This window comes from Schistocerca americana, chromosome 4 (assembly GCF_021461395.2).
Source record: "Schistocerca americana isolate TAMUIC-IGC-003095 chromosome 4, iqSchAmer2.1, whole genome shotgun sequence".
Taxonomy (NCBI): domain Eukaryota; kingdom Metazoa; phylum Arthropoda; class Insecta; order Orthoptera; family Acrididae; genus Schistocerca; species Schistocerca americana.
In genome coordinates, this window is record NC_060122.1 from 115483064 (window position 1) to 115555152 (window position 72089).

The following is a 72089-nucleotide window of genomic DNA, read 5'->3' on the forward strand; positions in this document are numbered from 1 at the left end:
TTCGACTCTGTATGTACAGAACAGGGAATCAGTGATCATAAGGCCGTTGCAGCATCCCTGAATATGGAAGTTAATAGGAATATAAAAAAAGGGAGGAAGGTTTATCTGTTTAGCAAGAGTAATAGAAGGCAGATTTCAGACTACCTAACAGATCAAAACGAAAATTTCTGTTCCGACACTGACAATGTTGAGTGTTTATGGAAAAAGTTCAAGGCAATCGTAAAATGCGTTTTAGACAGGTACGTGCCGAGTAAAACTGTGAGGGACGGGAAAAACCCACCGTGGTACAACAACAAAGTTAGGAAACTACTGCGAAAGCAAAGAGAGCTCCACTCCAAGTTTAAACGCAGCCAAAACCTCTCAGACAAACAGAAGCTAAACGATGTCAAAGTTAGCGTAAGGAGGGCTATGCGTGAAGCGTTCATTGAATTCGAAAGTAAAATTCTATGTACCGACTTGACAGAAAATCCTAGGAAGTTCTGGTCTTACGTTAAATCAGTAAGTGGCTCGAAACAGCATATCCAGACACTACGGGATGATGATGGCATTGAAACAGAGGATGACACGCGTAAAGCTGAAATACTAAACACCTTTTTCCAAAGCTGTTTCACAGAGGAAGACCGCACTGCAGTTCCTTCTCTAAATCCTCGCACAAACGGAAAAATGGCTGACATCGAAATAAGTGTCCAAGGAATAGAAAAGCAACTGGAATCACTCAATAGAGGAAAGTCCACTGGACCTGACGGGATACCAATTCGATTCTACACAGAGTACGTGAAAGAACTTGCCCCCCTTCTAACAGCCGTGTACCGCAAGTCTCTAGAGGAACGGAGGGTTCCAAATGATTGGAAAAGAGCACAGATAGTCCCAGTCTTCAAGAAGGGTCGTCGAGCAGATGCGCAAAACTATAGACCTATATCTCTTACGTCGATCTCTTGTAGAATTTTAGAACATGTTTTTTGCTCGCGTATCATGTCGTTTTTGGAAACCCAGAATCTACTATGTAGGAATCAACATGGATTCCGGAAACAGCGATCGTGTGAGACCCAACTCGCCTTATTTGTTCATGAGACCCAGAAAATATTAGATACAGGCTCCCAGGTAGATGCTATTTTTCTTGACTTTCGGAAGGCGTTCGATACAGTTCCGCACTGTCGCCTGATAAACAAAGTAAGAGCCTACGGAATATCAGACCAGCTGTGTGGCTGGATTGAAGAGTTTTTAGCAAACAGAACACAGCATGTTGTTATCAATGGAGAGACGTCTACAGACGTTAAAGTAACCTCTGGCGTGCCACAGGGGAGTGTTATGGGACCATTGCTTTTCACAATATATATAAATGACTTAGTAGATAGTGTCGGAAGTTCCATGCGGCTTTTCGCGGATGATGCTGTAGTATACAGAGAAGTTGCTGCATTAGAAAATTGTAGCGAAATACAGGAAGATCTGCAGCGGATAGGCACTTGGTGCAGGGAGTGGCAACTGTCCCTTAACATAGACAAATGTAATGTATTGCGAATACATAGAAAGAAGGATCCTTTATTGTATGATTATATGATAGCGGAACAAACACTGGTAGCAGTTACTTCTGTAAAATATCTGGGAGTATGCGTACGGAACGATTTGAAGTGGAATGATCATATAAAACTAATTGTTGGTAAGGCGGGTACCAGGTTGAGATTCATTGGGAGAGTGCTTAGAAAATGTAGTCCATCAACAAAGGAGGTGGCTTACAAAACACTCGTTCGACCTATACTTGAGTATTGCTCATCAGTGTGGGATCCGTACCAGGTCGGGTTGACGGAGGAGATAGAGAAGATCCAAAGAAGAGCGGCGCGTTTCGTCACTGGGTTATTTGGTAACCGTGATAGCGTTACGGAGATGTTTAATAAACTCAAGTGGCAGACTCTGCAAGAGAGGCGCTCTGCATCGCGGTGTAGCTTGCTGTCCAGGTTTCGAGAGGGTGCGTTTCTGGATGAGGTATCGAATATATTGCTTCCCCCTACTTATACTTCCCGAGGAGATCACGAATGTAAAATTAGAGAGATTAGAGCGCGCACGGAGGCTTTCAGACAGTCGTTCTTCCCGCGAACCATACGCGACTGGAACAGGAAAGGGAGGTAATGACAGTGGCACGTAAAGTGCCCTCCGCCACACACCGTTGGGTGGCTTGCGGAGTATCGATGTAGATGTAGATGTAGATGTAGCTGTGGACGGTAAGACACCTTTTAATTGAGTGCCCCTATTTTACTCCGTTACGCGCCCTTCTACAGCTGTCGCCTGATATATCGTCAATTTTAGCAGATGACACGCGCTCGGCCGATCGCGTTCTCGAGTTTTAGAGCCAGTGAAATGACGTCAGTTTTTTGGGGACAACCAACCCCTTTCTGTAGTGGATTTTTAAGCCTTGCTTCTGCTTTTAGTTTCTCCAATTTTTTGAGTTTCGTTCCCATTGATGCTGGTTTCCATTTTCGGTTTTTTACTGTTTCCTAAGCCACGGACCGGGCGCTAATGACCATAGCAGTTTTGCGCCCTAAAACAAAAAAAGCTTAGATGGTGGGGTCATGTTACACGCATGGGAGATGCAAGGTTACCCAAGAGACTCATGGGGTCAGCAGTACAGGGTAGGAGGAGTAGGTGCAGACCAAGGAGAAGGTACCTGGATTCGGTTAAGAATGATTTTGAAGTAATAGGTTTAACATCAGAAGAGGCACCAATGTTAGCACTGAAAGGGGATCATGGAGGAATTTTATAAGGGGGACTATGATTATGCATTTCAGCGTTCAGTCTGGAGCAGTCTTTGTGGATATCATCATCATCAGTGTCAAAAGTCTGTTAATGGCCGTCGTGCGTCTCCAAACCACGCCGGCACCTTTTCACATGAATTACCTGTGTAGAAATGACAACTCCGGCAATGAAATTCCCTTTTAGACCGATGCTACCGCGACTTTTGTCACCTCATAAGTTACAAACAAGTTTCCGAAGAATTTAGTTTTTCGTTTTGGATTTTGTAGCTACTTTTTGTAAGTTAAAGTTATATCTAGTGCACTGTTTCGTGTGTATAATAGCGGTCAGTGCGTCACACACATCGCGATGACGTCACCATAAATTTTTGACGAATTTTTGAACACTGTCGCTCACCCACGAATATAGAACCCAGGTGTTCGATAATAGTAACTCAAAAAACTTGAACGTAATTGTCAGCTCTTGAGACCATTTGCTGACGCACTGCGCTCGTACCGACTGAACCAAATTTGTCTGTCGCGTTACGTACTTCACCAATTCATAAAGGGAAAGTGTGTTTATTCGAATGTTCGCCGATGTTCGCATATCCCGTGCACCCACCACATTATTTTCACGGTCGTTTAATTTCGTCAATGGAGTGGTCTTCCGGCTGCTACGCAGCGTCCTTCCACCTGCCTGTCGCGCTCTGATCACGTGATCACGACGCGAGTATTCACAGGAGCAAAACACGTGTTACTCACATGGTAATCTGACGCTCTCAAGACGCTTCTGAACGATTATTTTATCACGGTATTTTTATAATCAACGGCAAAGTGTCCTTTTAATTTAATTGATTGAAGTTACATACTACAATGCGATGCAAATGTGCCAGTAAAGCTGGAAGGTGAAATCTGAGGTGTCCAAGGACACGGTAACTTTAAAATTCCATCATTTGCATAAGGTGTTGGTATTTCGGTCCGTCCCGTTTCCTTCATGATTAGAAAGCCCAACGAAAGGTTCGCTTGAACAAATTTCTTTTGGATTATATTGTTTTAGTTATCTTGCATCTGACATACGCCTCTATCCCTCTCGATCTACATCGTTTTATTCTGTCGGCTATATTTTACGTATTAAATTCAGACAGAATCTCATAACTCTTTTTAGGAGAGGGGCTGTATGTACTTTAATGGATAAAAGTTCATTACACGTGCTCCTATTCTCTTTTTATGAGTTTTCTAAAGGGTCCAGTATTCTCATCCATAGGGCAGTATCAGTGTCCAGATAAACCATGTGATCAAAAGTATCCGGACACTTGGCTGAAAATGACTTGCATGTCCGTGGCGCCTGCCATCGGTAATGCTGGAATTCAATATGGTGTTGGCCCACCCTTAGCCTTGATGGCAGCTTCCACTCTCGCAGGAATACGTTCAATCAGGTGCTCGAAGGTTTCTTGGGGATTGACAGCCCATTTTTCACGGAGTGCTGCACTGAGGAAAGACACCGGTGTCGGTCGGTGAGGCCTGGCACGAAGTCGCCGTTCCAAAACATCAAAATATCCCAAAGGTTCTATAGGATTCAGGTCAGGACTCTGTGCAGGCCAGTCCATTACAGGGATGTTGTTGTCGTGTAACTACTCCGTCACAGGCCGTGCATTACGAACAGGTGCTCGATCGTGTTGACAGATGAAGAGCAATTCGGCGATGGCGATTGCAGCAGTGGAAAGGTGCTTCATCCATCAATGTAGACCTGTGCTGTGATATTGTCACGCAAATCAACAAGGGGTGCAAGCCCCGCCCATGAAAAACACGACCACACCTTAACGCCACCGCCTCCGAATTTTACTGTTGGCACTACACACGCTGGCAGATGACGTTCACCGGGCATTCAACATACTCACATCATGCCATCGGATCGCTACAGCGTGTACCGTGATTCGTCACTCCACACGTTTTTCCACTATTAAGTCGTCCAGTGTTTACGCTCCATACACCAAGCGAGGCGTCGTTTGGCATTTCGTGATGTGTGGCTTATGAGCAGCCTCTCGACCATGAAATCTAAGTTTTTTTCACCTCCCGCCTAACTGTCATAGTACTTGCAGTGGATCCTGATGCAGTTTTTAATTCCCGTGTGATGGTGTGGATAGATGTTTGCCTATTACACATTACGACCCTCTTCAGCTGTCGGCAGTCTGTCAGTCAACAGACGGAGTCGGCCTCTTCGCTTTTGTGCTGTACGTATTCCTTCACGTTTCCACTTCACTATCAAATCGGAAACAGTGGACCTAGGGATGTTTAAGAATGCGGAAATCTAGCGTACAGACGTAAGACACAAGTGACACCCAATCACCTGACTACGTTCGAAGTCCGTGAGTTCCGCGAAGCGCCCCATTCTGCTCTTTCACGATGTCTAATGACTACTGCGGTTGCTGATATGGAGTGCCTGGCAGAAGGTGGCAGCACAGTGCACCTAATATGAAAAACGTATCTTTCTGGGGGTGTCCGGATTCTTTTGATCACAGTGTAGTTGAGCAGCGTAACTCTCTACAATCAACCTTGGCAAAGGAAGTGCATAGTTCCACTGAAATAGTAACTTTCTTTGTATTTCATTGTACAGGATATTCGGAAATTCCTGTTACTCCTTTCCTCAAGTCCTGGGAGTTTGTGGGGACATAATACGAGGGTTGGAACTTTATGCCAAGTTTAATTTATGAGACTCCTGTAGAGGCAGAGGAAGATATGCCCGTACGAATTCTGGGCTTGCACTAGAAACTGAAAAGAGGCCAGGTGGGATGGGAAGAGTACCTACGAAGCATGTTCTGGTGCACAATGTCCGTAACAACGTTACCATATCCATGCACTATTGTAATGGATCAGTACTGTTCTGTTCATACAGTACGCTGGGCTCTAGGTGTTTATATTATTCCAAAACAAAATGTTTAAGTGTTAAGCACATGCGTTTGTATTAACTGATACATGGAGGTTTCGTTATGTTTCCTTTCAAATGCAACCTAATAACTGTAGTGCGTCACCTAATTCAATTCCTGAGGTGGAAGTGGATGAGTTAATCTTCATTGAAACGGTCGTAGAACAAAAACAATACGTTTCTGCACAAGGGTTGCTATGGAAGATAATATGTGCTCACTCCCCTCTACGAGTCACAGAAGTTTCAAACACTCAGTACAGATACTCTGGTGAAGTTCTATACAGACTTCCTTTGCGAACCTTCTGTGTATAGTTCCAGAGAAACAAAGACTTACTTTGCATTTCATTTCATTACATACCCAATATATGGTACCACACCACATACAGGGTTATTTTTTTCACCGTGTTGATCGATGAGAGGATACGGAACAAAAACGGTCGAATGAGCTTATGCCTGGAAATGCATGGGTTCCATGCTAGTGACCATTTATTCAATCATATTTTGTTACAGAGACTGTAACTACATGATACAGTGCATACTGAACCACAGTTACAGTATGCGTGGTTCCCTCCTAGAGGGTTGTAATGTTTTTCATGCGTTACACCCTAGCGCCCTTTCATGCCATAGTCAATCGTACACAACATTACCAATAACTTCTCGTGCTCACCTTGTATCGTGGATGTGATACAGCGTTGTAGGCAGTGGTTCAAATGGCTCTGAGCACTATGGGGCTTATCTGTCATCAGTCCCCTAGAACTTGTCCTTAGCTTTAAGTAGTTCTAACTAACCTCACACACACATCCATGCCCGAGGCAGGATTCGCACTTGTCACCGTAGCAGCCGCACGGTTCCAGATCCAAGCGGTAGGCAGTGGTTCCGAGAGCTTGGCGACATGGTCTTTACTTACAGGAAGGCCAATGGCAGTGGGCGGCGGGCAGCAAGGTTCTGTCAGGAGACCTGTCCCCGCCGACAACAACCAAAGCCTTTGGCTGCAAAAAGTGTTTCACCCATTGTCCGAGACAGGGTCGTGTCAGGAAGCAGGAAATAATGGATGTCATACCTGAAGAGTAACACTACGGAAGGCGACCGCCACGTCAGTAATCACATTTTCCTCAGTCTCTGGTGTCAGTACAAGTCAGTTTGCCTGCCAGCACAGGGTAAGCCAGACAACCATGTGGAACGTTCTCCATGACAAGGGTAGTAACAGTTATCTCCTACGGTGTGTGCAGGCTTACTAGCGACAGTTATTTTCCGCGTTGGGAGCAGTTTTCTCACTGATGGATGAAACAAATCCCCCAATAGTGGTTGCCTTGTGAAGAAACCAATTTCATAGATGAGGCCACTTTTACACAGAGTGGTATCTTCAACTTTCATAACGGTAATCTGTGGGATAGTATGCAGAACCCCCACGGTGTGGTGACAGCGAATCATCAGTATCACTGCAGCTGGAATGTGTGTGCGGGATAATTGGCGACCATGTTTTGGGACCAGCCTTCCAGCCAGTTAGGCAACGTGGGAGGAACTGCTGTTGGCGTTTCTTGTGGGGATTTTGCGTCCCCTGCTGGGAAAAGTGCCATTGATGATTCGAAGAGTTATGTCGCTGCTACTTAATGATGAAATGAGCCGGAGCAACATCAACATCTGGACACATCTCAATTGTGTCTCCCCTGATTGATGAGTCGGACCAGGGGCTCAAGTTGCATGGCCAGCATCGTTCACGGGATCTCAACCCGTGCGATTTCTGGTTATGGGACCACCTCAAGTGTATTGTGTATGCAGAGCCCATTCCAGATGTGGAGGCAATGGAGCAGCGTATTCATGGTGCTTCTGACACCGTTGAGATACAGCCTAGGTGATAACGTGAGACAACACATGCATGTGTGTGATGTAGCATGTTTTGAGGCACATGGAAACCATTTTCAGCAAATGCTGTAACTATGGCTGCATGGTACAGCACGTATTAGACTGCAGGCTCTGTAACAATGTGTGACTGAATAATTAGTCTCTAGCCTGGAAACGATACATTTGTGGAGATAAGTTGATTAGATCTGTTTTGTTCCGAATCCTCTCATCGATCAATCCCTAGAATTTGTACACCCTGTATATTTTAATATATTAACTTTTTGTACTATTTGTTTGTCAAATTCGACGTGTTGTGAGTTGTAATGTATTTGAGGGTACTGCTATTTCACTGTCACACATTCTCGACACTACATCCATTTGCTGTGTACAATCCCTCGACCACGGCGGTAGCTCACCTGCAGTCGGTGGTTAGCGGGTTGTAAGCCCAGGCGCCGGTGCAGGTGCCAGTGACGTAGTTGGGGTCCCCGACGTTGGGACAGAGATGGTAGATGCTGCAGTTGTACGGGTCAGGGAAGTAGCCGGCGGCCCGGCACTCGAAGCCGTTGGCGCTGCCGCTGCGGCACTCGGACAGCTCCGGCTGTGTGCACGCCTCGTCGCCGGCGCTGCACCTCAGACCGTCCGTACAAGTCTCCAGCGTCGAGGTGGCCAGCCCTCCAGCGCCGTCTCCCACGCACAGTGAAACCTGTGACAGCGCGTGCTGCTGGAGGACAGTACACGTGCATCCACACCAGTGGTTCCCAACCGGAGGCGGAGGGGGGCAGGGGGAGGTAATTATCCCCTGAGGGGTAAAATGAAATTTTCTGAGGGGTAAAAACCCAGCGATTCGATTGCGTTTGTCACGAATCCAAATTACACTATGTGACCAAAAGTATCCGGACATCTGGCCGAAAATGACGTAAAAGTTCGTCGCGCCCTCCACTGGTAATGCTGGAATTCAGTATGGTGTTGGCCCACCCTTAGCCTCTCGCAGACATACGTTCAATCGGGTGCTGGAAAGTTTCTTGGGAATGGCAGCCCTTTCTTCACGGAGCGCTGCACTGAGGAGAGGTATCGATGACGGTCTGTGAGGCCTGGCACGAAGTCTGCGTTCCAAAACATCCCAAAGGCGTTCTATACGATTCAGGTCAGGACTCTGTGCAGGCCAGTCCATTACAGGGATATTATAGTGTACCCACTCCTCCACAGGCCATGCATTATGAACAGGTGCTCGATTATGTTGAAAGATGCAGTCGCCATGCCTGAAGTGCTCAACAACAGTGGGAAGCAAGAAGGTGCTTAACACTGAGTGTAGGCCTGTGCTGCGATAGTGACACGCAAAACAACAAGGGGTGCAAGTCCCGGCCATTAAAACACGACCACAGCATAACGCCACCGCCTCCGAATTTTACTGTTGCCACTACACACGCTGGCAGATGGCGTTCACCGGGCATTCGCCATACCCACAGCCTGCCATCGGATCGCTACATTGTGTGCCGTGATTCGTCACTCCACTGTGCCACTAACAGCTCTTACATATATTTCGCTAATACTCGGATATGCTGTCGTCGTTCAACTGCGCTAAGAGCGATGCGATGGCGGTCATGGCAGTCACCGACTCTGCAAGCGTTCTCTTATCGTGAAATTGGTCAAAAAATGACATTTTTGGATTATTATCTCTAATAGTGTTTGATCTCTCCTAAACAATTTGATGCATCATTTGTCGAATAATTCTAATTAGAAGTGTAGATTTTTTTACACTTGCACTATTAACTTTCAAATAATAAAAACTAGTCTTCCTTCACTGACTCCCTCTACCTCCGGAACTATTCGATCTAGAAGGCTGTGGTTTGGAGCTGTTTATTCCTTGAGTTCATGTTAATGTTAATGTTCGTGTTAAGAGGTTGCATGTGCAATATCGCCATACTGCATCCATTCTGTGGAGAGTCTAAATGATATAGGAAGGTTTACAGACAAAAGCACTGATGAACTCTAGCAATATTATGGATAGTTAAGAACGTCATTTTTCCTTCTAGTGCTGTAATTTTGTATATAATAATCCACTACAGTTGGAAAGGAACGATTTACACAAAAAAGAAAACTTCATGAGGGAATAAACATACTGTGAAGGAGTAGTCAGACTGCTCATCTTCTTAACTCCTTGAACAGGCGTCTGCGAAATGATCGTGAATGTGCATGATACATTCTTCATACAGCATGTATTTGAGCAATTAAGTTTTCTTTCTTAAAGATGAGTTGCCCCAGAAAATTATTCTATATCACATTGTTAAATGAAAATGTGCAAAACATGTCAACTTACTGATTTGTCTCTACTATAGATTTGCAATGACTCTAAGTGCAAATATGGCTAAACTGAGTTGTTTTCGGAGTTGCAAAATATGTTTTTTTCTGTACAAAATCCTTGTGTGTCCATGTTGATGAGATTTTAAAGTTTCCATCCTGTTTATTATTTCCTAATTATTTGCTACTCCTGTCAGTGGTGTTGTATTCTTTACCCCTGTTTGTCATTCTTTGCCTAATTATCCCTTTGAAATTCTCAACAACTTTAAGTACTGAATTGGCAGCACGTGACTTCATTAGTCATTTCACTGTTTCTTAACACCTTCATATCTTTAAAGAAATAGTGGACATATAATCACAAGCCTCTGTGTGAATAAACATTCTACAATCCGTCAAGGCATGTGTGCATTAAGAGTTGTTCACTGTGGTCGGCAAAACCACTAACGTAGCGATATGCTTCTAAAAGCTGCGGTTTTCACAGAGGCAGCTTTTGCGCGAACTGAAAGTACTTAAAGTCTTCCGCATCGGGAACGTGCAGTATTTTTGGCTACCTTGGAGCAGCTATCGGTGCAGATGATCTGCCCAACTTTGGTGCAGCCCCGATTCGTCTCCTCCATCACTCGACTGTTCCATGAAGACGCCGTCACCTGCAACACACAGCAGAAACTTCACATTATTAGACACACACTACTCATCGAAGCTCTGGGTTACTTGTGTGTCTTCTTTAATAGCGATCATATTTGGATCATAGTTGTTAGATAAGAGTTTTAATGTGGGGAAGCCTTTGTCTCATTAACGATAACAGGTTTTATTTCTCGCAAATTAAGAAGTTAGTAATCTCTTTTCAATCTAAGGTGTAATCTTGATCATTTTGTGTGCCACGCCATAATAATGTAAATGTTAACGGAAACCACCTCATATATATTTCAGGTACGTTTATAACGCCACAACTGGTTTCCTTCGAAGCGAACAATGTCAGGTCATCTGCAGATGAAGGAGAGGAAATTCAGGTTAAGTCACTAAAACATTCACATATTATCATGTACACTGACGGGGAAAAAATTCCCAACACGAAGAAATAATCACTATAGAGTAACTGGATTTCGGGAATACTTTTGTCTAAATAACACGTTTAAGTGATTAACGTTGCACGATCACGAGCTCAGGTAAACGCGAGAAAAATCATTGCAAATGTGAAATGCTAGTACATTGCTAACCGCTATAACCGGCAGAATGTTGAACGCAAGTGTGAAAAAGTGCGTGCATTGTGTCGTACAGGTGTGGGATGTCAGTTCGTGGAATGGATCTCCACGCCTATTCCACTTAATCGGCCAGTACGCGGCCAGTACGCGGAGTCGTGTGAAGTTAGCACCCCTTTTTCGAGAAATATACATTTTTTTCAGAGTTCTTGATAGATATGGCATAGTTCTAGGGTTCTTTGTACAAAATTTCAATAGTTCTGCAGAATTTAACGAAGAAAACAACAATACTCGAAAAAAATTTCGTATAGCAAACATTCGTTATTAATTTTCGCAAAAAGTAAATTCGGACAACAGTTCTGAGGGCAGTTCTGAACAGAACCCCAATAGTTCTATAGAATATCCTAATTACAATTTTTTGTGCAGCTAACACGTTACGATATAATTGCAATTTAATTAGGGAACCTCTTCACTTACTGTGAAGTTTGAAAATATATATATATTTCTGAAGAAAAGGATTCAGAGTTCTTGATAGAAATGTCATAGTTCTAGAGTTATTTGTACAAAATTTGAATAGTCCTGCATAATTTAGCGAAAAAACAACAATACTCGAAAAATTTTTCGTATCGAATAAATTCTTTGTCAATTTTCGCAAAAAGTAAATTCGTACAACAGTTCTGAACAGAACACCAAGAGCTCTATCGAAAATCCTAATAACATCTTTTTGTGGCGATGATAGTTTATACGGTAACTGCTTTGATGTTAGACCCACTTTCTCCACAGAAAAAGTAAATTCGTTCAACAGTTTTGATGAACAGTTCTGGTTAACACGTCAAGACTTCTATCTATAATCATAATAACATTTTTTGTGGTTGTAATAGTTTGTATGGTAATTGATTTATTGTGGGGCACTCTTACTAAAAAAAAAAAAAAAAAAAAAATTATGTCTGTTCGTATGCTCTGATGCCAGCTCTGGATAGCATTGTAAGAGTTGTATCGAAAAAACTAGTAACATATTCTGTGCAGGTAATTGTTTACGTAGTAACTGCCATTATTAAGGAATGCTTATGAGCATTTCCCGTGAAGTTTGAACCCCTTTTACGATAAATATAAATTTTTTTCACAGTTCTTGATATATATGCAATAGTTCTAGATTTCCCTGCTCAAAACACGAATAGTTCTACAGAATTTCGGGAAGAAAACAATAACACGGCAAAATTTTGGTATGGTAAAAAATTGTCAGTTTGGAAAAAATAAATTTGTATAACAGTTCTGTTGGCAGTTCTGGATAGCACCGGAAGAGTTGCATTAAAAATGATAAGAACATTTTTGTGGCGATAATAGTTTATACAATAATTGTTTTAATCTGATACTCACTTTATCTAATATAGCAAAATTCGTAGAATAGTTCTGATGACAGTTCTGAATATCACCCACAGAGTTCTACCAAAAACTATAATAACATTATTTGTGACGATGACATTATATGAGATAATTAATGTGGGACTCACTTTTGTCATGTAAAAGTAATAAATTCGTACAAAAGATCTGATGGCATTTCTTAATACGACCCTAAGAGTTCTACCGACAACTGTAATAACATTTTTTGTGGGGATAACAGTTAATGAGATAATAGCATTTTCGAGAGACCCACTTGGTCTACATTATAATAAATTGGCACAACCCTTTTGCTGCCAGTTCTGGATAGCACCGAAAGAGTTCTTTTAAAAACCCTCATAACATTTTTATGGTGCCAGTAGATTATGAAATAGATTGTGTGTTCACTCTGCAGTGGGTGTGCGCCGATGTGAAACTTACTGGCAGATAAAAACTGTGTGCCGGACCGGGTCTCTAACCCCAGGCTGTGACCAAAGAATATCGTCACAATATCCTTTCGTCCAGGAGTGCTTCTTCTGCAATTTTCGTAGGACAACTTCTACGAAATTGGGAACGCAGGAGATGAAGTACTGCTGGAAGTACAGCTATGAGTACGATCGTAAATTCTCACTTTTATTTTGGAAAACCGAAAATCGGAAACCGGATGTATATTCTACTAAATACAAAAAGTCTAAATGTTCAGCACTATACAAATGGCAGTACACCTTCTTAAGACTGACTGTAGTAACTGTAGGTGGAAGCGTGGGATGTGCACGCTTAGATGATTCAAGGAGAGAAGGCTCGTCAGTGCAAAACAAACAGATGGCTGAGAGAGCAGATACATTCACACGCGCCACTAACCAGATGGTGTCACACCTGTCGAGAATCGCACCAGAGGTACAATGAGCTGTGGTGGAGCGCTGTTGGCGTGGTTACTATGCAACTTACTTGATGGGCATCAATGCACCGTTATATTAATGTACAATACTTGAGAAACAATGTCATTCACACACTCAGAGTTCCTTATCACTCAGTACTAGACTAAATTACCGGCCTGGTGATAAGCAGCCTATGTACCTCACCGACTACACATCTTCGTGTTATAAGAAAAAAAAAGAGAAAAATACCAAGGGACACAAAATATGAATCCGGATAAACCGGAAATCCGGATTATTGAGGACCAAATAAACGAGGTTCTTATTTACAAATTTCGAACTTCTTATTAACTTTAATACTGTATCCCCTCAACATTATAACACCTCTATCAGTCATGTATTGAATTAGGATTTAAACATACTACTTAGTTCGTTTGTACGATATATTCAGTAAATATACTTACATTTCTATACATTGTAAAGACTTTCAACTCTCGCTGTAGTGTAACTCATCAAACTTCCACACTTCCTTTCTAACTAGAACAAATGTTTGCAACAATATTAACATCAATTTCAAATTTATTCGTTACACACAGCACATGTTTTTATGTATCCTAGCGGCTGGTGATGTTGCGATATAACTTTCATCCATGAGGGTCCTGGGCATATTTTTAGCTGTTAGTGGGTCCTGGATGTCATGAGAGTTCAAAACAATTACTGTTTTACGTGATAAAATTCATCTGGTTCTTCCTGATTCTAAAAATATACACTTCATGTGTGCCTTTCATTGTTGTATGTATGATTCAGTATCGACGCTAATGCTCTCTTGATGAGATATGAGCCGATTGCTCGTTTTTATCCACTGTGCCCTTTCGTATTTCATTTCAGCGATTAGTTTATTTGTTTATCAACGTAGTAAGTAGTACAAAGCTAATCCAGAATGTAAACTGCACTTAAATTCTGTTTGAACTGTTTAATAGTCAGTGTCCGCTGTCTGAACGTCAAATATCAGATTAATACACTGCGCCTGGTTGCGTTATTTTATAGGAATTTTATTATTTTAAGTGGGAAGTACTAGATAATGTTGAAGAAATTCGAAGCATATTGTTCGAAGAGCATAATATTATTCGAAATTTACCTGTACCAATAGGTGCAGCCAAAGCAGCATTTGTGATGCTGTAATTACCTCATAGATAACGATATTTGTCTGATGCTCTCAAAATTCTGATTGGAATACAAAACTACAATAAAGCCTCATTTCAGCGTGAGAGAGGGGTAAAATCAATAGATGATATTGAATTGAAAGCCTTCATCAGTCTCTTGTTTTTAATTGTTGTTAACAAAAGTAACAGATAAAGCCTGGAAGATCTGTGTGGAACTGATGGTGATGGCATTGAAAAATTTCATCTCGCAAACGAACATAAAACGTTTCAAATTTATTCTGGAGAGCCTTAGATTTTAAAGTCGCGCTATTCGTGATGAAAGGAGACAATTAGACAAGCTAACAGCTATTCGGGAAATATTTTTGTGTTTGTACGCAACTACCACAAATCTTACACCCTTGGAGAAAATGTTACAGTAGGCAAGAAGCTGGAAGGATTCTGTGGAAGGTACAGTTTTCGCCAATATGTATCAATCAAAACAAACGAGTATGGATTCTTAAGTGTGGATTCTTAAGTATTTTACCTGTACAATTTGGAAATACACGCTGTGTTGCAACCAGAAGGGTTTACCAACGGAGCAATAAACAATTTGATGTTGTTCTGTGACTGTGTAAACCTATATATCAGTCAGGTCGAAATGTGAAAGCGGACAACTGGTTTACTGGTACTGGAATGATAATAGAGCTATGAAGGGAGAGTTTTTCTTTTGTTGGCATGATGAAGAAAAACAAGTGTGGAGATTTCTCTAGAGTTTGCTATCAGTAAAAGAAGGGCTGCCCACATTTCCTTTTTTGACTTCCACAAGACTGAACTCTAGTTTCTTCCGTACCTAAAAGGGGAAGTGAGTGGTCCAGGCATCACGTTTGCATGAAGATAATTCGATAGATGCTGACATTGTAGATAAACGGAAGCCATCCACCGTAAATTTTAAAATAGCGTTAAGTGTAGTATTTTTACAGCGGATAAGCCGAATGCTTTGTACAACGCTGCAAGAAATGTGCGCCGCTGGTCAATGGTTGTATTTTTTTAATGATCAGTACAGTTGGAATCTATGCACAATTGATTTATTGTGACAACAGGAAGAATTGTATCAAAAGGAAAGGGTTCCTGAATCAGCTTTGTTATACAATGTCGTTTTCTTCGCTAAATTCTGCATAACTATTGAAATTTTGTACCGAGAACTCTATAACTATGACTTATCTATCAAGAACTCTGAAAAAAATATATTTCTGAAAAAAAGGGTGCCAGCTTCACAGTAGGAGCTCCTATGGGGTTCTTAATTAAGTTGCGATTACCTCTTAAACTATTACCTGCACTAAAAAATTCTACTAGGAATTTCGATAGAACTCTTCACGTGGTGTCCAGAACTGTCATCAGAACTGTTGTACGAATATATTTATATTTTCTGTAGAGAAAGTGTGTCCCACATTAAATCAATTTATCACAAACTATTATCGCCATAGAAAAATGTTATTAGGATTTTCGATAGAGCTTTTGGGGTTCTGTTCAGAACTGTCCTCAGAACTGTTGTACCAGTTTAATTTTTGCGAAAATAGACGAAGAATGTTTTCGATACGAAAATTTTTTCGAATATTGTTTTAGTCGCTAAATTTTGCAGAACTATTGAAATTTTGTACAAAGAAACTCTAGAACTATGCCATATCTATCAAGAACTCTGAAAAAAATGTATATTTCTCGAAAAAGGGGTGCTAACTTCACACGACTAGTACGCGGCCAGTTAATGCGGGTTGTGGGTGAGACAGGAGCTATGATGTCCCATGCATTCTCCATTGGAGACAGCATGGCAAGGCAATATGTCGACACACTGTAGAGCATGTTGAGGTACAACAGCGGTATGTATCATCCTGTTCGGAAACACACCCTGGAATGTTGTTCATGAATGGTAGAGAACAGGCCGAATCACCAGAATGACGTCCAGATTTGCGGTCAGAGTGCGTGAGATAACCACGAGAGTGCTGCTGCTCTCATACGAAATAGCTCCAGGTGTAGGTCCATTGTCCCCCCAGGAGGCCCACATTTCCCTCTGTGGGTACATGTGTGGTGCGCACATTGCCCCATTCAGTGTGAGCCATTTGGAGATGAACTCCAAACCTAGTTTCCATGGTGCAGACTCCTCTCCCCCTCCCCTCCCTTTTCCACTTGCACCCTGGCCCCAGTCCTACTAGGTCACCAGCACGGTAGCCAGTCCGTGTGGTGGGGCTGTTAAGTACCCACTTGGCTGAGCCCCCTGAAACCACAGGGATCACACTGCTAGTGTGTGAGCTGTTAATGCCTCATGTATGCCCAGGAGTCGATGCTCATCACTCTGTGGCACCAGAACTCCCAGCAATGGCCGCCATGCCAGACGGCCCTTGCTCTGGCGCCCATAGGGCGAGCCCCTGGTCAGAGTGGGTGGTACTAGGGCAGATGCATTGCACATGAAGCGACAAAAGCGTCAACACCCTGGTCATTCCGTGGCCGTCTCTAAGAGTGATAGAAGACATGACACTCCTTCTGATCCTTCGGCTTTCCCCTCCCTGGTCACCCCCTGGGAAGAGGGTGAAACTAGCTGGCTTTGGTTGAGACCTTTCCATCGGTACCTGGTTTGTACCAGGACAGATGGCGAAAGTTTTGCCACTACCAAGCCTTTGCTTTTCGTGGAGACGAAATGGAATCCTTGAGTAAAATGCGGTCTGGTTCTTTGCTGCCCAATCTGAAGTCCTGCATGCTTGTGACCATCTCGATGACATCCCAGTCTCTGTCGCACCTCACCAATATTGGGAGAAGATGGTACAGGGCATCATTTTCCACTGGTATCAATTTCAAACTGACGAGGAGCTCTGTGCAAACTTCGAGCAGTGAGGAGTTCGATTTATCCGTATTTAAATGGTTACACTGCACCCATGATCCCCTCCATGAGGGGAGTGCCTGTGCTCCCCTGCCAGTGTGTATAAATTGTAATGCGCAGCATCCTCCATGCTCACCAGCATGCCCAGTGTATGTGAAAGAACGACGGATTCAAGAGTAAAAGACCTTAGACCGACTAGTCAAAAGTATGACTGGCTCCATTCTGTGACTATAACTTCTACTTTTGCTTCAGTTATCTCCATTCCCCCTCCTCTTCCCAAACCCACCCCATTCACCCCACGCCTTCCTCCTCACCCTCCCACTTCCCTTCCCCCTCCCCCTCCCTTCGGGTGCTGCTCCACCTCCCCCACTGGAGAAGCACTTTCCTTCTTCGGCAGCTGCCGATGCTGGAGCTCCCTCCTTGGACTCCTTTTCCTGGCACCCTCCCTGGAAGCCAATTTGCAGCTCCACATCAGCCGCGTGATCTACAGCCAGTGTAATTCTGTGCCCAGCCTCGCTGCAGTCTGCCCTTCTCTTCCTTCACAAGAGAAGAAGCAGAAACACAAGAACAATGGCCCCTCTGGTACCTCCTGAAGTGACGCCTTCCCCTCCTCCAGCCAATGAACCAACAGTGTCTGTCCCCACCCCACCCCATCCTTGTCGATGACTGATGGCGACTTAGGAAGCAGACTGGAGCCAGTCACGCTGCTATTTGGACTGCAGCTTGAAAATCCTCCAGTGGAATTGTAAGGGATATTTGCGTCACCTGCCGGAGTTGCAGCCCCTTCTTTCCTCCTCCTCTGCTGCTGCTGCTTGGATTGCTCTCCAGGAGACCCATTTTGTCGGTTCTTACTCACCCAGACTTTGTGGGTTCCACACTTTCTGTCGAAACCGAATTGGGCCCTTGTGGGCTTCTGGTGGTGTTAGCACCTTGGTCTGCAAGGACATTGGAAGCAATTGCTGTCAGGGTCCATCTGCGCACTCCAGAGTGGTATGTAGGGCAACTCATTTACTAAAAATCACAATCTGTAATCTCTACCTCCTGACTGACAAGCCTCCCACATCCCTTGCCCTAACAACCCTTCAGCAACAACTCCCTTCTCCTTTCCTGCTTCTAGGGGACTTTAGTAGACAGAGGTCAAGCCCTGCCAGAACAGTGGGCATTTAAACACTGGCTCTCCCACATGTGGCACATAGCACTTTCTCTGCCATTGACCTCTCCATCTGCAGTCTTGGACTTCTTCCCTCCATTCAGTGGGGTGTTATTGACGACTTACTTGACAGCAATCATTACCCGATTGTTTTGACCTTCCATCAGTGTATCTCGCTGTCACCCTCCCAGGTGGGCCTTCTCTAAAGCTGATTGGGGTGCCTTCTCCTCTGCTACCATCCGCCCTGCACTATCGCACAGCAGTATTGATGAGTCTACACAGACTTCGACTGCCGCCATTAATTCCACAGCTGTTTCAGCCATCCCTTCTTCCTCGGATTCCCCATGTCGGAAGATGGTCCCCTGGTGGACTCCAGAAATTGCTGCGGCCATAAGACTGCAGCCATGGTCTTCAGCACTTCAAGTGGCACCCTTCTACTGCTGTCCTCGTCTTAAACGATTCCGCGCCCAGGCCAGCTACCTAATCCAATTTCAGAAACGGATTTGCTGGGAATGACATGTGGCTGTCATAGGACCACACACCCCCCCTCTTCACAAGGCTGGGCGAAACTCGGGCGAATTTTTGGCCATCGTCCTCACACTGGCGTTGCAGAAATTTCTGTATGTGTTACTGTCCTTGCCCATCTGGACTTTGAGTCGCTGCAGAGGCTTGGGCGAAGTGTTGAGCGAAATGCCCTGCGACAGTTTCCACCCACGTTCCTCCTCCTGAAAGAACAACTGCCTTTGTCTTTCGTTTCTCGCTTTTTGGAGCCTTATAATTCTCCATTTAGCGAATGGGAGTTCGCCAGCGACCTCGCCCTTTGTCCCTACACGGCTCCTGGATCGGATTGAATAAATAACCAAATGCTCTAACAATTATTAGTGGCTGGCCACTGACTTAAATTGACCCTTTCCAACTGTCTGTGGAGTGAGTGGGTGTTTCCTACCCAGTGACAGGAAAGCAATGTTATTCCGGTGTTGAAGCTTGGGAAGCCAACTCTTCAGTTGGATAGCTACCGTCCAATTAACCTTACCAACACCCTCTGCAAGCTCCTTGAATACCTGGTGTCGGCCTCTGTTTTGGATCCTTGAATCCCGCGACCTTTTGTCGTCGACTCAAGGTGGTTTTCGGTGTGGCCGGTCTACGGTGGATAACTTGGTCCACCTGGAGTCTGCTATCTGGTCGGCTTGTGCCCATTGGCAACACCTCATTGCAGTCTTCTTTGACCTGCATAAAGCCTATGGCACCACCTGGTGCCACCACATCCTCACCGCCCTTCACAAATAGGGCCATCGTGGCGCTCCGCCCGTTTTCGTCAGTCACTTTCTTTCTTGTCGCTCTTTCTGGGTCCAAGTTGGTTTCTCCTAGAGCACTTCCCATTGGCAAGAAAATGGAGTTCCACAGGGTTCTGTGCTGAGTGTCCCTCTCTTTCTTGAAGCTATTAATGGACTGGTGAGGGCTGCTGGTCCGACAGTCCCTCTTTGTATGCTGACGATTTTTGTATCTACGTTGCTTCCCCCATCATCGGCGCTGCAGAACGCCGTCTACAGGGGACAATATACCAGGGCCCAATCTTGGCCACCGAAAACTGAAAACCATGGGGGATGGCCCAAGTCGTGTGTCGTGCATTTCTGCCGTCGGTGTACAGTCCATTCCCATTCAGACCTGTTCCTCGACAGCCAATACCTCTAGGTGGTGGACACCTTTCGCTTCTTGGATCTGGTGTTCGATGCCTGGTTGACATGGCTCCCTCATCTTCACCAGCTGAAGAGGATGTGCTGGTTACATCTCAGTGTTCTTAGATGTCTGTGGAATACCACCTGGGGCGTAGATCGCTCTATTCTACTCCAATTGTACAAAGCGCTGGTCCAGTCTTGTTTAGACCACGGGAGTCCTGTCTATGGTTCTGCATCACCTTCGACATTGCAGATACTAGACCCCCCCATCCACCATTGTGGGGTACGATTTGAGACTGGTGCCTTCCAGACTAGCCCCGTGATCAGCTTTCTCGCAGAGGTGGGGATTCCACTGCTGCGAGTTTTGCGCCAACAACAGCTGCTATCTCACGTGTTCCGCATTTGCTGCACCCCAAAGCACCCTAATTATGGTCTCTTTTATCCAGACATGGAGATCAACCTCCCGTGGTGGTGGCGGTCACGGTGTGATCTTATAGTGGTTTCCCGCATTCAGTCGCTCTTTTTTGAGTCCCAGAACTTCCATTTCCGCCTCTTTTCTCCACTCATGCACGTACCCCTATATAGTTGTTCTCTCGGCCACAGCTCTGTCTTGATCTCTCCATCAATTCAAAGGATTCTCTCCCTCTGGAGACCCTTCACCACCAATTCTACTGTCTCCTCAATTCATTCCAGGGTTCCAAAGTGATTATTACTGATGGATCCATGGTTGCTGGTCACACTGGTTATGCTTACACCTATGCGAGATACACAGAACTTCGTTCCTTGCCAAATGGATGTAGTGTTTTTACTGAGGAATTAGTCCTGAGCAGAAGTGTACATGGTCCAATGCGCGCAATATGGCTACCGTCTTTCACTCTCTGTAGTGACTCCTTGAGCAGTTTGCAAGCTATTGGCCAGTGCTTCCCTCACTACCTGTTTGTCATAGCTATCCAGGACTCCCTCTCTCTCCTGGATCAATGTGGATGCTCAGTGGTTTCCATTTGGATCTCAGACCATGTTGGAATCCCTGGCAATGAACTTGCCAATCGACTGGCTAAATTGGCTACTAACAGGCCATCTCTTGCTATTGGCATTCTGGAAATAGACCTTCGCTCGGCATTACGTCGTCAGGTTTTGGGACTTTGGAGTGCAAAATGGCACACTCTCTATCGCCCTGAGCTTGTTCGGCGAAGAAAGGATTCTACAACTATCTGGCAGTCCTCCTTATCGGCCTCTGGTAAGGCCTCTGTCGTCCTTTGCTGGCTCTGCATCTGCCATATTTGGTTGACTCACGGTTATCTCCTCCGTCGTGAGGACTCCCTCTCTGTCGTTGTGGATCGATGTTGACTGTGGTTCACCTCTTACAGGACTGTCCCGCCCTGCGACGGACTCGTAGCTTTCCTGACTCGCTTCCTTCTGGTGTTAGCTGAAAATACCTCAGCGGCTGATCTCGTTTTACGGTTTCTCTGTGATTAGGGCTTTTATCGCTTTATTTAAGGGTGGGATCTTCAAGCTTATCGGTGGGTGGAGAGGATGGCAGGCCATCTTGCTCCCCCCTTCGCCTCGATTGGACTGGACGGGCTTGGCTTGGTGGTTGACCCCTGCCCCCTGCCCCCTGCCCTCTGCCTTCCCACTCCTTTCCTTATGGGGACTGTTTTGAGTGTCTTGTCTACCTGTGCTGCTTCCTTCATGCTCCTGTCATTCATGGCTTTCTTTCCCCCCCTCTCTTCTTCTGCCTTCTTCCTTCCTTTCCTGTCAATTGTTTGTAATTTTATGGCCATTGTAGTTCCCTCTTATAGTGTGAGGTTTTATCTGGTTTAGTTATTCCAAGGATGGGCGGACTGATAACAGTGTAGTTTGATCCCTTCTCCAGTCCAACCAACCAATGTAGGTACAGTGTGTCTGGGACACAACTGACGTTCTTGTAAACAGGACACAGTCATCACTGGCAGTGAGGTAGCAACAGCTTTCAGAATGCAGCAGAGTGAAAATTTCAGAGTGTGTGCTGATGTGAAACTCCTGGCTGATTAATACTGCGTGCCGGACCGTGACTCCAACTCGGGACCTTTGCCTCAATCGAAGCTGTGAGGACGGGTCGTGAGTCGTGCTTGGGTAGCTCAGCTGATAGAGACAATGTTCCAGAGTTCGAGTCTCGGTCCGGCACGCAGCTTTAATCTGCTAGGAAGTTTCACAGAAACACAACAGACATCCACTCTGCCCTCCATTGAGCTCTTGTTTGCCCGCATCTCGTGGTCGTGCGGTAGCGTTCTCTCTTCTCACGCCCGGGTTCCCGGGTTCGATTCCCGGTGGGGTCAGGGATTTTCTCTGCCTCGTGATGGCTGGGTGTTGTGTGCTGTCCTTAATTAGTTAGGTTTAAGTAGTTCTAAGTTCTAGGGGACTGATGATCATAGATGTTAAGTCCCATAGTGCTCAGAGCCATTTGAACCATTTTTGAGCTCTTGTTTGACATCACTGAAGTCGAAAATAGCGGTCAGTGAACGCACGCCACATGGAGTCTGGCTCAGAGCTGTCCTTGAAGCACCCGATTTGTAACAGTTCGTTGTGGCACTGATACGCCAACTGCTGCTCGAATTGCTGCTGCAGATGCCATATGATGCACCACAGTAGTACAATGAACATGACAGTCTTCCCTCCCGGTAGTGCCACGTGGTCGTCCGCAGCTAGGTCTGCTCCCCGTGAGAGCTACAGCGAGCAGCAGTCAAGAAGAACAAATACACAAGGAAGTGGGATACAGAAGTACGAAGGAATGACAAGATGCGTTTGAAGTTCTCTAAGGGTATAGATACAGCAATAAGGAATAGCTTGGGAGGTAGTACAGTTGACGAGGAATGGACATCTCTAAAGAGCGCGATCACAGAAGTTGAACAGAAAATCATAGGAACAAAGATGGTAACTGCGAAGAAACCATGGGTGACAGAAGAAAGACTTTAGTTGATTGATGAGAGAAAGAAGTACAAAAATGTTCAGGAAAATTCAAGAACACAGCTATTTATTCCATTCCTCAGCGACTTGTATTTCTAAGACGAAATGACCGCATGAAAATGTGAAGAAATCAGAAAAGAAATGATTGTCGGAAGGACTGACTCAGCATATAGGAAAGACGAAACAACCTTCGGTGAAATTTAATGTTAACGCCTTTGCATTTAACAGTGGAATTCCCGTTGCCCTCTAAAAGCAGAGGACAGAGGAGATAGAAGAAGAATCTTCCTCCTCACAGAGGTCCTCGATGTCTTTCCACCTATCTCATCAGACGAGACAGGAGTCGATTTAAGGGAGACAGGGGATCCAGCATAATCAGAATTTAAGAGATCTTTGGAGGACTGAAAATCAAATAAGGTGGAAGGTGTGGGTAACATTCATTAGGTTTTCTGAAGTCATTGGGGGAAGTGGCAACAAGAAGACTATTCACGTTGGTATGTAGAATATATGAGTCTGGCGGCAAACCATCTTTCGGAAAAATATCATCCACACAATTCCAAATACTGCAAGAGCTGACATGTGCGAGAATTGTCAGCAACTAAACAGATCATACATCCAAGCTGATTGTGCGATAAGAATAATATACAGAAGAATAGAAAAGAAAATTGAGGATGTGATAGAATTGCCTCTCTGTTCCCTTAAAGTTTCGAAAAGCCAAATTGATCGGCATCTGACACTGCAGTTGACAATGAAAGCAAAACTAAAGAAAAATGAAGACACGTCGTAGGATTTATAGACCTGGAAAAGGCGTTCGACACTGTAAAATGGTGCAAGGTGTTCGAAATTCTGCGAAAAATACGGGTAAGCTATAAGGAAAGACCGGTAATATACAATATATACAAGAGGCAAGAGGGAACAATAAGAGTGGACGACCAAGAACGAGGTGCTTGGATTAAACAGGGTGGGAGACAGGGATGTAGTCTTCCACCCCTATTGTTCAATCTGTACATCGAAGAAGCAATGATTGATATCCTTTCAACTTGAATTTTAATCCCACTCCTGAATTTTCCCTTTATTTCCGTGATCCGATTCGTGATGACATTGCTATCTTGAGTGAAAGTGAAGAATTACATGATCTGCTGAACGGAATGAACAGTCTACTGATGCAGAATATTGACGGAGTGTAAATCTAAAAAAAGACAAAAGCAATGAGAAGTAAACTTCCTCGCTGTTCCCATTTCTGCTACATCAGGCTTAACTTCATGTACTTCGTGACCACTAAGGAATTCTTATACCTAGGCAGCATTATAACCAATGACAGACGGAACATCGAGGACATCTAAAGCAGACTAGCACTGGAAAAAGGGGTATTTCTGGTGGAAGTCTACCAGTATCAAACTTAGGCTTTAATTTGAGGAAGACATTTCTGAGAATGTACGTTTGGAGCACAGCATTGTATTGTAGTGAAACGTGGACTGTGGGAAAACCGGAACGGAAGAGAATCGAATCATTTGAGATGTGGTGCTAAGACGATTGTTGAAAATTAGGTGGACTGATAAGGTAAGGAATGATAAGGAATGAGGAAGTTCTGCGCAGAATCGGAGAGAAAAGGAATCTGTTGAGACATGACTTCCATGGTACTAGAGGGAGCTATGGAGCGCAGAAACTGTAGACCAAGACAGAGCCTGGAATACATCCAGCAAATAATTGAGGACGCGGGTTGCAAGTGTTACTCTGAGATGGAGAGGTTGGCACAGGAGAGGAACTTGTGGCGGGCCGCGTCAAACAAGTCAGAAGACTGACAACACAAAAAAACTGCGCTACTGGTGCCATTATTAAGCTAATGACGTGAAATTTGAATAGACGTCACCTTTGAGATGTAGAAACAGGCATAACAACTTTGTTTATCTTGCACAACTCCTAATGATGTTGAGATATTTTTCCCGTCAGTGTACGATGATAGGTAACTGACACTGAAAGTTCACCAACAGTCTTTGCAACTACTTCTCCGAAATAGCAGAAATGTGCCGTGTGCGATTACGAAAAAATGTATAGTCGTCATACGTAGCTCTTAAAGGCCCACTCTGGAACATTACGACCACGCTGGAGCGTTGACCGGCCATCTGTCACAAGCACAGGCTGCACTACCAGCACGGATCATATTGTGATGCTGTGCTATGACGCACAGCCCAGGCAGGTCAGTTGACAGTAATGAACTCGTTTCGTTCAAGTTATCTTCCATCAGGAATGTGCCCAGCCATTATCAACGCACTGTTTCATGGTATCAATGCATGTCCTGGCTAGTCAGTCCCCAGTTGTTCGAGCTTCTGTCATAGTTCTTTCAAGAACGAACGAACTGTGATAGAAGCCCGAACAACAGGGGATTCACGTACTAGGACATGCACTGATACTGTGAACTAGTGCATTGATGATGACTACGCACTATCCGAAATCTACATTCGCCTAATAAAACCTGAAAGGAAAGGACGACTGACTGCTGTGCTCCATCATTTTGGAAGTTCAATACTAAATATCCTGCTCTGCAGCTATCGAGTGTGATTAATCGATTGTAGGATATCATACTCCTTTAAAACAAACCTAATGACCCTAAGTGCGAGAATATAACGTAATAAATACACACACGCTGTCTCAAATACTTTTGGGTAAAATTCAAACAGGTCGGAAACGAATATTTATTGTGTTATGCACATACACAGCGAGCACCGCATAACAACAGTGTTGTTTGTAGTAATTGTTCAAAGTGAGGACTGCTAGTTTATTTATTTAGACATGAAGTTTCGTAGGACCAAACCTCCAAGGACATAGAACGTGTCACTACTTGTATGTATTAACACAAAAAATAAAATGTTAAACTTATGGCTTGACTTTTTTGGGTTCATTAAGTAAACGCAATCATCAATATAACAAGAATCAGCTTAATTTTTTAAGAACTCCTCAATAGAATAGGAGGAGTGACCCATGAGGAAATTCTTTAGTTTAGATTTGAAAGCGCGTTAATTACTGCTAGGACTTTTGAGTTCTTCTGGTAGGTTATTGAAAATGGATGCAGCAATATATTGTACACTTTTCTGCACAAGACTTAACCGAGTAAAGCTGCAAATTCTTGGGAATAAGCTGATACTGTTCACAGGTAACAGCAGTAAAGAAAATGTATGTATTCAGAGGCCAATTCAGAACAGGGATCGACAAGAAGTTTGCGAACTTACACAGCTTATTGGCTGAATCGCCCCTTCCCGAGACAGAAATATCCTTTTGGAATTGGAAGAGTTACGCCAAACACTAACACCATACGACATAAGCGAATGAAAATAAGCAAAGTAGACTAATTTTTCATGTCGAACGTTCACTTACCTCAAGATCTTGTTCAAAGACTTAATGCTGCCATTTTCACTAATAGAACGGTATCTGGACATCGGATTTCAAAAACAGTTTACTATCTATCTGAACATCTAGAAATGTGAAGTGTTCGGTTTCACTAATCATATGCCCATTCTGTGGAATTAAAACGTCGGGTTTTGTTGACTTGTGCGTAAAAAGTGAGTCTTACTGTGATGTAGCGTTAGTGCCATTCATGACATAAGCTCATGGCTTGTAGAAAATAAACTATTTGAAACCAAGGCAATGTTGCACACAACATCCTTTACTACCAAGCTAGTGTTGTCCGTAATACTAGAAAGCATATTTCTGTTTGATGATAACTCTCAAATATCATTTATTTAAATAAGGAACAGGAGTGGCCCCAACACTGATTCCTGTGGCACTCCCCATTCGAACGTACCCCACCGAGACCCCACATCACAGCCATTCTCAACACTGTGAGTAATGATCTTTCGCTGCCTGTTGTTAAAGTAAAAGGTGAACCAATTGTGACCTACTCCCCATATTCTGTAATGGTCCAACTTCACTGAGCAATATTTTGTGATCAACGAAATCAAAAGCCTGATGATGAAGTCTGGGTGCATGCACGGCAATGCCGCACGAAGTTCTGCCGCAGTCCCTCAAAGATCCCTGGTGTCAGTTGTACCAGAAGACAGGCAACTTGGACTGCAGAAAGCATGTCTACATAAATTTCCTCGAGGGTTTCATACACCAAAAGTCTTAGCATAATCCCAGAGGAAGAAGTCCAGATGTATGAAATCAGGCGATCTCGCCCATCATAGGACTGGACCTCCCCGTCCTACCAAATAATGTGTCTGCGAGCACCTGAACAACCCACACCCTCAGTAACAACGAAGTGGACTGTTGCACTGTCATGCTGAAACCACCACCTTTTGTGGACGACAAGCGGTACAGTCTCCAAGAATTGTGTGGCAGCGATCTCGCAGGAAAACCAGGTAACGTGGAGGCAGCAAATAAGGTTCTGTTACGCGATCTTGGACAATGCACACCCATACATTGGCAGAGAATCGTTGCTGGTGGCTACTAGTGTGTAGGGATTAGAATAGGCCCGAGGTATTCCTGCCTGTCGTAAGAGGCGACTAAAAGGAGTCCCTCCCACTCAAGGGGGTAGTTAGCGCCTGCGTCCGGAGACGGACGGTTCCACGACCTATACTTGCGGTCATTTTGGTTTTTCACTTCTTCTCGTTTCTTTCTTCCTTCCTTTGGTTGGTTCCTTACTTTATTCTTCTCCATCTCACGGTCTTCCTTACTCTTCTCCCTGCCTTCTCCTCCCTGCCTTCTCCGGTCTCCGCCTCGGCGTTTGAGACAGTCTATCCTCTCTCTCTCTCTCTCTCTCTCTCTCCCTCTCTCCCTCTCTCCCTCTCTCCCTCTCTCTCTCTCTCTCTCTCTCTCTCTCTCTCTCTCCCTCTCTCCCTCTCTCTCTTCTTTTTCCTATTCTTCCTTCCTCCCTGTGCGCGCCTGAAGGCCGAAACACGCGTTCGCACGCGTAGCCGGTGGCGGGGTAACGCGTAATTCCCCGCCCTGGGTAGACAAGTAAGGCACGCACGTACCCCTGGTAAAGGCCAGGCGCAGGGAGGGGTGATTGCCTGAGCTGATACCTTCTGACCATGCCGATTGGTCCCTCCGTCTGTTTCTCGGGAGGTGTGACTTGAGGTGTAAACATTCACCTAAGGCGGGAGTGCCTTCTCAGAGGGTCCCCACAAGGAAGGAGCGCGCCGTCGGAGACGCTGGAAATCATGGGGGATTCCTCCGCAATGGATTTCTCTTCTTCTTCTCTCTCGACTTCTGCCCATAAACGGAAACTTGACCAGCCCCCAGTGACAAAAGTACTACCGCCTGCCCCACAGTTCCTGGTAGTTTCTCGATCCGAGGACACAAGGATTTTTCCTCTGTCAACACTTCCGTTATCCAGAAGGGCATAGATGCCATAGCCGGATCTGTCGTGTACCAGGTTGCGTAATGGTACCTTGTTACTAGAAACTGAGAGCGCCTTTCAGGCACAAAAACTGCTTCGGGCCACACTCCTGTACACGTTCCCTGTCCGGGTGGAGGCTCACCGCACTTGGAATTCGTCTCGTGGTGTGGTATATACTCGATCACTCGACGAATTGACTGACGAGGAGATTCAGCCTTTCCTCGCTGAGCAGGGCGTGACGGCTGTCCATAGGGTCATGAAAAAGGTCAACAATGACCTTGTACCGACCCAGACACTTTTCTTGACCTTTGATAGTGTTCAGCTGCCGTCTCGTATCAAAGTGGGCTACGGGGTTATTTCTGTTCACCCCTATGTCCCGACACCAACGCGCTGCTACCAGTGTCAGCGTTTCAATCACACTCGCCAGTTTTGTTCCAATGCGGCTAAATGTCACTTGTGGCAGGGATGCCCATGAGGGTGACTGTCCACCTCCGTCTCCTCGTTGTGTGAACTGTCAGTGTGACCATGCAGCGTCCTCCCGCGACTGTCCCATCTACAAGGAAGAACGCTGTATCCAAGAAATTCGGGTCAAAGAGAAAGTGTCCACCTCGGCTGCTCGCAAGCTATTTGCTAGTAGGAAGACCACGCTGCTCCCAGCGGAAAAATACAGTACTGTCCTCGCCTCTCCTCGGACTACCAGGGAAGTGGCGACGCAGACATGCGATCTGACCTTCAGCACCACGGTCGTCCGTTCGGCCAGTGCTAAGATCGCGCGGTCGACGTCTCCTCTTCCTCCGATCACCCCTCAGACACAAGCACCTTCATCAGCTTCTGCCAAGACGAAGACCCAGAAGTCAGATACACGGGCCTTCAAGAAGGAACCGTCCCGTGCAGACTTCCTACGTACCTCGACCTCCCAGCCTTCGACCGGTACTTCCACCAAACGACCTTCCAAGAAGGCTCATAGGAAGCACAGTTCTCCTTCTCCGCCACGGCGCATTTCTTCTCCTGCGCCACCCAGCGGTTGCCGCCCCAGGCCGTCATCCGTTTCGCCTGGCCGCACCGCTGGTAGCCGAACATCTGGCCGTCCACCGGCGGAGGAAGCTCCTTCTCCCGGCCATCTTAACGAGATGGCCGATGAACCTATAGAACCAATGGACAATGACTGTCCGCCTACTGACAGCGGCGGCAGTGCTTGCTCGAAGCCAGGCCCTCAGCGGCCTTCGAGGTGACCCCTTCTTTCGTCATCCTTTTCTTCTCATTCGCTCCAACCGAGAGAAGTTGCTGCTCCGCTTGCACCGTCCGCTCGTCGTAGCCCTCCAGGAAACGAAGCTACGCCCATGCGATCACATTGCCTTGGCACACTACACCTCTGTGCGTTTTGACCTACCCCCTGGGGTAGATATTTCGGCTCATGGAGGAGTTATGTTGCTGGTCCGGGATGATATTTACTACGATCCCATCACATTGCACACCGGCCTGCAGGCAGTTGCCGTCCGAATTACTCTCCCCACTTTTACATTTTCCATTTGTACCGTTTACACTCCATCGTCGTCTGCCGTTACCAGGGCAGACATGATGCAAATTATAGCTCAGCTACCTGCACTTGTTAACTGGAGACTTCAATGCCCACCGCCGGCCGAAGTGGCCGTGCGTTTAAGGGCGCTGCAGTCTGGAACCGCAAGACCGCTACGGTCGCAGGTTAGAATCCTGCCTCGGGCATGGATGTTTGTGATGTCCTTAGGTTAGTTAGGTCTAACTAGTTCTAATTTATAGGGGACTAATGACCTCAGCAGTTGCGTCCCATAGTGCTCAGAGCCATTTTCAATGCCCACCATCCCCTTTGGGGCTCTCCAGCATCCTGCCCGAGGGGCTCCCTGTTAGCAGACCTTTTCAACCAGCTCAATCTTGTCTGCCTCAATACTGGCGCCCCTACTTTTCTTTCGGACACATCTCACACCTATTCCCATTTAGACCTCTGTATATGTACTCCCCAACTTGCACGCCGGTTTGAGTGGTATGCACTTTCTGATACATATTCGAGCGACCACTTCCCGTGTGTTACCCATCTCCTGCAGCATACCCCCTCTCCGTGCTCAACTAGTTGTAACATCTCAAAAGCAGACTGAGGGCTCTTCTCTTCCAGGGCGACCTTTCAGGATCAAACCTTCACAAGCTGCGATAGTCAGGTCGCACACCTCACGGAAGTCATTCTCACTGCTGCTGAATATTCCATCCCTCACCCTACTTCTTCTCCACGTCGCGTACCGGTCCCCTGGTGGACTGCAGCATGTAGAGACGCTTTACGTGCTCGTCGACGTTCTTTACGCACCTTTAAACGCCACTCTACAGTGGCGAATTGTATCACTTATAAACGATTACGTGTACAGTGTCGTCGTATTATTAAAGAAAGCAAGAAAGCCAGCTGGGCTGCTTTCACCAGCACCTTCAACAGTTTTACTACTCCTTCTTCTGTTGTCTGGGGTAGCCTGCGCCGGCTATCTGGCACTAAGGTCCACTCACCAGTTTCTGGCTTGACGGTCGCGAATGACGTCCTTGTGGCCCCTAAGGCTGTCTCCAATGCCTTCGGCCGCTTTTTCGCAGAGGTTTCGAGCTCCGCTCATTACCACCCTGCCTTCCTCCCCCGAAAACAGGCAGAGGAGGCTAGGCCACCTAACTTCCGCTCCTCGAATCGTGAAAGTTATAATGCCCCTTTCACCATGCGGGAACTCGAAAATGCACTTGCCCGGTCACTGTCCTCCGCTCCAGGGCCTGATTCTATTCATATTCAGTTGCTGAAGAACCTTTCTCCTGCGGGTAAAGGTTTTCTTCTTCGTACTTACAATCGCATCTGGATTGAGGGACATGTTCCCGCACGCTGGCGCGAGTCTATTGTTGTACCGATTCCTAAGCCGGGGAAGGACAAGCACATGCCTTCCAGTTATCGACCCATCTCGCTTACCAGCCGTCTCTGTAAGGTGATGGAGCGAATGGTTAACTCTCGTTTGGTTTGGCTGCTCGAATCTCGACGCCTACTTACCAATGTAAAATATGGATTTCGTAAGCGCCGCTCTGCTGTTGACCATCTTGGTTACCGTGTCGACCTTCATTATGAATAACTTCTTGCGGAAGCGCCCGACCGCGCCCGTATTCTTTGATTTGGAGAAGGCTTACGACACCTGTTGGAGGGCGGGCATTCTCCTCACCATGCATACATGGGGCCTTCGCGGTCGCCTCCCTCTTTTTATTCGTTCCTTTTTAATGGATCGACAGTTCAGGGTACGTGTGGGTTCTGTCCTGTCGGACACCTTTCGCCAGGAGAATTGGGGTGCCACAGGGCTCAGTTTTGAGCGTCGCTCTCTTCGCCATAGCGATCAATCCAATAATGGATTGCCTCCCAGCTGATGTATCAGGCTCCCTTTTCGTGAACGATTTTACCATCTATTGCAGCGCGCAGCGTACATGTTTCCTGGAGCGCTGTCTTCAGCGTTCTCTTGACCATCTCTACTCCTGGAGTGTCGCCAATGGCTTCCGTTTTTCTGCCGAGAAGACACTCTTTGTAGCGCCAGAAGTTCATACAGACCTTCTCCCACCGTCCTTACAACTCGGTCCCGTTGCTCTCCCATTCGTGGAGACAACAAAATTTTTAGGTCTTACATTTGACAGGAAACTTAGTTGGTCTCCACATGTGTCATATTTGGCTGCCCGTTGTACCCGTTCTTTAAATGTCCTCCGTGTTCTCAGTGGTATGTCGTGGGGAGCGGATCGAACCGTCCTGCTTCGTCTATATCGGTCGATCGTCCGCTCCAAGCTGGATTATGGGAGCTTCGTATACTCCTCTGCACGGCCATCCATCTTACGCCGCCTCAACTCCATACATCGGGATTTACGACTTGCGACCAGAGCGTTTTATACTAGTCCCATCGAGAGTCGTCATGCTGAAGCCGGTGAATTGCCATTGACCTACCGGCGCGATATACTGCTTTGTCGGTATGCCTGTCGGCTACTGTCAATGCCCGACCATCCGTCTTATCGTTCCTTTTTTGACGACTCTCTTGACCGTCAATACGGGTTGTATGTCTCTGCCCTGCTACCCCCTGGAGTTCGCTTTCGTCGCCTCCTTCAACACCTTAATTTTTCACTCCCTGCAACATTTAGAGTGGGCGAGAGCCACACTCCACCTTAGCTCCAGGCTCAGGTTCGCGTTCACCTTGACCTCAGCTCGCTCCCAAAGGAGGTTACCCCCGGTTCGGTATACCATTCCCGTTTTGTCGAACTTCGTTCATTAATATGACCTTCATTTATACAGATGGGTCTAAGACCAATGACTGTGCCCCGAAAATAAAAGAACACCCGACCCAAAGTTTCAAATACCGGCTCCATGGCCATTGTTCGGTCTTCACAACTGAGCTCTTTGCCCTCTACGAGGCCACCGACGTTCTGCTTATGTCATCTGCTCCAATACCCTGAGCGCCATCCAGAGCCTCAGTGATCCGTATCCGGTTCACCCTTTCGTGCACCGGATGCAACGCTCTCTTCTGCAGCTGGTGGACGACGGTTCTCCGGTTAGCTTTATGTGGATTCCTGGCCATGTCGGTATCCCTGGGAACGAAGCTGCAGATGCCGCGGCCAAGGCTGCGGTCCTCCAGCCTCGGACAGCTTCTTGTTGTGTCCCTTCATCAGATTGTAGGAGGGTCATTTGTCGGCGCATTCTATCGCTGTGACATGCCGATTGGGCTGCACTTGCAGACAACAAGCTTCGGGCCTTGAAACCTCTTCCCGCTGCTTGGACGTCCTCCTCACGCGCTTCTCGGCGGGAGGAGGTAGTTTTGGCCCGGTTACGAATTGGACACTGCCGGTTCAGCCATTGCCATCTGCTGACGGCTGCGCCGGCGCCGTTCTGCCCATGTGGGCAATTGCTGACGGTCCGCCACATTTTATCGTCATGTCCGGATTTTACTACACTGCGTTTTGATCTTGGCCTGCCATGTACTCTCGATGCCATATTAGCGGATGACCCAGGAGCAGCTGCTCGCGTTCTTAGTTTTATCAACTTGACAAACCTGTCTAAGGACATTTGATTACGCTGTTTTTTTAATCCTATGCCTGTCAATCTTTTATCGTGTTTTCCCTTTTAGTTGCTGTTTTAAACTTGTGCCTCGCGGTGCATTCCTAACGTAGTCTGGGCGCTAATGATCGTTGAAGTTGTGCGCCCTAAAACCACAAAAAAACCTTGTTGGTGTTTTTAACAGCCGCAACACCAATGCTTGGAGTGAGGACAATGCCCACGCCACTCAAAGTTCGGCGCCACTGCACTGCGGTGGATTATCCACTGTCAGAAGAGAACGTGGGGCTCAAAATCCGTTGGTCCCAGTGCTTGCTGTGGTGTCACCGCCAGACACCACACTTGCTAGGTGGTAGCCTTTAAATCGGCCGCGGTCCGTTAGTATACGTCGGAACCGCGTGTCGCCACTGTCAGTGATTGCAGACCGAGCGCCGCCACAGGGCAGGTCTAGAGAGACTTCCTAGCACTCGCCCCAGTTGTACAGCCGACTTTGCTAGCGATGGTTCACTGACAAATTACGCTCTCATTTGCCGAGACGATAGTTAGCATAGCCTTCAGCTACGTCATTTGCTACGACCTAGCAAGGCGCCATTATCATTTGCTATTTATCTTGTGATGCATGTACCGTCAGACCGATGTTCACCAATGATGGATTAAAGTTAAGTATTCCAGAAGCTACGTACTATTTTTGCTACTATATAGACCTTGTCCTGTTCCAGACCTCACGCCATCCTGCGTGAGCTTAAACGCGTGCCTTTCGGCTACCTCCTTGTGGCTTGGCTGTCTTGCCAAGTCACAACACTTGCACAAGTTGTCTGTGGCGTCTCCCCTAGTTCGGTATCCACCGAGCTATACATCTTCCAGTTGGGATAGCGCCTGTTGGGAAAGCGTTCTCTGTACGTTAGTGCTGATTTACGGGTACTGCATTGTGCCATACCATACATTAAATGCGTGACGAGAAACGTTGCATCTTCGCCAACCCCTCGTGCACTGTACACGGTAACACACCTCACCGTGGACACATGACAAGTTGTCTGATGCTGTGGACGACTGACACCAGTGATAATAACGTGCGTGCGTGCGGCATGCAGCATGTCACATAGCACACATGCTGTGAGCTAAGTTGTGTGTAGTATGTCAGGGTGTACACTGTTCATCTCCTGGTGCCTGTTCTCTGTGTGAGAGTGCTGCAGAACTGCAGGCGCCCCTGCAGTACATGCACTGAGACTGGTGGTCCGTCGCTTCGAATTATTACTATCAGCTACGTTGCTGTTACGTGGTGTATACTGTCCATGTCCACGACAGAATAAACCGGCATTTCCCACTATTGGTTACCTTTCTCAATATAATAGGATGTGGGCCCTCTCTCACCTGTTTCAATTGTACCCAAAAGATGTACACTGTATACATGGTGTCTCACAACAGACGAGGCTTTAAAAATGGGAGATTGTAAAGGATGAAATTTTGAAGGTTTTGACTCAAGGAACCTACAAACGGTAATGTGTGATATAATTTATACGCTACTACGCATTCCATAGACAAAATGAAACACAAGAATAGTGAGCCCGCATCCCGTGGTCGTGCGGTAGCGTTCTCGCTTCCCACGCCCGGGTTCCCGGGTTCGATTCCCGGCGGGGTCAGGGATTTTCTCTGCCTCGTGATGGCTGGGTGTTGTGTGATGTCCTTAGGTTAGTTAGGTTTAAGTAGTTCTAAGTTCTAGGGCACTGATGACCTAAGATGTTAAGTCCCATAGTGCTCAGAGCCACTTGAACCACAAGAATAGTGCATTCTGTAAACACTTACTGACAGTACAGCACAATAAAATACTGCAAATGAAATCTGTAACTACACTATTGCAGGCTAAAAGTGCTATGTGCCAACCAGTTACTTCGATGTATGTGATCCTCTGTAAGATTCCACGCTCCCTGCTAATGATGTTAGACGGTCTAAAGAAGAGCTCAATACGCTTCGCTCAGTTATTACTGGCATTGAGTACATAAACAGCATCATATATCTACAGACGAAAAATTCCGGAGGGGTGAGGCCAAGGAACTGGGCAACCCCTTCCAATTACTGTCTGTCTGTCTGTAGTTGACCACCGTGGTTCAGCAAACGAAATTTGGAAAATGAGGAGGAAGTAAATGCTGTTGCACTCTCGATTGACGAAAGAACGGACAAGGCGTGCGTCTTTTCATCCAGTCACGCGTTAACCCGTCTGGTGTGGCAGTTGAAGATAAAAAATGAAAGCTGGTGTTTTAAATTATACGCTTAAGAAGTCGTTCACTTAGGAGAATCGTACAAACATACTGTCATTTGACCATCACACACAGTCCGGCATGGCTGGCATAGTAGTTAGCATCCCCGGCATAGAGGAACGGCTTAAGACTTGCAGACATAAGTAGCCAGGTCCTGAGGGAATCCCTATTCGGTTTTACAGATAGTACCGGGTGATCAAAAAGTCAGTATAAATTTGAAAACTTAATTTTTACCCCTCTATCTACATTATTCCGTGGTTTATTGACATACATGCCTGGAATGACATGGGGTTTTATTAGAACAAAAAAACGAAGTTCACAAAATGTCCGATAGATGGCGCTGGACAGCAAAACGTCAGTGACTGCGCATGTCAATCGTGTATAAAAGGAGTTGTAATGAGAGAGAGAATCAGATGCGCCAGCAGTCGCAGCATGTTGATGTTACCTGAAAAGGCGCTTTTAGTGAAGCTGTATTGTCAGAATGGGGAGTGTGCTAGTTCAGCGTTACGATCCTATCGCCATAGGAAGGGGATTCCAACGGGTAAAGGTCCGTTGACAAATGCAGCTGTGGCGAGAATGATTTCGAAGTTCGAAGCCACGGGTTGTTTAGACGATAGACGATAGACCCCGCAGTGGCCGACCGAGCACAAGGCGTAATGCTGCTGAGACGAGGAAGAAATGGAGACTGTAGCGCGTTCGTCTACGCACGGGGAAGTCAGCGCTCGTGCAGTCGCACGTCGCACCGGCATTCCATACACTACTCTTTGGTTGGCACTTAGGCGTACCCTCCGATGCTATCCGTACGAAATCCATCGGCATCATGAACTGTTACCTGGCGATTTAGTGAAGCGGAGGGCATTTGTGGTGTGGGCGTTTCAAAAGATGGCGGAAGATGACGATTGGTTGAGTAACGTTTTGTGGACCGACGAAGCTCATTTCACGCTCCGAGGGTCTGTCAACGCCCACAACTGCAGAATTTGGGCTACCGAAAATCCTAGAACTGTCGTGAAAACTCCATTGCACGACGAGAAAGTCACGGTATGGGTTGGATTTACCACAACTACCGTTATCGGGTTTTTTTCTTCGAGGAAATGCGTGATTCTGGTGGTGTAACCGTGACGGGTGAGAGGTACGCCGATATGTTAGAGAATCGCATCATCCCAAGCCTGGCTGATACACATCTGCTGGAACGTACGATGTTTATGCAGGATGGCGCTCCACCCCATATTGCTAGACGCGTGAAAGATCCCTTGCGCGCGTCGTTTGGTGGTGATCTTGTGCTCAGCCGCCACTTTCGTTATACTTGGCCTCCCAGGTCCCCAGACCTCAGTCCGTGTGATTATTAGCTTTGGATTATTAGCTTTGGGATTACCTGAAGTCGCAAGTGTATCGTGATCGACCGACATATCTAGGGATGCTGAAAGACAATATCCGACGCCAATGCCTCACCATAACTCCGGACATGCTTTACAGTGCTGTTCACAACATTATTCCTCGACTACAGCTATTGTTGTGGAATGATGGTGGACATATTGAGCATTTCCTGTAAAGAACATAATTTTTGCTTTGTCTTACTTTGTTATGCTAATTATTGCTATTCTAATCAAAAATGTCCGATAGATGGCGCTTTATCTGAACTTTTCCATTTTTTTGGTTCTAACAAAACCGCATGTCATTCCAAGCATGTGTGTCAATTTGTACCCCTCTATGAAAAGTGAATAAATCACGGAATAATGTACAAATTTATACTAACTTTTTGATCACCCGGTACTTTGCTTGCATTTTTAGCGAATCTCTCGCCCAACCCAAAGTCACAAGCGACTCGAGAAAAGCACAGGTGCTGCCTGTAAATAAGAAGGGTAAAATAATGGATCCGCAAACTATAGAACACATTCTGAGTTTGAATATAATATATTTCCTGGAGACCGAAAAGCTTGTATCAAAATTCAGCATGGTTTTAAAAAGGATCGTTGTTGTGGATCTCAGTTTGCAGTGTATCGTGTGAGAAAAGGGCAAGCTAAGGATGAAAGGCAACAGGTAGATACCATACTTGTAGATCTCCGAACAGCATTTGACTAGGTACCTCACTGCAGAATGTCCACAAAGGTACGAGCATACGGAATAGCTTCCCAGATATGTGAGTGGCTCGAAGATTTCTCAAGTAGTAGAACCCAGTATGTTGTCGTCGATGGCGAGCGCTCATCATAGAGGAGGGTATCGTCAGGAGTGTTTCAGGGATTTGTGCAGGACCGTTATGGTTTTCCGTATTCATAAATGATCTGGCGTACACGGTGGACAGCAAGTCTGCTTTAGTTTGCTGATGATGCTGTGGTGTACGGGAAGGTGTCAAAGTTGAGTGACTGTAGGCTGATACAAGAAGAGGTAGACAAAATTTATAGTTGGTGTATTGAATGGCAGCTAGCTCTAAATGAAGAAAAATGCAGATGAGTAGGAAAAGCAATCCCTTAGTGTTCGGATACGGCAGTGTTATTGTCCTGGTTGACTCAGTCTCTTCGTTTAAATATTTGGGCGTATGGACCAGGAAGATAGTGCTCATACGGAGGTATATAGACTGACGTTTTTCCTTTGCTCTACCTCCGAGTAGAACAAGAAAAGAAACGACTATTAGTGGTACAGGTACCTTCCGCGACACAGCGTATGATGGTTTGCAGAGTATGGATGTAGATGGTGCTGTAGATGCAGAGTGGTTGTTGGGTCGCATCTTCCAAGCACAGCCCTTTTCAATCTATCTCAGCCATGGTCGATAGGGTTCATGTCTGGAGAATATGCTGGCCACTTTAGTACAGCTATGTCGTTATCCTGTCGTTCACAAGATTTGCATGATGGGGCCGCGAAGTATCGTCCATGAAGACGAATGCCTGGACAATATGCTGCCGATATGGTTGCGCTATAGGTCGGAGGATGGCATTGACGTATCGTACAGCCATTACAACGCCTTCCACGACCACCAGCGGCGTACGTCGGCCCCACATAATGCCATCCCAAAACAGTAGGGTACCTCCACCTTGCTGCACTCACTGTACGGTGTGTCTAAAGGGTTCAGCCTGACAAGGTTGCCTCCAAACACGTCTCCGACGATGTCTGGTTGAAGGCATGTGCGACACTCATCGGTGAAGAGAACGTGATGCCAATCCTGAGCAGTCCATTCGGCATGTTGTTGGGCCCATCTATACCGACTGCATGAAGTTGTGGTTGCAAAGATGGAAATCGCCGTGGATGTCTGGAGTAAAATTGCGCATCATGCTGCCTTGTGTGCGACAGTTTGAGTCGTACCACAACGTCCTGTGGCTGCACGAAAAGCATTATTCAACATGGTGGCGTTGCTGTCAGGGTTCATCAGAGTCCTAATCCGTAGGTAGCGGTCATCCACTGCAGTAGTAGACCTTGGGCGGCCTGAGCGAGGCACGTCATCGACAGTTCCTCTGTCTCTCCTTCACGTCCGAACAACATCGCGTTGATTGACTCCGAAACACCTGGTTCAAGTGGCTCTGAGCACTATGCGATTTAACTTCTAAGGTCATCAGTCGCCTAGAACTTAGAACTAATTAAACCTAACTAACCTAAGGACATCACACACATCCATGCCCGAGGCAGGATTCGAACCTGCGACCGCAGCGGTCGCTCGGCTCCGGACTGTAGCGCCCAGAACCGAAACACCTGGACACTTCCCTTGTTGAGAGCTCTTCCTGGCACAAAGTAACAACGCGGACGCGATCGAACTGCGGTATTGACCGTCTAGGCATGGTTAAACTACAGACAACACGAGCCGTGTATTTCCTTCCTGGTGGAATGACTGGAACTGATCGGCTGTTGGACCCCCTCAGTCTAATAAGCGCTGCTCAAGCACGGATGTTTCCATCTCTGATTGTTCAGAGACGTCACTAAACCCGCCCAAAGGGACTGTGTCCGTGATAAAATATCAACAGTCAACGTCTATCTTCCAGAGTTCTGGGTACTTTTTTTGATGTGTGTATTTGAGTGTAGGGAACAGGAAGATAAAGTATGAGAAATTAGTTCTGATACGGAGGCATCCAGCCTGTCGTTTCTCCTTTGCTCTTTCTGCGAGTAGAACAAGAAAAGAAACGACTGTTAGTGGTACAGTTACCTTCCGCGACGCACCGCATAGTGATTCGCAGAGTATGGACGTAGTTGTAGATGCCGATGTAGATGTGTATGATATATGCCCTGGCCTGACAGTAAAAGTGCACTGGAGCACCAGCTTTCCGAAATCACAAGCATACTAGAAATGCAGACCTGTAGAATCTGACCTTAAGCTCACCCTCACAGCCATACTCAGCTTTGTTCGTTTTTCGTGAATAACTAGAAAACTACGGCCTCTAGGGGATGCATACCCCAGTACAAATTTTCTACGAAAAGGTCCTCATTTATTTCTGAATGACTAATTAGAGGGTTGTCCAGAAAGTAAGTTCCGATCGGTCGCGAAATGGAAATCACTGGGAAAGTCTGGCAAACCTTTGCACAGATAGGTTGGGCAGTGTCTCTAGTATGCCCGTCGATCGTGCCGCCTCGATCTTTCCAGTTTTGAGTGAACAGTGAGCACGTAAAGATGCGTAGGGAATAGCGTCTACCGCCAAGTATGAGGGCCCTGTTAGAGATTTCGCCTGTGTCATGCAGCCCACATAACACAACTGTCGAGCAGTTTCTTCTTCATGCCAATTCTCGGCCGCACACTGCAGGGGCAATGAAGACGCTCCTGCAGCGTTTCCGATGAAAAGTGTTAGTGGGAGCCAATTGCAGACTGTATTGTGGGTGATCAGAGTCTCATCTCTGCTCACAAGAACCGCTGGCTATGAAGACAAAATTTTTCCACAGACAAAGAGCTGCAGAGCAGTGCAGATAACTGGCCGAAAGCACATGCGGCTGCTTTCTATGACGAGGACATTGGGAAGTTGATACAACACTACAACACCACTCGAAGTTGGAGCGGCGACTATGTAGAGAAATAAGTCGAAGGTGTGCCTAACTGTTGCAAATAAAACGTTTCTGGTTTTCATTGTGGTTTCCATTTAGCGACTGATTGGAACTCGCTTTCTGGACACCCGTCGTACTTCGCGCGTACCGGGCGAAAGAATATGAAAATCTTGTAGCCGGCCTTCATACGCCACGCGCAACATTCCGGGTTGCGTAAGACGAAAGCCGTAGGGACAGGTGAATTACCCTGTGTGTAATACTTGAATCGGCTATGCAGCAGGTTACTCACTCCACTACTTCCTTCGTAGACGTAAATCCTAAAGCAATTTTGAACAGACTAAAGGTGCGAGTCATTACTCGTGCTGTTCTCACGATGTGCGCGACTTCGGTTTTCTGTGTGTTAAGTACTTGTTGCAGTTTCAACTTCCGACTATAAAGCGCTAAATATAAAGTTGCGGCAAATTTAGCGAATTTTAATGTTGGTAAGAGTGGGTCTTTAAACTATTTCCTTCGAGCTTTGAGAAGAAGGCAGCGAGCAGCTGTTTGTTTGCTGTTATCTCAAGCTTCCGGTGACGCACATTTCGAAGAAACGGATGAAGACCTGTATTACTCAGCGATAAACCACAGAGGGCTTGAGAGCGCGATTGTTGGAGGAACTTTGATTGCTGATCGGAAACAGTCTACGAAGCATCTTATACATCGGGATTGTTTAAAGTTGAAATCAATTCAACACTTTTGGCGTAGTTTTATGACTATAGTTGAAACATAATCTGCCTATCAAAAAAAAAAAAAAAAAAAAAAAAAAAAAAAAGTGAAACACCCAGCAGGGGAGCAGGAAGCTGAAGATTGAGAGGGTCCGTGATGCTGTGTAAGTGATTACAAAATAGAGTTAAATTGAGAAACAATGTGGCAATATGAAGCCACTTACCAGCCGGTTCGTTCGACTCCGTCCGTTGGAGATTAGAGTCCTCCCTCGGGCATCGATGTGTTAAACTAACTTAATCTAACTGAGTTGTCCTTAGCGTAAGTAGTGTGTAAGCCAGGGGACCGATGGCCTCAGCAGTTTGGTCCAATAGGAACAGCGGAAAGATAATAAAAAATTTTATGCGTCGGAATTAACTCTGTAATAAAGTAACGCTTACAGATCAGCATCGGACTTCGTTGTCATGTAAATGAACCAAAATAGGTTCGTCTAATAATTTCCGGGTATGCAGTCGGATCCCGTCGACATTCTGCCACGATATTTCGGCCTAGAGACGTCCGGCCATCATCAGGTCAGTACACATCTACTGAAGAACCGAGGTGCGGTCGCGGTATTTATGCCGAATCTCGCGCGTGCGAAATATACTGGCATCCTACAGCGCATGCATCAAGTGTTGACATGCGCGGCATAGCCGAGTTGTACGTGCTGCCCTCGGTGGTGAAAGTAAAAGATCATCTAGTCATTGAGTATCGAATGACGCCGTCGATTTCGCTGTGATTGTATAATTTTAATAACAGGATTCCAATTTTTATCCAGCTGAAAGCCGTTTTCACGATTTGTAAGATTATCGGTAAGACGTATTTCCACTTATTCTTTGATTACAGAATCCCAACATCTGGAAATCGGAGCTAAATTTTTTGTTCCATTGTATTCCATTGAATGACCCAAAGAAATACAGTGTTCTGCTACTGCCGATTTTGACGGTTGCCGCAGACAGGTGTATCTTTCATGTTCTGTACATCGTTCATGGACAGTTCTTGTCGCCTGGCCAATATATGCAGAGCCACGTTCACAGTTGTAAATCGTCTTTAACTGATCCAACCAGGGCCCGGTTCTTTGCTGGTGGATGGAAGATAACATTGATTTTATTTTTCTTCAGTAATTTGCCTATTTTCGACGACACGTTCCCGGCGTGTGGAAGGAACGCAGTTGATTCATAGTTGTCATCAGCGTCCTCAGTGCGTTGCTTCTTGCTATGACAGTTGCGCATGGCCTTCCTTATTTGGCGTGAAGTGTAGCCCTTCTCTTTAAAGACCTTCTAAAAGTGTTCTAATTCTGCGTGGAGGTTTTCATCATCCGATATTACATGCGCTCGATGTATTAAGATACTGAGAACACCGGCTGTTTGTGCTGGATGATGGCAGCTTGACGCCTGGAGTTACAGATCTGTGTGAGTCGGTTCCCTGTACACAGAATGTCCTAATGACCCCATCATTTTTACGGCGTACTAGCACGTTTATAAATGGTAGATGGCCATCTTTTTCAATCTCCTTCGTGAATTTGGTGTTGTCATGTAATGAGTTTGTGATGAAGGAATTTCTCCAGTTCCTGTCTGCCATGAGACCATACAACAAAGGCATCATCTACGTACCTCCAGAAGACCGTAGGCTTTAAAACTGCAGACGCGTGTGCTTTCTCCTCAAAATCCTCTATAAAGAGATTGTCCCCTGTGGTAGCTAATGGTAGTTAAAGGGCTCCTCATGGCGACGCCGTTTGTTCAAAGAATTCGTCATTGAATAAAAAGTACGTTGAGGAGAGTATATGTTTAAACAAGGCTGTCAGTTCTGCACTGAATAAGTTACCAATAAGATGTAACGATTCCATTAAAGGCACTATGGTAAAAAGTGAGACGACATCAAAGCTGACTAATAAATTCGAGCTGCTAAGCTTAACTTCCTTCAAGCGACTGACAAAATCCTCGGAATTACGTATATGGTGGAAACATCCACATACGGCTTAAGTAGTGAGGCCAGATATTTTGCTGTAGAATAGGTCGCAGCACCAATATTACTCACTATTAATCGTAGTGAGGCACCATCCTTCTATATCTTGGGAAGACCATAGTCTTGGTGGTACTGCATTGTGTTGTCTCAATCTCTTGATAACTTATTCAAGGAGAGAACAGTCGTTCAAAAGGGTAGCAGTTTTCCTTGAAAAGGATCTAATAAGGCGAATATCAAGTCACATCAAAATAGGTTAGTTTTCTGGTACGTGCTGCGAGCACTTAAGGCTGCAACAATGGCGGTCAATCCATTGCATCATCATATTAAGACGACCGACAACGAATATTTATTGAAAAACATCACAAGTTATTAAATGATGCCGAGGAGCATTAAATAATACAAATGAAAAAAGTAAATCTTCAGATTAATGTAATTCGAGTCATTTAAACAACCACAATAAGATGGCACCTCTTATTCTTCCCACTCAGTATGACGACTACGACAGGAGAGAATACAAGACCGGGTAGAGAAATCTAGCATTTGTTTTAAAAAAACAAATTCAGATCGAAAATAAGTCATAGAACATATCACTGTAATTCCACAATTTATCATTATTATCACAGCGTCGCGATATCAAAGTGGCAATCCGCGAAAAAGTGGCTTAGAAGTTGGATCTACAGACGGCCATACTAAAGTGCTAAGCGAGCCATATTGGTATCGGAACTTTTTAAGGATGAACGAGGAAGCTTTCAACGAACTTCGTTGCAACTTACGTACATAAATCCAGCGAGTATATGAACAGTGCTGCTTCTGTTTCCAGTAAACGTGAAAAGAGTGAGATACATTATCGTAGAGCATTGGTAGATAGTGCTGTTATTTATTTCGTTAGTACAAAATTCAAGCTTGTGAAACGAACAAATAAGCAGTAACAGTGTTATTTCGCTGCAATTAAACAGTTTTGTCGAGTGTCTCTAAAGCTAATTACTGAATAAACGTTAAATATGTAATGAAAGTACTGCACTGAATGCACTTCAACACATGATTCTTTTCATCTATCTTTCATGTTGTATTCATATTCATACTTGTTCGTGATATTCGGACATGCAAACAAATCATAAAACTAAGTCTCGGCAGAAACTGCTGTACATTGCACAGTGTCACCCTTACATGGTAAGTTATATATTGGAGGAGAGTGCGGAACTTTACGAGGACTGACTATCGCTTGGTATATTGCGCAATATATCTTTCGATTTTGTTTTTTTGACACCACCTTTTACTCCTTCCGTTCGCTAAGATGGCTACGACGGATAGCGTACTAGACAGTGAAGGGGCACACTAGCATTTGTCTTTAAAACAAATTCGGTTAGAAAATGTGTCTTACAACACATCTCCGTAATTGTAAAATTTATCATTGAGATCGGAAAGCTGTGATAACAAAGTGGTGATCCGGGAAAGAGGTTGAACGTATGAGGATCCCTTTCAGAATTATTTTCGGTCCGGCACACAGTTTTTATCTGTGTGGTAATCTCAAAACATCGAGCACTGCAATGCGGAGTGAAAGATTCATTCTGAAATAAAGTTTTTTCTTTTTTAAATACAGTGTTTAGTAAACTTGACAATGTAGTATCTAACAAAACATGACACTGTGGACTGAAGACTACTGGCAGCCTGTAGCAAATCATTTAGCCTTGTGCACAAAAGTTCTGGTCTTGCCGAAAGCAGATACTGCAAGTAGATGACAGACAGCCAGTGTAAGTATGAGGGGGAGGGAGAGCTCCAGATATAGATAACGGGAAGTGCCAGTCGATATCTCTGAAATCGGAACTCGAATTGCGGTGCGTCAATGACCCAAGTAGTAGAGCACATTCGTACGGTGTTATATCGCAATGCATTAACCATCTCAAAGGATAGAATTCCGTAGTTTCGGAGATTGTAAGAATTAGTGTGAATATTTTGGAAAGATATTATTAAAACTTCTCTGGATATAAAATGATACACAAGGATACCTTCTAAACAAGTGAGAAGTGCTACTGCAACCGTATCTTTCCACACCTAAAGCAATTCAATAGAACGGGTAGATAGTATCGCACTAAACGATGTCCACGAATACACAGGCTGTTTCAAAGACGACTTTGCATCTTCTTTCAATAAATTTATGAGCTTTTAAAGTTGTAGAGCTGGGTTTAGTGTTATTTTGTAGGGAAATAGTCCAAGTTTTTTTTACCGCAAACTAAAGATGATGATTTTGACTTTGACTTCTGATGGGATGTGTGTAGGATAAGCAACCAGTTTCATCACAAACTCGCTGTAGAATTGCAGGCTTAACTTGCTCAGTGGCGGCATAAATTCTTCCTCTAAGTAGAGAAGCCGATGCAGGAGGCACAAACACGATATCTGTGATGAATCCCCATACAAAAAATCGAGTTATGTCATGCCAGGTCTGGGGAAAATGTGGCCATGCAATTAACACATCGCGGCCAATCCATTGGCCTGGAAAGCGGTCACTGAGAAAATCCTGGATGTCAGCTAGGTGGTGGGGTGGTGCATCATCTTGCATGAAGTAAACATTTCGTTCTTTGTCATCCTCACCGAACTGTGGAATCAAAAATTTTTGTAACGTATCCAGGTACACTATCCCATTAATGGTTCTCTCACAGAAAAAAAGGGACTGTACACTTTGTTCTTGCTAAATGCACGAAAAGCATTCCGTTCAGGGCTATCACGAAGATGTTGCAATGTTTAATGTTGCAGTGTTAACTGTAAGATTTGGGGCAGTGAAAATCCACATTAATGTCTGTTAACCTTGCCACTTAAGTAAAAAGTCGACTCGTCAGAAAAGATGATTTTGTCCAAGAAATGTAATTTATTTAAGATATGCGCGCAGGAGGATGAACATAAGTTCCTGCGAGCATTTATGCCACTCACAAATTGTAGGCCTAGTAGGAAGATCTTTAGCGTACTTGGTAAGGAAATTAAGCTGAACTATTGTCGCAGACTTCGATTCTTCAAACCAAAACAGTTATAACGCTCAGGTCCAGTGAAGGCAGCCATCTTTAACACAACTACCGCTGGCGCTCCTTACGGTGTGATTCGGCACTAGCGAACTACGCGAGACAAAACTTGATGTACTACACATTGACACTACCATCACCGTTCAAAAAGGACTTTACAACTTTGTAGGTACTATGAATTTATATGAATTTTCAAACACCCTGTAGATATCATCGCTGCACAGAAAACAGTATTACTACTTTTAATCTACCAGGAAGTTTCAACTGTGTGCCGGACCGAGACTCGAACTCGGAGCCTTTGCCTTTCGCGGGCAAGTGCTCTACCACTACTTACTGAAATAAATACGAGCACATAATACCAGGAAAATTACACTGCACTAAAATACACCTTAGCAATATATACACATCGTAGATTAATTGGCTAAATCAGTCCAATAAGTTAATAACTGGAGCATTTCTACTTACCGAATACAAGAAGAAAGTGATTCCAACGTAAAAAATACAGAGCATTGTGTGTACTACGTGAAACATTACCTTTAAACGTTAGCTACGCACACTCAGCTGTTACAGAGCGTAACATGTCTCTCAAAGTGTTATCTTTGTTTGGTCGCCTTACCTCATGATAAACTATTCCCCTCCAAAAGATAAGTTTGTACGACCAACAGCCGAAGCATTTCACCTCTGACGCTATCATCATCAAAGCACCAAACGACGTATGCCACGGGCATCTTCTAGACGCTGTCACATACTCGTTTTGCCTTTCACGTTCTCTTAAGAATGAGAAAATTAATTAAAAGTATCTATTTAAGGCTATTTAGTTAATGAAAGATCGAGAGACTTAATGCGGCCTCCCAGGAAAGTAGACCTCGGAGATCAACACGTAAATTTTATGACAACAAGTAAACTTGACAGAAGTACTAAGTAGTTACAGATTCAGGCTAGATGCTTGAACCTAGAACGGTGAATAGCCTTTCTTTTGAAAGATATTACTTTATTCAGTTTCTTCAACGGTAACAGGAAATCTGCTGAACAGTGAACGTTACTCTTATTACTCATAATGAAGCACCGGAGAGTTTCATTATTCAGTATTACTTGTGTGCCGCTGTATTACTTTTTTCTCCCACAAGCTTCAGATTCATCTGTAGAGTTTTTCATTCATCACACAAGCCTTTGTTCACTTACTAACGATGCGGGTACAATTGGAAACAAATCTAAAATTCATATGAATGACGCAAAAAACTGATCTAGTCTGCTGCATTCGAAAACGACGGCGAAATGGCTATATCTGTTCGTGTTTTGAAGTTACTCTAGTTGATTACTTGTTGAAACAAATTTCTCCTGCTTTTTACATACTTGTTAAGAAGTGCATTCATCATTTTCAGTTCGATGCCGTCGGAAAAAATTACAAGCAAAGAGTAAATGACAGAGTTTAGTTATTCTTCGAAGCCGATGTTATTGATGGTCGTGGAGCTCCTTACTAGCTTCTGATTAAACCCAATCTTGGGATCGAAAAGAGTAATTTCTACTCTTTGTACCATTCTAGTACTCTGCTAATGTAGCTCCATTTTCACCAAACAACATGGATTTTCATTGGTTACAGAGATCTCTCAGACAATCGGGATGGGAAGCTTTACTTCCTTTACACTTATTTGTCAATATAATCGCTCACCGTACCTGCGAAGATTGTACCAAATCAACATTGAGCAGTTTTAGCCTTAGGTATACTGATAACACAACGGATAGAACGCTTGGGATTGCGTTCGATTACACTGCAGCAAGCATTCCTCTATGGATTCATTTCATATAGTAATGGGAAACATGTTATTTGGGTGCTCTTATTATGAGTGTGTCACTTGGGTAATGTAATTTTACAATCATTTAAAACATGTGGCAGTACCAGTAGGAGTGGAGAATGTGAGAATGGCGAATCAAATAGGAATCAGTTTGAGCAACTGAATATTTAATAAATAGAATTTGCTGTCAACATTGAAGGCAATTAGGAACAAGTACAATCTCATTAACGTCCCTTACGCAAAGAAATTTATATCTGATTAACTAGGTTGAGCAGGAAGAATCATGGAATTTGATGTTACGGAAGCTTACAAAGTAGATTTTCTCCTCCCTTTTGTGTGACTGACTGTACGGGATGATCCAGCCTTACTCCTTTTTGTAACATCTGACAAAACCCACATATTTCAATAAAATGTTACTCAGGGAACGACTGTCACACATAAAGGGATATGTCTAAAAAAAATGGTTCAAATAGCTCTGGGCACTGTGGGACTTAACATCTGAGGTCATCAGTGCCCTAGAACTACTTAAACCTAACTAACCTAAGGATGTCACACACATCCATGCCCGAGGCAGGATTCGAACTTGCGACCGTAGCGGTCGCGCGGTTCCAGACTGAAGCGCCTAGAACCGCTCGGCCACACTCGCTGGCGTATACGTCACATTCAGGATAATTAGTACCATGCAAAATACATGGGAAGCCACCAGGCAGCTAAAGGAAAAACAGAGCTATCCCGCGAAAGATGGGACTTCAGAAAATCTTAATCCTGGATGTAGGGATTCGTTATACTCAGCATGAGTGTTGGGACAGAGAGAGTTCTAGTCCACTCTGCAATGTTGCCAGATGTATACAAGATGGCGGCCATGACGCCATCCAAGATGGCGGCCATGACGCCATCCAAGATGGCGGCCATGACGCCATCCAAGATGGCGGCCATGACGCCATCCAAGATGTCTGATTTTGGTGGGAAAGTGCCAAGCCCCCATCCCACAGAAAAAAAGTGGGAATTTCAAATTCCAACAGGATAATGCACTAAACCTTTGTTATCTTCCTGCCATTTTCTTTGCTTAGTAGAGATATCTCACTTGGGCTACCTCCACCAGCCTAAGTCATGCCTCTTCATCTTACGAATTGGTGCCAAGTTTGAATTCCAACAGGATAATGCATCGGAGCTCAGTTATCTTCACGCCATTGTCTTTGCTTAGTAATCTCACTTGGCCTACTTCCACTAACCTAAGTCACCTGACTGCCAATTCCTCCTTGAACTGGCGCCAACTTTGAATTTTGGTGGGAACATATGTCACTTGGGTTTTCACTGTTAAAGCGAAAGAAAGGACACTTGTACTAACCTCAGTCGACTCCTCCACCCAAGCATCCTTTGGAAAAAGCACTTCTCTTTATTATTTAACCAATTACAAGCATGTGTATTCGCCACTGGGCCTGGACTCCAACTGGCTTAGTTCAGATCGCCACCAGCAGAGGGCACTCTTAGGTCGTCAGGTGATGACGCAAGTAACATTATCCAAGGTGGCACCACCCAGTCTGTCCACCAAGAGGTCAAGAGCCAATCTGGCTTAGTTCATATCGTCGCCAGCAGAGGGTGCTACCATTACATCGGGTCATGACGCAAGTATCGTTATTCAAGATGGCTCCATCCATTTTCTTCACCATGTGCTCTAGAACACACAACCACTGCACGGTCCCATTACATAACCCCAGATCGTCTGTTCTCTCTCTCACGTCTGCGGCTCGCGAGCATGCGACCGCAAACGTCACAACCTCCAGCCTACACATTCATATCTGCGCCACAGATAATTTTCTGATAATATGCTAACAAATGTAACTGAGCACATGTGACACCCACATCGCGCATCTGACGTATCAGTTACCTAAGTGCTTAATTCGAATTCAATTTTAATTATATTACATAAATTAATTTACTATTTGTATATTCTGTTATCAAATGAGAATTTTCACATTTTCCCAATAGCAGCTCAATGCTCATTCATTCATTCATCATGTAGCACCCCCCCCCCCCCACCCTAGAATGCTGCACTTCAATTGGCTACTGCATTAGTCACGTGATTCTACGTCGTAGAACCCCAGATGGTGATCTGTAGGGGAAAAATGGCGCGAAAATAACTGAGTGTGCACTCCTTCCTTGCTCTCCCCAGCAGCCCAGTACAGCCTATTTCTGAACATTTTATTTATCACACTCGTACAAAAGACATCCTTCAGGCCATCTCACACAGTCCACAGACCTGTAAACTACTTCTAAATAACGCTCTCCACACATGCAGACAACTCCTAATTTTCCCAAATAATTACACATCCTTGTGCTGCATTAGTTAGGAGGAGTCTGCAAGTGTTTAATGAAGACACGCTCAGTACTCGTAAACTGTCCAGATAACGTATAGCACAGCCTACAGGCCCACTCCCAAAAATAATGCAGTCAACGCGCGCAAGCACCCTCTGTGCACTCTACTGGACAGGGGTTGCCAGAGTACCACAATGAAGGGGCGCGCCCATCAGCTGTCAAATCACGCACGGGACCCCGCTTGGGTCCCGCAAGTATGAGGCGGCCACATCCCTTTTCATACTTCACACAAAAGAAATTCCTATCGCAATACGTGTTCACCTAGACACATGTCCTGGCGCTACCGGCCAGGGACGCGCACGCTGTCACATTTGTGAGCCGCCGCCAAACGCAGTTGAAAGTTGCCTGTCCATTTTTTTCGTGTATACACAAACGCTTATACTGACATCACTGAATTCCAAGACGCACTCACATAAGACACCTCGAAGCAGCAGATGTCTCTACTGCCGATGACAGAATAGCACAGGGTGCATTGTTCCTAGCGCGGCATGAGATACCCGTTTCACCATACTTAACTACCCAGCGTGGCTCTCGCCTCGCCGCGAAACATCTGAGTGGCGACTCGCCATCTAAAACGTTCTCAATGTTATTCTTATGTCACATGGCTCGGTAATTACACAATTCCCAAGAGATCTACTTGGCTTTTTTTTTTTTTTTTTTTTTTTCTTAGTGTCTAAGAAATAGTTAACCTGAGACATGCAGAAAGCGAGCGTTAAGAATTTCCGTGCATACAAGCTAACAGAACCTATTAACGAAAATAACTACAATTCCCTTTACCGAGCGAGGTGGTGCAGTGGCTAGCACACTGGACTGGCATTCGGGAGGACGACGGTTCAATCCCGCATCCGGCCATCCTGATTTAGGTTTCCGTGATTTCCCTAAATCGCTCCAGGCAAATGCCGGGATGATTCCTTTGAAAGGGCACGACCGACTTCCCACCCCCTCATTCCCTAATCCGATGAGACCGATGACCTCGCAGTTTGGTCTCTTCCCCCGAAACAACCCAACCCAACCAATTCCCTTGTCCCAGTGCACCTAATGTGATTCCTTTCCTACACTCAACATACGCAAACGTCCTCAACGCTATGAAGAGGCTCCTATATCCCACACAAACGATGTCAATCAATCGAGCATTATGATTCGCTGTTATCGAATTTACCCATCCGAATTACTGATACCTCCAATATTGAAGCACTGTCCGCCTTTTTTTCCTTCTGCAGACCAGACGTTCAGGGGTTATTTTGCACAGATCGCCATATTGCACTGACAATTAAATCATACAAACTACCATACATATCGTCAAATACGAAAAGACTCTTACTGTAGGGCCGGTCGTGGTGGCCGAACAGGTCTAGGCGCTTCAGTCTGGAACCGCGCGACCACTACGGTCGTAGGTTCGAATCCTGCCTCGGGCATGGATGTGTGTGATGTCCTTAGGTTAGTTAGGGTTAAGTAGTTCTAACTTCTAGGGGAATGATGACCTCAGATGCTAAGTCCCATAATGCTCAAGCCATTTTGACTATAGGACACAGTCATCCTCTCTAGTCGGGCCATAGCACAAGCCATAATAACTTTACAATGCATTATATACACATTATACACATCGTAAGCGACATTAACTTTAAAATACAATATATACACTTTTTACACAAACAGTGCAATTATATTTTATATCTGTACAGCACCCGAAAAAAATTATACTCTGGAGCATGGTGACATAACCTGTGCGATTGAAGGCACAGTCCTAGGGAAGCAGCGTCAGCCTTGTCTTTCTTCCTACAGACGTGAGATTCAGCGCCATCCCTTTTACATCAGAGCACCCACAGCGGACAGAAGTCAATGTCAGAACTCTTCTTCAAATTGGAGATCGTTTCCGCTCGGCACAAACGCGTCACTATTTCTGCTCCTTGCTTGCTCGCTTTCCTACACACATCTCGAGACTCCGGGATTACAAGAACATACACATTTTCTGTATAATATTATACCATTATCACTGTACTTCACGATATCAAGCATTAGGCGGCATCCTACCGATCGCTAGCGCAACGTAATTCCCAGGGTATAGACTCGAAAATATTTCTCTGCAAACTCCAAAATTTAGTGAGGTGCAGCGTGCTGTAAACTACTGAGTAACTAGAAACAAATAGAAGAAACTGTTGTTTCCACTCCCGAATTCCGATGTCGGTGATGTAACAGATCCCAAATCAGACCTATAATTTACAAGCCAACTAAGGTCTTTCCCATGTCTAGAGAACAGACGAACGTGTCTTGCACACACCACAATCGATCTTCTCTCAGTTAAATAAATGCACGAAATGTGCAGAAGCAGTCAAGCGAACAATTTACATGGGACGGAATAACAGTCCAACGCGAACGCACCATCTTCTCAAATTTCCATTTGATCACGAAAGCTGCCCAACACATACTAAGTATGAGTTCACTATTCGGTCGTCTAGAGGACTCCCAAGTTAACTGCAGCAGCACCCGTCCGAATGCATAGGCCTGTTCGTAATGATTAACGTTTCCCATTAACTCACTTACATTCTTACACTCCACCACAGGCCATGCATTCATGGAATCATTCTAGAAAAGCGCACACGTAGCCTATATCTTTGATCAATATACTTAGTTACATATTACGATCGCACTCGCAATTAAACGGCTTTCAACAATTAGCGAAGTATTCGAAATACACCCTCCTGTCGGCAGTGGCTCTGGAAATGGAAATATCTGTACCTTCCTTACGAGTGGATATACACTTCCATTTGCTAACACAGTACTCCAATCAAATCCATACCCCGACTGTACATAGTCATTTCCTTCCCACAAACACACACAAAACCTCATGCTCAAATGCGAACATATGACGTATCCGTTACTACTAAGTGCAATACTCCGTCAATAACTGATTGCATACGATACGAAATAATACTGAACGAAAATCAACGGTCGCTGTGCATGTCTATTAGGTTTTTCTTGCGAGTCCTACCACTGTGTCTTAGAAAGAGAGACGTAATCCGCTAGATGGTAAAAGACAAAAATCGATCTTACCAACTACTGCATGTTACTGTCGCAAGCAGTCTTGGTTCTACAGGTGCACACAAGTATCCATGTTAAAAGCTGTACCCACTTTACAAATCGAGGAACGACATGACCTCTGAATGAGGTGGTTTTTTTCCGGACAAATACCGTCGCGGCGATCGTACGAACGCGTATTATCCGTCCACCATGCAACCTCGTAATAAAATCAATGAACTTTGAAAGTGGTTCGGCTAAGGAACGTGATATGTAAGCGGTATTTGTGACTCCCTCACACCGTTCCAACTAGATATTTCTATAGTACTTGTAGCGCATTCTCTCTCGATACCACATCAGAACTTCGGCGATATATCGACTGATTGAGAACGAACACAAACAGTAGTAGTAGATGACGTGCCGATTGAGGTCGTACGAAGAAAAATGTACACTAGCTTCTCAGATCTCTAGTGTTACGCTATCCGCTAGAAATGATGTCAATTATTTCGAATAAAGTCTCTATATTCAAGCACACACCTGCATCTGATCATACCCACAAGTGAATCACATTTCTCACACTCCCATACCTAGAAACGAGTCAGCTGCCTCGAACCTAGCTGCTACAGTAAAATTCCAGCCTGGTTTTAGCCAGCCCCTGAGCATCTTGCACCTGATCCCATTTCTACAGTTTCATGCGTGTGATCGTTCCATTTTAAGTCGGAACTGAGCAGAAGTCGGAGAAAACCATACCCACCACCTTCTGCAACCCGTGTAGAAACAAAGCGACCTGAGTTAGTGCAACAGGGACGTGTTTTGTCCATTCCACGGAAATGTTTGTAATTTGCAGACGTAGCACATTGCGCACAAGTACTACAAATTCGAATCCATTGAAATCAATCAGCCGAACATGCTCTCATCCTTTTTCTCTAAGGAGCGGGGTGGCGCAGTGGTTAGCACACTGGACTGGCATTCGGGAGGACGACGGTTCAATGCCGCGTCCGGCCATCCTGATTTAGGTTTTCCGTGATTTCCCTAAATCCCTCCAGGCAAATGCTGGGATGGGTCCTTTGAAAGGGCACGGCCGACTTCCTTCCCCATCCTTCCCTAATCTTATGAGACCAATGACCTTGCTGTGGAAGTCCTATAATTCGTAATTTTTCTCTAACTTCATCGCATATTTGAGCCATCTAGACACCGATGCTGACGCAATCACGCAAAGCTGCGGTGGCGCTACAGCGTGGAGAAAGAGATTCCGCAATGCTCCCTCAGAATACCGCAGCGTGCAGCCATCCATGCATTCCTAACCGTTTACCAAGTCCATCACCTCAAACTGCTACTGCTACTGCTACTGCTACTGCCGCCTATAAAGTGGTGTCTGCGGTGCCTGTATATTTTAAAGTTTGATCACCTATACTCAAGGCGAATGATCGTATGCGACGCTCCCTCTGGTCCTGTTTATTTGCTTCAAACACTGTACAAAGGTGTGTTAGTAAATCTTTGACATTGTTTTCTTTTTTTTGCCACGACTTAGAGACCTGGACCGGATTCTAAACTGACATTAAGAAGTTCTGATCGACGGCCTCTCACAGGAAACTAGACGTTGCACGGTGTATATCATACTCTTACGACAGATAGCATAACAAAAAAATGACTCTGAGCACTATGCGACTTAACTTCTGAGGTCATCAGTCGCCTAGAACTTAGAACTAATTAAACCTAACTAACCTAAGGACATCACACACATCCATGCCCGAGGCAGGATTCGAACCTGCGACCGTAGCTGTCGCTCGGTTCCAGACTGCAGCGCCTAGAACCGCACGGCCACTCCGGCCGGCTGATATCATAACACTGGATGATTTTAAATAAAAGACAGTTACAACTTAAGTAAACTGTACAACTTCGGACTGTTGTTTGGTGACCTACGCCAACAATTTTGGTAAACATAAACTGAACTTTAGTTAAAATTGATCACTATTTCCAAAAATGTCTCAATAACATAGGTGACCGATTTCGGTTATATATAAATAACCATCTTCAGACCCATAGCTTCCTTGGAGGATGGTAGGCAGAGCTCTCCTCAGCTGCTACTGAGTTGACTTCGTAGCTGCTGAGGAGAGCTCCACCTACCATCCTCCAAAGAAGCCATGGGTCTGAAGATGGTTATATAAATTTAACCGAAACTGGTCACCTATGTTATTGAGACATAAGTGTTGTGATCAAGACTGAACTTATATTTTAACTAAAGTCCGAGTTTGATTCGCGAGCTGTAGACTCGTCTCTCACACTGACGGAATAGCTGACGACTCTGCTTTCCCTTTCGACTGATTCCTCATATTGCACTTATGTACGTGATCACTGTTTCGATGATGCTAGCAACCCCCCAGAAGTTGCTGCCCATCCACTAAAACCTGTTACCACATAGTGACTGACTGATATCGCTTGTTTGATCTTGGTAACCAGCGCACGGATGGGATGGAAAAAGACACCATCTACGTACTCTAATGATAAACATCACATTTCATAGCGCGAAGAATTTTCCAGTAACTTCAATACCGGCCAATCATGTTATAGCAAGTTTCCCCAATTTCAATATCATAGCTAAACCAGCCCCTCTCCACTTTGCGAGTATCATTGCGAACATGACTTGTGTGTTCGAGAATTAACAATCATCTGTCCATCACCGAATGGACGTACTGCAAAAAGTACACCAGACAGTGCTCGACATATTTCCACCTCTCTGTGTATGGGAGTCACAGAGCATTCCCGCTGTCTTAGGGTAAAATTAGAGACGGAAAGACCGTCCTCACACTGTCATTGACTGACCAGCCCTGCAGTACCGTTAGCGAATTAATCTGCAACCGACCAGAAGAAGACCGCTACACTCCACGTCTCGCGAATGAAATGAGCTTTCCGAGTCCTAACCCGTCCAAGTGCATGAGATTTCTCGAGATGCGACCATGATGAGGAGCTTAGCACTCCTTACCAATGTACAGTAACAGATTTCAAATTGCCGTCATGTAATAGCAGACAGTTAAGAACAACAAGAAAGGAATCATTTTTATAGGAGATGGAGCTCCAAAAGTTACCAACTCTGAAGTTCTGTTCTAGAGTCTAGGATTGGTATCTCGAAGGCATTAGTAAGAGAGAACATAAACACACGCACTCCTAAGGTTACAATGTTCTGCATTTAAAATGGGTCTATAATGTTAGATCACCTGCCCTTCCGACCTATCAGACGTATCGAATGTAGCGTTGTTAATGGCATACATCCTTCTGCCCGGTTTCTCTACGATAAACTAGGTTATCGAACCGTAAAACACTTGCTCTGCCTGATATGAGTACAGTATAGTTACACCAGACCTACATAAAATGATCGTTAGTAGCGGGTGATACATCCTACACGGAAACAAATAAACGCATAGCAGCAGCGTCCAACATGTGAAAATTACAAGTAATTCCATCACTAACTCTGTAAACAGCACATCAGACAGGCAAATGTGTACATGGGGATTGCAACACCTCACAGGCTCCTATCGCTAACTTAGTTATGACTCTGAAGTGTGGTATTCCATCCCCCCTATTGCATCTTGGGTGTAAAATCATGACATATTCCTCCAAACGAACTTTGATTTATGTGAAGTTCCATCACACATGAGATGGAAGTCCTCTGATGACCGACAGGTTTACCATTAACGATCGCAAGTAGACAGTACTTTAAACCACATACAGAACACGTGGTTGTATATGAGTAGAACGCGGGCTCTCTCACGTGACGCATGCAGACAGAACACTGGAAAAAAAAAATTGACCTACACCAACTTCTCCTTATCTAGAATGAACCAGTCAACCATTAAATCGTACATCGTTACATCTCTCTCTCAATCGATCACCCCGTCCACTCTGTTATCCTTTAAGCCAGATGCAAGTAAGGTTAGATGTGAATCGTTCTGTCCTCCTGAAAAGCATCAAATACAGTTGTCACCTGCCGGCGGGCGTGACCGAGCGGTTCTAGGCGCTTCAGTCTGGAACCGCGCGACCGCTACGGTCGCAGGTTTGAATCCTGCTTTGGGCGTGGATGTTTGTGATGTCCTTAGGTTAGTTAGGTTTAAGTAGTTTTAAGTTCTAGGGGACTGATTACCTCCGACGTTAAGTCCCATAGTCCTCAGGGCCATCTGAACCATTTTTGAACAGTAGTCAACTCACGTGTGTCACTGGTGGCTGAATAGACATACAGTATAATACTACCTGGATGGAAATAGTTGACCACCTCCGTGATTCCCTTCGTTCGATGTCGAAATTTTCCTGGGTTCCTCCTGTTGCCGCATACTTGTTCTCCTGCAAAAATTGTTCGGAGCGAACCAGAAGATAGGCAAGTACTTCCTCAATTTCACATCATTTAGGTTTATATTCTGTCAATTTATACATATTCCTTCCTCATTCTTCGCAATTCTATCGATTTTAGGTCAGATCTATGCATGCGATCACGATATCACATCCCATTGCATGTTGAAAAATTGCCTGTAAATGTAACACAACTGCCAGCACCTAGCCCAAATGCACTGATAGGGAGGCGTTATATGGCACTGTACTCGACTGTATCCAGTCACCTCCACGTTCGGAGAACGTTTGATCTGTTTTCTGTATGTCTGTGTGTAAGCACACGTCGCGGACGGCTCCCTACTAGTGCCAGATTCTGCACTGGAAGGTCTTTAATATTAAACAGCAAAGAGCGATCCCATCAAAAGTGTCAGTAGAGAAGTCCAGTGTGCGATGTGACTGTCACAGTTCCGATGCACTTTGCCAAAATTCCAGTTCACACACAGCAGGATCCGTACTTGCCACACCACAGAGCTTCCCACAGCACAAGTGCACAGTATTGGCACACAAGGCCAGGATCAGCCACTCGTATTACACGTTATCAGCCCGTCCCAACTATAGCACGGTCCGCCCCAGGTAGCTGAGTGGTCAGCGCGACGGAATGTTATACCTAACGGCCCGGGCTCGATTCCCGGCTGGGTCGGAGTTTTTCTCCGCCCAGGGACTGAGTGTTGTGTTGTCCTTATCATTTCATCCCCGTCGACACGCAAGTCGCCGAAGTGGCGTCAACTCAAAAGACTTGCACCAGGCGAACGGTCTACCCGACGGGAGGCCCTAGCCACACGGCATTTCCATACTTACTATAGCTCGGACGCTAGCATCTCATTCACACCTCGTGTGGTGCTATTTGAAAACCGCTGGAGTAGGAGCGCGTGCAGGCCCGGTCTTTCTGAGTAGCAACGGTAAATACAACAGAATCGATACGGACGCGTCACATCGCAATGTTAGGAAAAGTATTTAATTTTGAATCTGCGTTACTAAACCTGTAGCCTATCTTCTGTTTAAGTGTGACTCAAACAATGCAGCGTGTGTAGTACTGTAATGGTATAAAGTTTCAAAAGTTGTGACGAAAATTGTGAATGCTTTTGTTTAAATGAGCCATTACAAACTGCAGCGTCGAAGCTATGACCATTACGCACGGACAAGACACCCGTCGTCAGTTGTGGACACTACCTACTTGACGTTAATGGAATTTGTATGACAATGTCCAAAGTAATACTGACTAATTCGTGGAGATCTGAAAGAAATTAATTTGTGATAAATGCGAGTACAGGTGCAAATTCTGCCACGAAGTGTGCAATTAACTGACGATGTTATTTTGTAGTGAAATCTATCCAGATGAACAGAACTGTTTTATGAGTGTTATTTCTGTGTTTGCTTTCTCATAAGTATGTTATTTCTTGCGTATATTTTTGGTTACTGTTATTGCATATCGTATGGCAGAGCTCAATTTAGAAAGATAACATGTGTAAAAAGTAGTTCCAAATTAAAAGTGCAGGAAAGCGATCACTTATCGGTGAACTCGCTGCTCCAGTGCTGTGGTAGTTGTGTTAAAAAAATGGCTCTGAGCACTATGGGACTTAACATCTTGGGTCATCAGTCCGCTAGAACTTAGAACTACTTAAACCTAACTAACCTAAGGACATCACACACATCCATGCCCGAAGCAGGATTCGAACCTGCGACCGTAGCGGTCGCGCGGTTCCAAACTGATGCGCCTAGAACCGCTCGGCCAAGTTGTGTTCAGTTTAATGGTCGGTACAAGGTACGAACCAGCTAATCCGATGTGGGACTGGCCTGTGTCACATCCTAAACGTACACTTGTGTGTGTGTGTGTGTGTGTGTGTGTGTGTGTGTGTGTGTGTTAGCTAATGTGGAAATATTGTGCAATTTAACATGACAGTTCAGTGCCCTACCTGTATTTGTTAAACGTGACGGGTGTTTCGAATTGTACTTTCATCAAACTCATTTGTGACAATGCCAACATCAGGAAACTGTCGAGAGATGTGTTGCTTGTCATTCAGTTATGACCATCATTTTTTGTTCTTTCAAAATGTGTGAAGAGACTTATCCCGGTCAGTCACACAGTTCAGTAACAAACTTAAGTCCACCAGAAGGTATCAGGGATCCCTGTGACTGTGTGCCAGTTCTGTTTTCACAGAAAAACAGGACACGGTTACAGCATGGCTTTCCCTCCCACACTGATGGTCAAATTGTAATTTATTTATGCTTGTGGGCAACTGCCAGTTAATACTGTCCACACTCTGCATTATATTGACCTGAAAACAAAAACTTGACATTTCGAACACGCCAAAAATCTTCGTCTAATCTGTGGATTGTTATTTCTGGTTCTACTTCTACACGACATACGTTGTCAGTAATATATGTAGCATCGTGAGGTACAGATCCGGTGGCTACGAATGCCCGTGGGAGTTTCAAAACGATATTCTGCAGATTCTTAAATTACCCAGGCATAATGACACTGAGGAACACCTTAAATCGTAGAAGCAGTCTGATTCTGCTGGGAAGCAGTCGCATTTTCCTGCTGGCAATCATTCGTTAAAAGGTGAAAAAGCCGAAATAAGAAAACAAGAAAAGACCATTCCCGAAAGATTCTTTATAAATTTATGCAGGAACAAAGGTTTCACTCAAAAAGTTCTCCAGTTACCACTTACTGTAACGGTCAATTTCAATGCACTACTGCTTCGACTTCAGACGTGTAGCGTTGACAACCTTTCAACGTAGTACGCTCTTGTTTTGTTTTCTTTTTTGTCCGAATGATTAAATGTATTTTGCTAAAAGTGAAGGAATTGTTCTGAATTTTGCCGAAAACTTAAGAGATAAATGAGTAGAGACCTGAAGAAGTAGCGTGAGTTAAATCGCTTTGCGTTTATCTAGAAAGGTGAGTAGGAAACAAGTAGTTTGTCCAGAATGCATCACCGCTGACGCATGCTAGCCATGGATTTAACTGTAACTACAAATTATAACTTATTCTTATCCATTTTAGAAAGGTTTCTTTTTAAGTTTCATGAAAATTTTCTTACGAAATTCCTCAGGAAGTGTTATTTCTGAGTGAATATTTTTATCGGAATATATGTACCTTCCACGAGTTTCGTCGCTGTCGTCTGTTTTGTGGAAAGAGTAACAGCTCAGAAAAGGTGTCCATCTGAGTTTAGAGAAAGTGTTTCACATCAAACTAGATCTAAAACCGTAATGTTTTAAGCTGTGAACTGATTAAAGTACAAACTTTTACTTCTTATTACGCACACGAACAGAAATAAGATTGAGGAAACCCATGGCAAACCATCCTCTCTGTTCTCATGTCTGCTTTGGCAACATTTCTACACATATACAGTGGCTGCAGAACAGATATGTATGTGAGTGGAACAGGGAACGAAATGACTGGTAGTGACACAAGGTATACCCTGCTATGCATCAAATGGAGTGAGGGGAAGAAGACTGTACATATGCCTGAATACGAGCCCCTATTTCTCTTATCTCGTCTTCACACTCTTGACGTGTCATGTACATCAGCGGTGGTAGAATCTTCCCGCAGACAACCAAAAGTGCCGGTTCTTCAAACATTCTCAATAGTGTTTTGCAGAAAATCTGCCATCTTCTCTAATGGGAATTCCTGAAGAGTTCCTGGAGCGTTTACATAATATTCGCATGTCGATCGGACCTACCGGTAACAAATTTAGTGGCGCGCTTCTGAGCTACACTACTGGCCATTAAAATTGCTACACAAAGAAGAAATGAAGGTGATAAACGGGTATTCATTGGACAAATATATTATACTAGAACTGACATGTGACTACTCAGGATATGCACCCAAATTGCGTGAAAATGTAATTAGTACCCAAAACAACCACCTCTGGCCGTAGTGACGGCCTTGATACGCCTGGGCATTGAGTCAAACAGAGCTTGAATGGTGTGTACAGGTACAGCTGCCCATGCAGCTTCAACACGATACCACAGTTCATCAAGATAGTGACTGGCTTAGTGTGACGAGCCAGTTGCTCGGCCACCATTGACCAGACGTTTTCAATTGGTGAGAGATCTGGAGAATGTGCTGGACAGGACAGCAGTCGAACATATTCTGTACCCAAAAAGGCCCGTACAGAACATGCAACACGCGGTCGTGCATTATCCTGCTGAAATGTAGGGTTCTGCAGGGATCGAATGAAAGGTAGGGCCACGAGTCGTAACATATCTAATGTGGTGTCACCGCCAGACACCACACTTGCTAGGTGGTAGCCTTTAAATCGGCCGCGGTCCGTTAGTATACGTCGGACCCGCGTGTCGCCACTGTCAGTGATTGCAGACCGAGCGCCACCACACGGCTGGTCTAGAGAGACTTCCTAGCACTCGCCCCAGTTGTACAGCAGAGTTTGCCAGAGATGGATCACTGACAATTACGCTCTCATTTGCCGAGACGATAGTTAGCATAGCCTTCAGCTACGTCATTTGCTACGACCTAGCAAGGCGCCATTACCAGTTAGTATTGAAATTATAAAACATGTGCCATCAAGAGCGATGTTTTCCAATTATGGATTAAAGTTAAGTATTACATCAACTACGTACTTTATTTGCTACTATTAATTCCCTTAACTGTTCCAGACATCACGCCAGTTTGCGTGAGCTTAGAGGCGTGCATTTCGGCCTCCTCTAGCAACACAGTGTTGGCTCTTCTGCCAACACTACATCTAAAACGTAATGTCCACTGTTCAAAGTGCCCTCAATGGCGACATCGCTGTGAACGCACATTGGAAGCGTGTTTTCGTCATCGCCATACTGGCGTATCACCTGGCGTGATGGTATGGGGTGCCATTGGTTACACGTCACGGTCACCTTGTTCGCAAACACGGATGCGACCATCATGATGCTGTAAACAGTACCTGGATTCATCCGAAAAAGTAGCGTTTTGCCATTCGTGCACTCAGGTTCTTCGTTGAGTACACCATTGCAGGCGCTCCTGTCTGTGATGCAGCGTCAAGGGTAACCGCAGCCATGGTCTCCGAGCTGATAGTCCATGCTGCTGCAAACGTTGTCGAACTGTTCGTGCACACGGTTGTTGTCTTGTAAACGTCCCCATCTGTTGACTCAGGGATCGAGAGGTGGCTGCACGATCCGTTACAGCCATGCGGATAAGGTGCCTGTCGTCTCAACTGCTAGTGATACGGAACGCCGTGCTGGATCCCAACGGCCTCGTATTACCCTCCTGAACCCACTGATTCCATATTCTGCTAGCAGTCATTGGATCTCGACCAACGCGAGAAGCAATGTAGCCATCCGATAAACCGCAATCGTGATAGGCTACAATCCGACCTTTATCAAAGTCGGAAACGTGATGGTACGCATTTCTCCTCCTTACACGAGGCATCACAACGACGTTTCACCAGGCAACGCCGGTCAACTGCTGTTTGTGTATGAGAAATCGGTTGGAAACTTCCCTCACGTCAGCCCGTTGTAGGTGTCGCCACCGGCGCCAACCTTGTGTGAACGCTCGGAAAAGCTAATCATTTGCATATCATTTGTCGGGTAAATTTTGCGTCTGTAGCACGTCGTGGTGTAGCAATTTTAATGGCCAGTAGTGTAATATTGACCTGTGCAAAACTCGAGAAATATCTCGACTGTTTTTCTGAAAAATTCATATAACTTTGTATACAATACGTTCCATTTCTAGAAATTGTGAACCCTTTGGAATATTGTTATTACCACAGAGTGAAGGGGTAGTAAGCATGCTTCTACATCTACATGGTTATTCTGCAATTCACGCTTAAGTGCCTGGCAGAGGGTCCATCAAACCATTTTCATACTAATTCTCTACCATTCCACTCTCGAATGGCGCGTGGGAAAAAGGAACACCTAAATCTTTCCGTTCGAGCTCTGATTTTTCTTATTTTATTATGATTATTTCTCCCTACGTAGGTGGGTGTCAACAAAATATTTACATATTCGGAAGAGGAAGTTGGTCATTGAAATTTCGTAAATAGACCTCGCCGCAAAGAAAACCGCCTTTGTTTCAGTGACTGCCGCACCAACTCGCGTATCATATCAATGACACTCTCGCCCCTATTGCGAGATAACACGAAACGAGCTGCCCTTTTTTGCACTTTTTCGATGCCCTCCGTCAATCCTACCGGGTAAGGATCCCATACCGCGCAGCAATAGTCCATCAGAGGACGGACAAGCGTAATGTAAGTGTCTTTATAGTGGGCGTCTTGTAAGTGTTTTGCCAACAAAGCGCAATCTTTGTTTCGCCTTTCCCAGAATATTATCTATGTGGTCTTTCCAAGTTAAGTTACTCGTAATTATAATTCCTAGGTATTGAATTGACAGCCATTAGATTTGTGCGATTTAACGTATATCCTAAATTTATCGGATTTATTTTAGTACCCATGTGGATGACCTCTTTGTTTAGTGCTAATTGCCACTTTTTGCACCATACAGATATTATCTCTAGATCATTTTGTAATTGGAATTAATTGTCTGATGATTTTTCTAGACGGTAACTTACAGCGTCATCTGCAAACAATCTAAGGGGGCTGCTCAGATTATCACCTAGATCATTTATATATATCAGGAACAGCAGAGGGCCCATGATGACACTACCTTGCGGAAAGCGAGATTTAACTTCTGTGCTACTCGATGATGTACCGTCGATCACTACGAACTGTGACCTCTCTGGATTCGTGATTTCCTCTGTCACAACTGAGACGATACACCATATGCACGCAATTCAATTAATAGTCGCTTGTGAGGATCGGTATCAAAAGTCATCTAGGAACATGGAATCGATCTGAGATCTCTTGTCGACAGCACTCATTATTTCATGGGAATAAAGAGCTTGCTGTGTTGTACAAGAATGATATTTTCTGAATCCGTGTTGGTTATGTATCAGTAAGTCATTTTCTTCGAGGTGATTCATAATGTTAGAGTACAGCATATGCTCCAAAATCCTACTGCAGATTGAGGTCAGTGATACGGGTCTGCAATTCAGTGAGTTAGTCCTATTTACTTTCTTGAATATTGCTGTGACCTGCGCTACTTCCCAGTCTTCAAGAACAGAGCTTTCGTCAAGTGAGTGGTTGTATATGATTGCTAAGTAAGGCGCTATTGTGTCTGCATACTCTGAGAGGAACCTGATTGGTGTACCATGTGGACCGGAAGAATTGCCTTTCTTCAGTGATTTGAGTTGTTTCGCAGCAACTAAGATACCTACATTCATGTCACTCATGCTAACAGCTGTTCTGGTTTCGAATTCTGGAATATTTACTTCGTCTTCTTTCCTGAAGGAATTACGGAAAACTGTATTTAGTAATCTTCACGATAAAGGATGACAGCCAAAAACAGTTGCAGGATAAAAATTTATTAAAATTCTTGACCAAGGTTTCGGTACATATAAATATACCTTCATCAGAAGTAAAAAAATCCTGATCAGGAAGACACTTTCATTAGAAAAGCGTTAGCATCGGAAGTGTTTTTTTTCCTTTCTTTATTGTAATTTTAAGCACCTCATACAAGGCGGGCTGGCAGCAGCATAATACGCTGCTCTTCAGCCTTAAGGGGTACAATAATACGATATACAGGTGACACAGACAATACAAAAAACTGGCGGGCAAAGAATGTAGATACAAAAACAAGAAACATGAAGCCGTTCACGCTGGACGAAAAAACACTAACACTAACACTAACACTTGTTGACACGGCGCACAGAAGACGGATGACGGCGACGGCGACGGCACACGTGAACAGATGAGGCGTGACGACGAAAGAACACTAAACGCAGACGAAGGCACACACACGAGACACTGATGGCGATGATCTCCGGCGCGCGAATGTTCACTGAGCGTGTGCGAGTCCGGGGACCTGCCAAGGGAGGAGGCGGAGGGAGTGGGAGTGGGAGAGGGAGAGGGAGAGGGGAGAACGGAGCAGAGCAGAGATGCCAGGGGCACAGGAGAGAGGGGAAGGGTGAGGGGAAGCTCGGGGGAATAGGGGTGGAGGGAGGGGAAGGGGGAAAAGGAAAGAGAAGGGAGGGAGGGTTCCTAAAGGAAAGGACATCGGAAGTGGGGGGGGGCAGGGTCAAAGTTGATAGGAGGGGTAGATGGAGGGGCGAGGACATCATCAGGGAGGGGGAGCTGGCGGAAGCCACCTTGGGGGAGGGTGGAGAGATGGAGACCGGGTGGGACGTGGGAATACAGGCGCGGCAGCGGGTGGGGGTGGGAGAGGATCGGGGAGACGAGCGGGTGAGGAGGATCGAGTTTACGGGAGGTGTACAGGATCCATATCCTTTCAAGGAAAAGGAGGTGGGGGAAGGGGATGAGATCATACAGGATCCGCGTGGGGGAGGGGAGACGCATGCGATAGGCGAGGCGGAGAGCATGGCGTTCAAGGATTTGGAGGGATTGATGAAAGGTAGGGGGCGGAGATCCAGGCCGGATGGGCGTAACAAAGGATAGGGCAGATGAGGGATTTATGGGTGTGGAGGATGGTGGAGGGGTCCATACCCCACGTACAGCCGGAGGGGAGCTTGAGGAGACAAAGTCGGGAGCGTGCCTTGGCTTGGATTGTCCGGAGGTGGGGAGTCCAGGAGAGGCGGCGGTCGAGGGTGACGCCAAGGTACTTAAGGGTGGGAGTGAGGGCGATAGGACGGCCATAGATGGTGATGTAGAAATCAAGGAGGCGGAAGGAAGGAGTGGTTTTGCCTACAATGATCGCCTGGGTTTTGCAAGGATTGACCTCAGAAGTGTGCCATCTGGATCCTCGAAATGTCCGATTCCACGTAGGTAGTCATTCACAACGCTGTGAAGTGGAAAGTTGCCATTTCTCAGATACTTCAACATGTTTTCGTCGTCCTGGTCGGCCACACCTTCACTTTGTCGGATAGCGGCGATCCGTCCCCACAAGTGTATGGTATTATAGTACACATACATACCTAGGGAGACTTGTCTACTGAATTCTTTATCTGCAGTGGTTACTGCATCATAAGTATGGTTCAGCAGAGCGATGAATCCGTCGTATGAATTAGCGAACGTCTTCTCGCCCGCGTCCTCAATAAATCCTCGGTCTCCTTCAACATGGAAAACATCCTGCCATAATGGATCATTAGTTAAGGCACTGGGTGTTTTCGAGAGATGTTGTGGTTTTTGGACGACAGGTGCGACTGGCTTCACAGACCCCTCTATTGCAGGAGTCACTGTAGGTCCAGACTTCGGTACTACCGGCCTAGACGCCACAGAACTGGGCTCCTGAATCTGAGCAGGCTGCTGCGTCGCTCCTCGTCCTCGGCCCCTGCCTCTATCTCCTCTTCTGAAACTTCCGCCATGCGAGCGTGGGGGCGCACTCCTTCCTCGGGTGCTGCTCCATCCACCGCGACCTCTCTAGGTAGGTACCGCCGGCACCGCCGTAGACAGGCGAAGCCCTCAGCAACACCCCTAATACCAGCCGGAGGAACGCCCCGCAGCTGACGTACTGGGCCTATTAGTTTAGGGAGAAAAAAGGTTGTCGGGGTTTGCAGCGTTCAGCTGCTGCCTAACAGATGCGCCTTCTCGTGGAACAACTGCGTGACCGTACTGCTTGGCTGCGGCTCCGTCAGATGCCCACACCCACGAAGTCGCCGCTGGCTGGTGAAGGCTCCACGAAAACTCGCGTTGACTTCCGAAGGACTCTGGATGCTTTGTTTCGTACCTGTGTGCCTTAGTTGCACACCGGTCCTGTCACGGTCGCCACAGGTGTAGTGTAACGACGTATTAGTTTTCGTTTGATATATGTATGACCATGTGCAGACTTCGTCACCTACGTCAGTTACAACCCACTTCAAAAATGATTCATATTCTTTTAAATTGTCATAGGATGGTTCTTGAACGAAACTGTATAACATCAGTTGAGTCGTGTGCAAAGAATTACATCACTTGGGCCAATTGGTTTTTGTAACTTTTTCCAATTTAAATTTCGTTTGTTTCTCCTCAGAAACTATATTGACACACGTTATCTTGATCTAATCGATATCAGAATCACACCTTAAATAAACTTTTTAGATTCAAAGTTTCGGCGAACGCCGTAAGAATCACGAATCTTGTCAAATATATCCGTTGACATAATTCTTCATAAATAAATCTTCAAGACACGTGTTTCAACTTTAGTAGCATACACTATTTTATTAGCTTCCTACACATACAGATGTGAACTTGACCGTTGAGAGTTAGTGACTGACTTTTCAATAAGATTAAGCTCTATATGACGTCATTGTTGTACAAAAAGAGTATAAAAATTCATTTTTAATTTTTTAGAAACACGACGCAACAACTCGGTTCCAGGATCTTCTGTTGCTCCTTGGCTGTCGACCCGCGACGTATAGCGGCCAGCAATTTCCTCTCTGGTCGCGGCAACGAAGATGCTGTCCCCGTTCGTTGCTCCGACCTCTCCGTACATGAAACACATAAAAAAAAAATACAAAACTTTTAGATAATTCACATCTATTACAAATAATAAGAAAACACATAAACAAAACTAAATTAAACTTATAGTCATCTGCAAACTGGGCTGACTTTGGTGGATGGGTGACGCTTAATTTCGTCCCACTACACCTTGAGCAACCTCTGGTTGCACCAAGCGGTGAACCGGTCAAGATGGGATTGGAGAAGGTGTTGGGAGCGCTGCAGGGTGGGGGCAAGGGCAAGGAAGGCGGTGTCATCGGCTAACTGGAGAAGGTGGATGGGGTGACGGCGGCGACATGTCCGCCGTGTACAAAAGGTACAGAAGGGGGGAGAGGACGGAGCTTTGGGGCACACCGGCAGAGGGGGAAAAAGGTGTAGGAATCGGTGTCATGGATGGTGACATAGGAAGGACGGCGGGAGAGAAAGGAGCCGATCAGACGGAAGTAGTTAATGGGAAGGGCGAAGGTTTGGAGCTTGAAGAGGAGACCGGAATGCCATACGCGGTCATATGCACGTTCGAGGTCCAGGGAGAGGAAGATTGCGGAGCGACTGGAATTAAGCTGTTCGGAAAGGAGATGAGTGAGGTGAAGGAGAAGGTCGTCGGAAGAGGACGGACGGACGGTCGAAAGCCACACTGGGTAATGGGAAGGAGGCGGTGCTGGCGGAGATGCTGGTGGATGCGTCGGGTGAGGATAGATTCCAGGACCTTGCTGAAGACCGAGGCTGATGGGACGGTAGGAGGAGACGACGGACGGCGGTTTGCCAGGTTTAAGGAACATGAGGATATGGGAGGTTTTCTAGAGGTCGGGGTAGTAACCGGTGGGCAGGACTACATTGTAGAGCCTGGCCAGGGTGGAGAGGAAAGAGACAGGAGCTTCACGAAGGTGACGGTAGGTGACACGATCGTGACCAGGAACGGTGTTGCGTTTTGTGCGGAGTGTAGCAATGAGATCCTGTGTAGTGATAGGGGCATTGAGTTCCGTGTGTGCAATGTTGTCCAAGTACTGGAAACCAGGAGCGAGGGGAGGGACGGAGGTGTCAGTTCGATCGCGGATATCCGGGAAGAGGGAGTAATCGAACCAGGGATCATCGGGGATGGAAAATACATCGGAGAGGTAGGAGGCAAAGTAATTGGCCTTACTAAGGGTGTCAGGGAAAGGGTGATCATCATGGAGAAGAGGATAATAGGGGGAGGGTTGAGTTCCGGTAAGGCGACGGAAGGCCGACCAGTACGTGGACGAGTTGATTGGTAGGGTAGCATTTAAACGGGTGCATGTCTGTCGCCAGTCCTGGCGTTTCTTAGCCGCGAGCAAATTACGAATGTGTCGCTGGAGTTGCTGGTGGCGTCGTAGTGTGTCCGGGTCACGCATTCGGAGGAAGGCACGGTAGAGACGACGGGATTCACGGAGGAGGAGGACGGCCTGTGGGGGTAAAGTAGGACGGTGGGGGTGGATGGCGACAGTAGGGACGTGGGCCTCCACGGCCTCAGACAAGGTCTGCTGGAGAAAGGAGGCGGCATGGGTGACATCGTCAGGGTGGTGGTAGGTGAAGGGGTGGCTGTCGACCTGGGTGGAAAGGGTATCCCGGTAGGCATTCCAGTCGGCACGGGAATAGTCATGGACATACTTAGGGGGAGGGTCATTACGAGGGTCGGGGCGGGGGCGACGACCGTCTGAAATGGTGAGGAGGACAGGGAGATGGTCGCTACCAATAGGCTCCAGGACATCCACCATTATGCGGCCAAGGAGGTTGGGGGAGGAGAGGATAACATCAGGAGTGGAGTTGGATTCGGGATGGGTGGGCTGGGGGATGGGGACGAGGTCACCTTGAAGGGAGGAGAGGATCCGATGCCACTGCCGTAACTGGGTGGCGGAACGACTATGGATGTTGAGGTCGGCGGTGATCATGTAGGAGGAGAAGGCACGGTCAATGTGGGAGAGGAAGTCGAAGGGAATAGGGGCGTTAGGGCGGACATAGATGGTGGCGCAGGTAACGGCAAGGCCGGGGAAGAAGAGACTAAGGATCAGGTGTTCGGTGGGGTCAGGAAGAAGAGGTTGGAGCCGAACGGGGATCTGGCGATGGTGCCCAATGGCAACTCCGCCACGCAATTGGGAGGGGATTATCGGAGCGGTGGAGGTGGTAGGGCGAAGTGTGGACAGTGTGGTGGGGTTGGAGGAAGGTTTCATTAAGGAGGAAGGTGTCCACGCGGTGGGTGGCAAGGGTGTGTAGGAAGAGGTTCTTGTTGGCGGGAAGGGAGCAGATGTTGTTGAAAAGGATACGGTGCTGCCGTGCCATGACAGGGATTTAAACGAGGGTGTCAAGACGGGAGAAGGTGAAATGGGCGTGGTTGTTCGAGTAGGTGGCGTACATTTTGAGGTGGAAAACGGAACGGGTGGCGAGGGAGATCTGTTGGAGGGTGTGTGGGCGCTGAAAAGGATGAACATTCTGCAGGACAATGGTGAGGAATCTGATGATGTCCTCAGCGGTAGGGGGTGGGCGAAGGGAGTTGGCGGGGGGGGCGGGGTGGGGGCGTCCAGAGGGCGGACAGGAACGGTGAGTTCAGGAGTGGGAGGAGGGGGTCGGGCCTTACACTTCTGGGAGTAGGTGGGATGAGGGAGGTTGCAGGTATTACAGGAGGGGGGGACTGGAGATTGGGGCACTGCCGTAAAAAGTGGGCTTGCCTACAGTGCGGGCAGGTGGGGGGCCTCGCGGCACTCAGATGTTGGGTGCGCATTATATCGCAAGCACCGTTGGCAGCGGAGGGATTGAGGAGGGGAACGGGAGGGGTCAACCATATAACGCTGGTTAAAAAGGAGGGCACCCTCCTTCAGGAGACGGTCTATGGAGGGGCCGTGCTCAGAAAATACCTGCATAAAGCGGGTGGGGCCGGCAGCGTTATGGATCCGGCGAACCGTACGCACCTCCAGATGGGGATGGACCTGAAGCTCCGTGAACACCTCTTCCTCCATGATCACTGGACTGAGCCGAGTGATCACGGCGTTGAGGGTCGGCGGGCGATGCGGAGGTTGGGGTTGGCGGGAGGGAGGTGGCGAGGGAGCAGGGGTGAGAGAGGCATGGGGGCCAAAGCGGCTGACAGGGATGCGGGAAAGGAGGTCTGTGTGGAGGGTAGGGCTGGGGGAGGAGATGAGTACCGAATCACAGCGAGGAGCGAGGAGTGAGGAGGGAGATGGGGGCACCAGGACAATTCTGGCGAAGGAAGAGGGTGAGGTTCCGGGCTTCAAGGAGGGAGGGATCCGGACGGGAGAGGAGGTAGCGGTAGGAGGAGGGGGTAGAGGAGGAGGAGGAGGGGGCAGGGGCGGGCGGGGAGACATTCATGGCATCAGGGGTGGGGGAAGGGGGGCGAGGCGGAGCCTTTTTTGGAGCAGACGAGGCAGGGGTGCCACTGGGGGCGCTTGACGGCGGCGGAGGAGGTGTGGGGGATGGGAACAACTGAAATGTGGCGGGGAGTGGTAGGTCCCGGGGCTGGAGGCGGCGGCGGCGGCGGCGGCGGCGGCGGCGGCGGGGAGAGCTGGGCATGGACAGTGGCCCGACGGGCCACCACCCCAGCCGGAGCTGCAGTGACAGGCTGGGGGAGCGGGGGTAAAGGATCAGATCGAGAGGAGCGGGACGAAGAAGCTGGAGAGGGGGCGACAAAGAGCGAGGGTGAAGGGAGAGTGAGAAGAGGTGGGATGGAAGGAGGGGGGTAGGACTGGGCACACCACGTCATAGTGGTGGAGGCGGCGGAAGGGG

General features: G+C 45.9%; 1 protein-coding gene across 1 annotated transcript; it reads right to left on the minus strand.

Moving 5' to 3' along the window:
- Positions 1-7900: 7900 nt before the first annotated feature.
- On the minus strand, positions 7901-21855 carry LOC124613293. The gene is made up of 3 exons (XM_047141988.1): positions 21748-21855; positions 10338-10433; positions 7901-8191 (listed from the first exon to the last, which is right to left on the minus strand). Exons 1-3 carry the CDS (start codon positions 21853-21855, stop codon positions 7901-7903), a joined length of 495 nt encoding a protein of 164 aa, XP_046997944.1.
- Between the last annotated feature and the right edge of the window lie 50234 nt (positions 21856-72089).

Excerpts from the sequence above, each read along its gene's own strand:
- LOC124613293 (XM_047141988.1), bottom strand. The coding sequence starts at position 21,855 with ATGGCCATAAAATTACAAACAATTGACAGGAAAGGAAGGAAGAAGGCA. Across the intron at positions 10,434-21,747 it reads GCATGAAGGAAGCAGCACAG|GTGACGGCGTCTTCATGGAA; the intron begins GTAGACAAGACA and ends TGTGTGTTGCAG. Across the intron at positions 8,192-10,337 it reads GCACCGATAGCTGCTCCAAG|GTTTCACTGTGCGTGGGAGA; the intron begins GTAGCCAAAAAT and ends GCGCTGTCACAG.